Source organism: Silene latifolia, chromosome 1, assembly GCF_048544455.1.
Source record: "Silene latifolia isolate original U9 population chromosome 1, ASM4854445v1, whole genome shotgun sequence".
NCBI lineage: Eukaryota > Viridiplantae > Streptophyta > Magnoliopsida > Caryophyllales > Caryophyllaceae > Silene > Silene latifolia.
The window spans coordinates 82,723,564-82,795,652 of NC_133526.1; the positions used below are offsets into that span (position 1 = coordinate 82,723,564).

The 72,089-nt window shown below is 37.5% G+C and overlaps 2 protein-coding genes and 1 long non-coding RNA gene across 6 annotated transcripts in view; 1 reads left to right on the forward strand and 2 right to left on the reverse strand.

Moving 5' to 3' along the window:
- The first annotated feature begins 442 nt into the window (after positions 1-442).
- Positions 443-9,834, forward strand: LOC141607164 (uncharacterized). 4 transcript variants are annotated; one of them, XM_074426536.1, is made up of 20 exons: positions 443-530; positions 1,351-1,504; positions 1,881-1,903; positions 2,255-2,436; positions 2,756-2,818; positions 2,904-2,987; positions 3,145-3,187; positions 3,706-3,773; positions 3,883-3,978; positions 4,225-4,279; positions 4,628-4,727; positions 6,111-6,306; positions 6,795-6,924; positions 7,004-7,041; positions 7,167-7,206; positions 7,319-7,414; positions 7,516-7,541; positions 7,981-8,903; positions 9,165-9,208; positions 9,286-9,834. In XM_074426536.1, exons 2-20 carry the CDS (start codon positions 1,463-1,465, stop codon positions 9,296-9,298), a joined length of 2,262 nt encoding a protein of 753 aa, XP_074282637.1. In that variant the 5' UTR covers positions 443-530; positions 1,351-1,462; the 3' UTR covers positions 9,299-9,834. The 4 variants fall into 4 exon arrangements, with proteins under 4 accessions (XP_074282637.1, XP_074282625.1, XP_074282632.1 ...); XM_074426524.1 differs by having other exon boundaries at positions 7,981-8,899; positions 9,286-9,706; XM_074426531.1 differs by lacking the exon at positions 2,756-2,818 and having other exon boundaries at positions 7,981-8,899; positions 9,286-9,706.
- Positions 9,835-32,042: 22,208 nt separating this feature from the next.
- LOC141649515 (uncharacterized) lies at positions 32,043-32,649 on the reverse strand. The gene is made up of 2 exons (XM_074458203.1): positions 32,424-32,649; positions 32,043-32,338 (listed from the first exon to the last, which is right to left on the reverse strand). The coding sequence occupies exons 1-2, from the start codon at positions 32,647-32,649 to the stop codon at positions 32,043-32,045; spliced, it is 522 nt and encodes a 173-aa protein (XP_074314304.1).
- A 39,347-nt stretch (positions 32,650-71,996) lies between these two features.
- Positions 71,997-72,089, reverse strand: part of LOC141607182 (uncharacterized) — a 3,763-nt gene continuing 3,670 nt past the window's right edge. Inside the window, exon 2 of the long non-coding RNA XR_012526894.1 lies at positions 71,997-72,089. This exon is cut by the window's right edge and continues 1,190 nt beyond it. This is a non-coding gene — a long non-coding RNA (uncharacterized LOC141607182).

A 72,089-nucleotide genomic window follows, 5' to 3' on the forward strand; every position in this document is an offset into this window, starting at 1 on the left:
TTGGGAAAAAAAAATATACTGATTTTTTTTATGGATTATTAGATTTGGGGAAAAAAATATACTGATTTTTTTAAGTGAGAGAAACGATTTTTTTTAGTTAGAGAAAGGAGGTTAAAATAAATAAGAATATAAAATAAATATAAGAAACAAAAAATAATTAGTATAGAGATTAGTATAAAAAAATTAGATTAATATTGCTAATGATCTTTGGAAAGTGTAGCAATTAATAGGTTGTATTTTTTTGAATTTGAAATTCAAAATTTTCAAATTTATCCCTCTAAAAACTCATTTGAAAAAGATTCCATATGATCCCTACCAAACTCCACTTGACGTGCTCTCACTGGCCTGTGTACCAAGGCCCTTGTACACCCCGTGTACTTGTAGCCTTTTCGTCCATCCATAGCCCATGTCCCAATCTCGGGAGGCCCCGTACAATAACTATTAGGCTACCACAACAGTAAGGTTCCGCGCCAATAATTCATTCTCTTGTCATCGTTTTTCTCTTCCTCTATGCGTCGCTCTTTTGTCCGGTAATTTCAATTTCTCTCGCTATTTTTACTGAAAAATTGCGTAATCTTTAGCTCAATTTGCTTCTTAATCGATCGCACTTGATGAATTTTGCTTTAAATCCAGATAATGCACACACTGTATATAATGCTATGAACAATTGATTGATTTCTTGTAGTAATAAGTTGCATTTTTGAAATTTTGTGTCGTCCAATTTTAGCTGTTACGGTTACTTTTGATCGATATTTCATGTATGCAGCTCTACATCAATTGTATTCGTGATCTAATTGATCGTTAAATTCATTGATTCTGGCTTTTGATTGTGATATATGTGGTTTTATTTCAATTGCATCGTTCAATTACAGTAACTTTAGCTGTTGCGGTTACTTATGTATCAGTTGCATTCGTCATCTAATCGATCCTTATATTCGCTTTTAATTGTATTGTATGTAGTTCCATGTCAAATGCATCGTTCAATTACAGCAATTTGAGCTGTTGTGGTTATTTATATAGTTATATATCAGCTGCATTCATCATCTAATTGATCGTTATATTCATTGATTTGCGTTTTTAATGGTAATGTATGCAGTTCTCTGTCAAATGCATTATTCAATTATAGCAATTCTAGCTGTTGCGACTGCTTTTTATCGTTTTTTCATGTATGAAGCTCAAACTAGTGAACGAGCGAGGGATAACAAATGGAAAAAAAAAAAAAATCAAAGGAATGAGATGACTTTTCCAAAAAATTTGGTCGTAATTTGTTATATGTAAAGGTATGTTTATTAGAATAAAATGTAGCTGGCGGCAAGTTTCAAACTGATAATGCTCAATCTTCACTTGTAGAGATAAAAAAATTCTAGGGTTCCGAGAGTAAGTGAATGAGCTGCCTTGCTGACTGAGTGTGTCACTCTGATACGTCGACTGTGGTGAAGAGGTGCATTGGTATTGGCAAAAAATGTTGCAGTGGATGGGAGGGTCAAGGCGGAAGGTCACAGCTGTAAGTGCACTTGTACCTTCAGTTCTTTGCGTTGCTTGGATTGACCGAGAATTTTGAGCCAAACATAATAGTAGTATACTTGTTTCTCTGCGATGAAGAACTGGCTTGATGTTTTCATTTTTTTTTTCATTTATATGGCTTGATCCTAAAATTGAATACTCGCATCATCATCATTTTCAACGAGCACAATAAATCATAAGAACCTTGATCGTATGATGAACCCTTGATTAGTTTCGTTATATGGCTGCTTGGTGTTCCTTTTTGCATTTATGGCAAGATGCAGTTTGTTTGTGTTGTCGTCACTAACTTTACCTTGGGCTTCCTGCTTGCTGGATGGGCTTCTTTTCTTATTGTGCGGCATGAACGTAAAATTCAGTCGAGGAAGTCAACACAGAAAAGGTAACTTTTTTTCGCCTTCTCTTTTCCAATTCTCATGTCCTTGAGATACAACTGCATTAGTTAGTACTTTCGTTTGCTTAGGGATCTTGCTTATGCGTCATAAACCTTTATTATTAGATAAGGATGTCGCTTCAGGTCAGGATGTTTATAGTTGTTCAATTTTACTTCTGCTGAGTTGTTAATATTCCAGTATTCCATCTTATTTCGAAGACAAATAACAGCAAGTCTTTGGCTCCCATGGAATTAGTAACGACTACTTATGGACTCTTTCATGTACCGAGTGAATCTAGAAGAAACCACTTAAAATTGAAGATCTTTAACCTGTTTTATTCAACATTCATGACCTTGTAGGCAACAACAGTTTTTTGAGCAAAGGAAAAGACAGCAGCAGCAACAGGAGGCTACTAATGTAGAGAGCCATAATGATAGTCCTGCCGCATATACCCAACAAAAGGGAAATAGATCACTGGATATTTTGAGTCTTCTCAATGTTCCGAAAGTTGCAGAAGAATGCAGACCTGCATGTGTCAGCGGTGAGACCAACTAACCATCTATTTCAGTGGTCATGATAGAAATTTCCAGCTCTACTTTTACATAAACTGATGAAATCACGACACTCGTTTAGTTTTTTCCGACTATTTCAGTTGCAGAAGTCTTTTATTTACTTTTGAACCAAACGATGAATCTTATCCTATCCCTTGTTAAATAACCACACGTCCACACTATCCTATGGTTTGGAACTACGGGAATAGAGTGTAGAATTTCCTGCAGATTTTTTCTTGAATAAGGTTCTCTAATTCCCTCTCCAGCATGAACTACTCAGAGCTTAACTTCATAATGATACTGTGACAGAGAGCACATCAATGATGGCCAATAGAGCTCCTCGTGCAAAAGCTTTCGAAGCTGTAGAAATAAGTAGGCGCCGACAATTTGATCAGGTTTCATATATTCGAAGTATATATGAACAACAATAATGAAACCTGAGATTATGCCTTTTCAGAAAATTGTCAAAGCTCCATGAGGTCGCCAATAGCAGTGACCGATGAAGTTGCTGCTGCAGATTATGTTAAACCAACTGCAACAAGTATGCCCTTCTTATAGCGGAACTTCAATCGTTAGTAGCATCTAAAGTTTACAGTGATTACTCCTGTTAACCAATTCTTAATTTTTTATTTCACCGAGGCTTGGGGTTATTTCTATAGTCGTAGTAACTAATGTTTATTAAATATGTGCTGAACCAGAGACTTTATCAAGCCATCTAGGGGAAAAGGTGTCCTCAAAAGAGTAAGTCTCTCATTTGAGGATATTCAGTGCAAACAGAGTTTAAGTATATTTAACTATTTATGCATCTTCTGCGGCTCAATAATCTCAGTGTCTAATAGCAATTGTAGTCATATTGTTACATATATCCTATATCTTATACTCGTATTAAATATCTCTTAGACTTGTTAATCTATTTGTTATATCTACATTTTTCTTTTTTACTTTTTTGAAGAAAAAAGTTCTCTGCATTTTTAGGACTTTCATAGATTATTTTTATATTGTCTATTTATCGTGTCTCTTTCCTTTTCGTCCTTTTTTTATGTTTTCACTTTACCTTCATTTGACAGTTTCAAACATGTTGGTATTATTGTTAAAACTTAAACGTAACAAGTTTGACTACTAGTTATAGTCTGTTATCTTGTTTGAGAATTTGTACTTATGATGCTTCATTATAGTCACTGGCTCACTGCCTCTTCTGGTTTTGACTTTGCCAAAAGTTACGTTGTTTGACTGAACTTCTATCTATTTGGTGGTTTCAGCACTTGGAAAAATACCTCAATGGCCAGAAATGCTGAGTCAAAATGCTGGAGAATTGATTCTTCAAACCGTGAGTTGCAAAATACCTTTTGGTTCTTCCAAAGCAGACATTCTTCATTAGACATGAATTACTTGCACATTTTTAATGTACTTATTCTTTACATTTCAAACTTTTCAAGAGACTTCCATTTTGGATATAATTGGAGATGACGGACCAACCAACACTTCAGACGGAAAGCCTGTACAAGAAGCTCACGTTGCATTCTCTGTAGACGGTGTTGTAATTCTGTTTATCATTTTGTTTTTTGTGTTTGACGTTTGTGGACTTACTTAATAAAAGTTCTCTTAAAACTTTCAGAAGGTGATATAAATATATTTTTGAAATATGAGGGTGTTTCTTATCAGCTAAATTCGAGATAAGTAAAAATGGCAGTGTTGATAGCATTGTTTGAGAGCCCTTTTTCCTAAAGCTTTACACATCATTTTTGTTCTGATTTCTAACAAATGGCCCATTTTATCAGGGTTAGGGGATCTAGGAACAGAAACACCTAAGCAGTCTCCACAGCTACCTGCAAGGTAATAGCAACTTCTGCACTTGGAAATGACGATAGGATAAATTAGCATAGGGCATCGGCATTCCGGATGAATAATGTAAAGCCGTGTATTTTGATATTGCACTGGTTTAATGGGTTCTCAACACACAACAGGTCAAGAATGTACTTTTCTTGTGTGTGTTTTTAATAGGCGAGTGGCATTTGGCTCGTAAGTAATGGCTAAAGTCTAGATAGTATTTACTTATGATGTCACTGGTTGTGCTTTGTTGATATGCCTTCCAAGCTTTGTGTGATGATTGTGTGTTAGTAGTTAATGATTAATGCAAGCTGAAGACACCCGGTACTGATACTGCCTTCCTATGTACTACAGGATAAGTTGTGATGACAAGTCATCATTTAGCAAGGCTGCTAAGAAGCTAAAGTTTCGCAAAAATTTGAATAGCATGCTGGACGAGCTTGGAATGGAAACGGTTAGAACATTAACCAACTCTCTTTTGAAATTTGTACTGTAGTAGTGTGTAGTGGCATTTACTCACAAAAATGTGCTGAGACATAGTAGACCTGTCACACCAGAACTTAAGGTTGATCAGGGGTGCGAGGGGCGCGGGCATATGTGTGTTGAAAAATAAAATAATAATTTGACTGTCAAAATTACAATGATTTTCAGATGTCGTTTTCTGTCTGCCCGAAAATTGAGGGTTCTCTGGGTGGGAGATATGGAATGTTTCTAAATGTGAATAATCCTGATTATTGGAGCTGTAGCATGTTTGTTCTTTCATTAGTTGTAAATGGAATGGCTGGATAAGAAAATACTTCTTACAATGTGCTTCATGATGTTTATGCCTTACTGAAGAAGCTTGCAGCTGTTGTGTCTTAAGTGATACCAAACTCTAATACTTGCTTAATATTTGAAATTTTGAGGGAGTAGATAAGATTGATTCAAGTTTCATTTCCTGGTCATCCTGTGATCTACTATAATGAGATAACGAGAAAATTATTAAGTCATGGGGGGCAAAATTGTAAGCAAACCTAGACCTGACAAACCGGTCATTTAGGTTGGGTACAGGTGAGGTTGGCTTGGGTCTGGGCAATTTCAGGTATGTTTGTTGTCGGATCTGGACAGTTTCAGGTTCGAATATGTTTCAGATGTGCAATTAGGGAGTCATTGATAGGTGAGGGTTAGTTTGGAGCCATCAAAATTCGGGGCAAGGAATTATTTGGGTTTGGGGTCATATTTTGGTTGGTATGCTTGGTAGGGTCATTCAGGGCGGATCAGGCCTAGCTAAACCTATGGAAAGATTAAAAGTACACTAAGAGAGTAGTAGTACACAGCTAGCCTTGAATTCCTATCCTCCAGTCTACACATTTCATATGATAGAAGTCACACAAACAATCTTATATTAAATTCTAGGCTTCTAGCACTGGCTCCAACCCTACTTACCATCCGTAGCTCCGTCCCTGACACAACCCTTTGATAAAAATTTCTTATTATGTTCACGTAATGATAAATACATGAAGATCTGTGACATTGACAACTCTAAAGCGGGGTGGTTTTAATAGAGAAAAGAAAGAGATGGATTTCCTAACTGGCTGAATGTGTTTGAGATGATTATTCATTAGTTTGCAGATGATGATATTCTGTGGTGTTTATTTTGCACATAGGCGTAGTAACCTGTACAGTTATTGTTTGTCAATCAAAGACGTGTTGGTTATTTTCTGAGGCCCAGGCTTATCAATGTACGAAGTAATATTTATGTAAGAATTCAGCATGTGAGCCAGTTTTCCTATGAATAACGGAATATATTGCACTTTTATAGATTCCGCTACTCAGATTCTTAATTCATAAAATGCAGGAATGCTTTTTAAAGGACGATAAAGAACCAACTTGTGACAATCACCTCGATTCATTTCTCATATCAGAAGATGTGCTCCCACCATTAAGCTACTCAGAGCATGAGCTATCACCTGTAAAAGCTGGCTATAAAAATGGTACCAAACAGTGGGAGATGAATTCGCTGAATGAAGACAGAGATACTAATTTCTGGAATGGTATGGGAGTACACTGGCTGTGAGTTAATAAATGTCCTATTTTGTGCAATTGATTTTTAGATAGTTTTGATATGTTGAAAGGCAAGCGATGTGACCAAACTGATTTCATAAAACTACCATCGTATTTATTTCGATATCAAAGTTAGGTACTCAAAATTCTCAATAATTTTTCAAAGCACAGACTATCAGTATAGTTGAGTTTACAAATATGCTGTGTTGACCATCGACCATACTGCTATCACATCGCAATGTTATAGGCAAAATACTCGTCAAATCATGTATGTATGTACCTGAGATTCTAACTGTAATACTAGCTACTTGCCAAAGCCCGCGGTCATAATATGGGGTAGGATTGTTCTGTTACTTGTCATCACTTAAGTTTCTCAACTACTTATCTGAACCCGCTTAATGAGTTACCCTTGTAGAATTCTAGAACATTCCGAAGTTTGTATGTTCATCTGACTTTTTTTTCTTTGATCGTCTGGCAGTGGGTTCTTCGTTCTTGGACGGCAACATAGCTAATGAGAAATATGGATCGAACTGGAAGAATGGTGATGCTAATATCATGAGAAATGTCTCTCCAGTTTTTGGGTCAAGAGAGCCGCAGTTACTCCCTAGGTAGATCTGTAGCTGAACTATTATTGCTTTACTTCTTCAAAGGACAAATTTTGACTTACCACTTTGACAACTAATGCAGGTCTCAAGAGCATAAAACTGGTAGATACAACGATTTAGGTGCTGAACCTCTTTCTTACCTCTCTGTACGTTTTGTCGGTCTAGATACTTTGACCAGTGAGTATTACTCACTGCCTCTTCTGCTCTTCTTCATTTTGGACTGGTTTGTTGGCTGCGCCTGTCAGATGAAGGAGATCGTCTATTTTGTTCTTTGGAGGAACCCAAGTATGTTAATCTCTCTTATTTATTCAGAAAAAAAAAAGCTTGTTAATGCTGAAATCTCATACAAAATTCTACAAATTATTCTGAATAGCTTTAAATGATTCCTATGTATTAGGTACTCCTCCTTTATGTGCAATTACAAACAACAAGCTACGTGTTTGTCTCCTTACATGAGTATGGAAGATAGAGGAGATAATTTGACCTCATTTAGGTGAGTGCTGGCAATCATTTGTTATGACTTCTAAAGTTAGTCATGATTTCTATGCATGAAGTACATCTTTCACTAATTGTATTCTCTCTCTGTCTTGGCAGTGAAGAGTCATGCTCATCAACTGCAGGTATCTACAATTCTCAACTCAGGAAATGCAATTATCATTGCTTGTTAAGTTGCTTGCTCCGTCTACAATTTATAGCTAGTATGACTTCTAAAGAGTTCAACTAATTTTAATATGACTTGGTTTATAAATTACAATGTGCTGTCCTGTGTAAAATAGTCTGCTGTCTATAAATTAGAGCTGAGACACCTAAAGGAAACATAATTTCTTTATCATTGAATTATCCATGAGTAGTCGAGTTTTTCTATCAGCTCAGGCACCACGAGTGCAAAGTGCTGGCAATTAAATCTTGCTATTTTAGACCTTATGTTCTCTCAGAAAGCTAAGGTCAAGTACTCAAGTTGTTTCACCCTGTTAGGAAGTATAGGGGTTGGATATATTTCAGGTTAACTAAATTAACAACTTGTTTTAGAAGTACTTGCTTTAATATTCTTATCTTCAGTGAGGGGTCGGAAGGTTGCTGGTATGCCATCTGAAAGACGCGTAAGAAGATACGATGAGGATCTGCCTTGGCATTTAAACTCAAATGCGAAAGAAAATTTACATGAAGAATTGCAGGACATAATGACACGTGAAAATAGACGAGCAAAGGAATGTAATAGGTCGAGAAAATATCAGAGATCAAATGCAGGGCACACAAAATCTGCTTACATTTCACAGAATATGTTGAACGAGAGATTCCATGTTGAAGATAGCTGGTTGCCCGAGAGCGAGTTTCCATTGGGTAATACAGATACAATTCCTGGTATTTTCATTCCGGCATCTTCGAAAAGCAGACACCGCTCCCCAAGAAGGGATCCATTTGGTACAATCAATGTACAAGATGATCCACCTAATACCTCTGGTTACCGTTCAGGCATATTTGAGAAAAAGACTCCTGGACAATTTTCAGCGGAAAATATTCCATTCTTTCAATCATTCTGCCCGAGGCAATCTTTCACAACCTCCTTCTCCATGGGAGGTAGATATAAGGAAAGCTCGTGTGGTGTGAGAGATGACCTTAACATCCCTGTTCAGTCTCCAAACTCAGCAGATGTTGCTGATTGCTTCGGAGACACAGAAGCTGCATTTCCAGTTCCAGAATTATCAGCCCAGGGAAGTGTCACCCATGAAGTGGGTGACAAGCAAAAAAGCAAGTCAGAAAAGATCAACGAAAATTCTGCCGAAAGCATGAATACAAGCAATGAGAGCAAATCAACTGGCGAAGAAACAAATATAAAGGAAAATGGAACCTCTTTTTGCAAGGAGAAGAACAGCAACCACAAAGTGATATTCACAAATTCTTCGGAAGAAGATGCAGAGGAGACATCACCACCAGTTATTATCCAACATGAGTTCGATGACGAGTTGAACACAAAAGAGTCAGTTGAGACGCTCTTAATTTTTTTTTTTTTTTCTGATATCAACAAAAACTTGTATGAGACAATCTAACATGTGAGACCAATCACTATCCGTTTACCTGAATGAGGAATACATGAAGATTAGGGATGATCTCACATGTGAAACGGTCTCATACAATACTCTGCTTTCATTTTGTTCCTACTCTTTTACTCCGTATATCATTTTTTCAAATGTTTCAGTTGCATTAAACTAGCGCTAAACTTTGCATTCACTGTATCCTTTCAGATTGCAGGGGAATATTCCAGGTCTTTATCAACAGAATCTCAAAGGTACTGGTTTTGATACAGGTTCTCTTCAGATTCAACGCAGTATTACTCTACCGCTAATTTAAACTTTTTTTCAACAGCTTCTGTGGCTGAAGTCAGTTGTTTTGTGACCAAGTCTGTGGATGATGACAAACTAAAAGGATTTGAAATGAAGACATCGTTGATTGAATCTTCGTGCCAAGTAATGACAGTTGAAAGATATGTTTTCCAGCTTTTTTGTGTGTCACAACGAAAGGCTGCTATGTGGGACACTACAAAGAGACTGTCATGATGTTTGATATGAATATTGCAGACATAAGTATTCCGAATGGTATTTTGTAAATTTTTTCTTCTCGATTTATCATCTGTGATGAGTAGTATTGCCAGGGGCGTAGCTACCATAGTAGCATGCTACCCCAAACCCCGAAAATTTGACAAAGAAGATGAAATTTTGTTACTCTCTATATTGCTGGTTTTTGTCAAAGGATAAATAAATAATACGTTTCTATGGTTGCATCAAAATGTATGTGGCCTAATAGTAAAGTACAAGTACATCTCAGAGGAGATGCGGGTTCGACTCTTGCAATAAACAATTTTTTTTAGTTGTTGCAAACTCATTAGATTATATAAAGTATTAACTCTTGCAATAAGCAAATTTTTACAGTTGTTGACAACTCATTAGATTATATAAAGTATTATTACGGAGTACCTCCTATTAGTCTATTACATACGGTATCATTTTTTATTATTATTAGAGAGTACCTCTATTACATACTCCTACTAGTTTTCAACCCGTGCAATTTTGCACGGGTATGCTATTTTAAATATAGCTTTAAAATCCTCACATAGTTTAAACTACAAAACCTAGCCTCCATCTCTCTCCCTCTGACCTCTTCTCTAAACAACTTAGCCTCCATCCGGGGCTGCCATTGATAATCAATCGATGGTAAGCCCCAAAACTGCTTCTTTTTTCAATCAATAGTATGCGTGCTTTATCATCCAGTCAATAAAAGTCTCTCTTTTGGGAGAATCGTTTTTTAATCCTCTATTTCGGGGGTTATTTAGTTAATCCTGAGTTCGGTTTCACTCGTAATAAAGAAGAGTAGTTTGTTGATAGTTCGTCGCACATTACTTCAATGGATACAAGTTATTTGTCAACGATCTTCGAAGCCAATAAGAGGTATTTTTCCTTTTACAATTTATCATACGAAAGATCCCCTCATCAAAAGTTGCATGAAGATAGTGATACAAGGCCGAGCCGAATTGTCAGATGATAAGTCCATTTTATATGTCATTTGCACTATGTTAGTGATTTAATGAGCTAATTCCGTGTTCTAGGTGTTTTTGCTCGTATTCATTGTATTTTGAAGGAAATGAAGCCGTTGATAGCTTTTTCCCGTCAAATTAGCAATTACCCAAGTTCACGAGGCTAATGAGAGCAAGTCTTGACCATGCAAATGTGTTTCGGGAAGCAAAGGGGCATTTTGGTCTTTAATTGGAAACCCGAGCATGAAGATATCCAAATGGGTTGATGGACAAAGATAAATAAAATGAAGCCCATAAAGAAGTTGAGAGCAAGGAGCTTAGGATGCCATGTTTTGAAGCATTCAACCGGAGTAATCAAGAGGCATGCAAACATAACATTGGATTCCCTTTGCAATTTAAGACGGATTTAAGACAAAGAGGCGAAATCACCATGACCCCGATCGGGGTTACCCTCCTCTTAATTGTTTACGTTTCATCATTCACCCCTATATAAAGGGAGTTGATCCGGGACCTAAAACACACTTTTTACACCTCTTTCCACACATTTTCATATATGTTTTAGTCTTAGTTTTAGAATAAAATATAGGTTAGATTTCCTTTATGTTATTTACATTCCTTTAACATTTCAATATTGTATTACAATTTCCATTCAAGCATTTGTTCTTCAATTCCATGTTTCATTTCCAGTTATTAAGGTAATTCTATTTCTTGTATTGTTCTATTATCTCCCTTGTCATTTTCATTATCAATTAATTATTATTATGATCAATTTATCATTCACTACTACAAATCCAGGCAACTACAACGCCCCTTTAACAACGATTATTCACGAAAATCACAATAGACGTTGTAGAATGTATGGCGCGAATTTTACTAAAATAAATTACAACGGGTATGGTTATAAAAACCGTTGTTATTAGTTTTAACAACGGGTCACCCATGCACAACCGTTGTTAATAATTTGGCGCAAAATTGGCGCAAATTTAGTGAAAAGTAATCACAACGGTTATTTTTGAAACCCGTTGTTAAAACTTATTTAACAACGGGTGTTTTTTATAACCGTTGTCAAAACATATTTCACAACGGTTGTTGTTTAATAACCGTTGTCAATACCTTCCATACTATAAACCACACAAACACAAGTCTGCTGCAACCACAAAACACAAACCTTAATACACAAACACAAACCCAAAGAAGTGACCAAACCAAACACAAACACAAAACACACACTTTCTCATCGTCTCTTTCTCTCTTTCTCATCGCCGCTTTATCTTCTCGCCGTCACTTTGTTGATTTCATCGTCTCTTTACGTACGTTACGTAATTATCGGGTTTGTTTCATCGTCATTATTTTATTGTTCTAATTATTTCATTTCAATGTATGTGTTTTTATCGACCATTAGGTTCCGTTCAAAGATCTCACTAATTATTTCATTTCCATGTATGTGTTTCTAATTATTTCATTTCCATCTTCTTTGGCGTCCTTCAAGACGGATCGAGCATGTTTTAGCGATTAGGGTTTGGAGAATATATTGAGATAATGGAAATGCATGTTAGTTGAGATAATGCAATGTATTTATACTAATGTGTGGGTTGAGTTGTTTTTTAATTAATATATATGTTAGGAAGTTGTGCCATATATGTTAGGAAGTTGTGCCATAATCGGATCTTGATGATGACAGATAGATCTATGGAGTTGAAAAAATGGAAGCAAATCAAACAAGCATAACTCAACACTTTCAAAATGATCATTTCATTTAATTTTAAACCAAATACATTACAAAGAATTATCGAAATCAAAAGATGTATAATAAGTTTTAACAACCCCGGTTAAGCGTAAAAAGCGCTTCTCAACTGCCACCAATCACGCCACTCTGGTATACCGCTAACTAACCGGTCATTGGCTTCATATTTTGCAATAACAGATTGAATATATGCAAGGACACGACTTGCATGTGGAGATAAGGTTGGAAGAGTACAACTCAACATATCTCTCGGCCGCAGACCAAGTTGCGATGCAGTAACAGTAGACTAGGGTATGAAGATGATGATGATGATGAGGCTTTGTTGACAAGCCGATCGCTTCACGCCTCTTAATCCAATAATTCCGTTGATGTTCAAGGGATGCTTTGATTAATGGGTGTTGATCGGCGGAAGCCCTAGAGAACCTTACCATCATCTTCAATCGTTTGTGTAAGCCATTCTTCGTTGTTGATAAAATTAGGGTTCATTGCCATGTTGTTTCAATTAATGAATGTTAGTAAAGGATGCTTTAATATATGTTGGTAAAGGATGCTTTAATATGTTGGTAAAGGATGCTTTAATATTTATAGCTAGTAATATTTAATTTTTATTTTTTTTATTTTTTAAGAACAAACAACGGTTATTTACAAACAACCCGTTGTCTTTAGTTATAACAACGGTTTTGTATATTAAAACCCGTTGTTATAACTTTCCCCCCAAAATTGAGTCACACTTTACACAACGGGTTTTTATATTTAAAACCGTTGTTAATAGTTTTAACAACGGTTTCCGTAAGAAAACTAACCGTTGTTAAAACCTTCTACAACGGACGCTTTAACAACGACCGCTTTTTTATATAACAACGGTTTTTGACCGTTGTTATAGCTTGTATCTGTAGTAGTGATTTGTCATTAGTTTAGTTTGCATTATGTAAGAGTAGTTTAATTTGTCTAGGGAAAAAAGGGAAACAATGCATAAGTAGTTCTTGTAATTGTTGAACTAGGATGTTATAATATCGTTTCATTGTTTCTTTCACATGTTTGCATTGTATTGTTAGTCTTTGATAATTGATCACTATCTTAGATTAAATTTGTTAATTCACTTTTATAAGTCGAGAGGCACGAAATTGAATTAGACTAAACATGTGTTAGTAGAACGACCTAGTCATAACGAGAGTTCGCTAGGACCCAATCTATGGTTGACAATAAGGCGGAGAGGTGGTTGTCTTTAAGCCTAAACAATTAACGATTGTATCAACTCTATGATTAACTTGAGCATTTACATAATTTTCATGTGTGACCCGACCTCCCTAGACTATTTCTTTATCATTATTGTTTTCTTCCATTATCCGACCAATTAATCATATGTTAACCGACCTTGATAGAATTCACTCCATAACAACTTGTTTAGCAACTCCCGTCTCCTTGTGTTCAACCCCTATTACTACATTCATTTGTGTCTAGGAAAATTTATTTTTGATTAGGTGTGTGAGAGAGCCTATCATCATATCATGATTTGAGATCCCTAGTTTACAAAAAAATTATTTTTCTTTGGTTTCTCATAGATTCGTTTTCGATTATAAATATCTTTTGTAAGTGCCGTATGGCGATTTATTAATAAATTATTTCTCTATTTCAAAAAAAAAATATAGCTTTAAAATCATTTAACTAGTACACGTGAATCATCAATATGATTATTGAAATTTCAGTTGTTCAGTTGAATTTCATACATTTTTCTTTTCGGGATGTTCAATTTGATTTTATACATGGCTATATTGTTTACTTTTATACCACTTAAAATACCAGTATGCTCTCATATTTTCTTAATTCATACCAAGTGAACGACATTATACAAGGGCAGTTTAGCAACCCTCTTATTTTTACTATTTTTTCATTATCTATAAATATTATTAAAAGACTAGACATTAAACGCCACGTAGACAAATGTAACATGACAACAATTAATTGTGACGTGGCAAAAAATAGTCCACGTGGAAATACTAGCATAGTAGTACACATGAATTTTTTTTTAGCAATTTCACATTTAAAAGTTACTCTCATAATTAATGGTAAAAAACTAAATTTAGATAATTTTCATTTCATAGGATAATTTTTAAATCACTCTTATGCAAAGTGGATTTAATAATAATAATCTATAAAAATAATTAAAAAGTAAGTCAAACTATCAACCATCAACTATATGTCTTATTTTAATTTCATAAGATAATTTATAAACCACTCCCATGCAAAACTTTTACCTTACCTTTCTCCTTGCTCCATATCTCCTTTCTCCTTTTCTTTGGTTTCTCATAGATTCGTTTTCGATTATAAATATCTTTTGTAAGTGCCGTATGGCGATTTATTAATAAATTATTTCTCTATTTCAAAAAAAAAATATAGCTTTAAAATCATTTAACTAATACATGTGAATCATCAATATGATTATTGAAATTTCTGTTGTTCAGTTGAATTTCATACATTTTCCTTTTCGGGATGTTCAATTTGATTTTATACATGGCTATATTGTTTACTTTTATACCACTTAAAATACCAGTATGCTCTCATATTTTCTTAATTCATACCAAGTGAACGACATTATACAAGGGTAGTTTAGCAACCCTCTTATTTTTACTATTTTTTCATTATCTATAAATATTATTAAAAGGCTAGACATTAAACGCCACGTAGACAAATGTGACATGGCAACAATTAATTGTGACGTGGCAAAAAATAGTCCACGTAGAAATACTAACATAGTAGTACACATGAATTTTTTTTATCAATTTTACATTTAAAAGTTACTCTCATAATTAATGGTAAAAAACTAAATTTAGATAATTTTAATTTCATAGGATAATTTTTAAATCACTCTTATGCAAAGCGGATTTAATAATAATAATCTATAAAAATAATTAAAAAGTAAGTCAAACTATCAACCATCAACTATATGTCTTATTTTAATTTCATAAGATAATTTATAAACCACTCCCATGCAAACCTTTTACCTTACCTTTCTCCTTGCTCCATATTTATGTATGTAAAATCAATAACTCTATAATCTATATATCTAACTCAAATGCATGCTACATTACCTATCATAATCTACATGTCATCTATATAATAATACAAAAAGGCTACCTTGAGCATATGTATAAGACATGCGACAACGTAAAATCACTAAGAAACTTTCATTTGATAATATGTGACTAATTAATAATATTCATTCATAGAATTAAGACAGAATACTTATTATCACGTTTATGACCCCTTATTCATCTCTAACTCTTCATTTTCTCTCTAACTCTTCCTTTTCCTTTTTGATGATTCCTCCCTTCCACACCCCCCCCCCCCCCCCCCCCCCTAAAATTTAACTCCTTATTTTTCTCTTTTAGTTGGCTTACAAAGCATCACCATTCATCATCGGCGAGATTCTCTATTTTACATGTATATTTTTGATAAAAAGTATATATTCTGAGGAAAAGTTAAATTAATAGTATATATTTAACTTTCTTAAAAAAACCTATCAGATATGTAACTGCGATCTTGGAGTGCTTTGTTTATCGACCTAACGACGCTGTAACACCCCCATACTCCAAGTGCCTTACCAGGACCACTCAGGTATGAAGATATTACCATCTCGGTTGCCCGAGACAATGATAATCAAATAAACAATGAAAAAACAACGTTTAAATATAAATACTTAGTGAAGAGTTACAATTCTCAAAACCAATACATGTTCTCAAACTGACTGTTCTAACTGAAATGTAAATAAACTAATAAGCTACAGCGGAAGACTCCTATCATCATGTCGTGGCAATCCCAGCTATCCCAGTACTCATCTCATACCTGCTCAATATCTGCTCACCATCCCCGAATGGATCACCGCAGGTTTACAAAACAACAACCGGGGTCAGTACTAATCACACAACTCAATATATATATCAACAATAAGATAAACAGACAGCTTAACTGTCACACACACACAACCAACCAATTCCAATCATCTCAATCACCGATCCCACCGGACCACCCCGCCGATGGAGGACCGCAGCCGTGCACCCACCAAATCCCCGCTCCACATAGTGAGCGATAACCCTGTCCATTAATGTGCACATCCCTTCTGTGGCGGGTTCCACAGAAGGCGAAACTAGGGCGTGAAGCCACTCCCGCAAGTGACCTCACTCAGCCGAGGACACGCCTCGAGAACCATAGACAACAATCACAATCACAATCACAACCGTCACAATACAATTACTATATCAAACAATCAATCTCAACACATCAACAATCACCCCATTATGGGACTAATACGAGTAGAAATCCTACCGGAAAGCACACTTTGTCGACGGTCTTTCTGCTGTATCAAAAAGCTTCCTCTATGAACCCTCCTCCTATCATACAACATATAAATGCTACCAAATCACATACTACTCAAAAACCTCCAAATCCCTATATTAGGGTTTAACCAAATTAAAGGAAAGACAATAAAAAGGGTACATAGATCTTACCCTCGACGCAAGGAACTCAACGGTATAATCAACGATGAGAACTGACCTCCCAAACTCCAGGAATTGCTAACAATGCGATTAAGATGGTGAACTTGCTTGCTTTCTCTCTTAAACAATAAATTAGGTTTTGCAAAAGTGATTTAGAAACAATGACGGAAGGTTATATATCTTAATCGCACAATTAACAAAACCCGAGAAAACTCCCCGTAAAACCGGATACTCGATCGAGTACCCAAGGTACTCGATCGAGTACCCCCCCTACTCGATCGAGTGTCATAGCTACTCGATCGAGTACCCAACAGGTCAGAAACTTTTCTAAAACGCAACTTACCCTTACTCGACAGAGTAAGGCCTACTCGATAGAGTACCCAAAGACTCATAAATACGGAGTATTACAGTCTTCCCTCCTTAAAAGGAACTTCGTCCCCGAAGTTCAAACCACTATTAAACAAAGGTACTCCCATAACACTCCCGACTCAACAATCGAAATAAAATTCAACATAAAACATGTTACTAACCCCAACTCATCCCGACAAACATACCGACGCAACATACAAAAAGGGGTGTAAAACTCTTAAAAACTGCTCGCGATCATCTCCTACCCCCCTAAAAGAAACAAGGTTACGTCCCCGTAACCATACATACCTGATCAAAAAGAAAAGGGTAACGCTCTTTCATAGCTTCCTCTGGCTCCCATGTAGCTTCCTCAGTCTCGTGGTTAGACCAAAGGATCTTAAGCAGAACTGTCTCACCACTCCTAGTCTTTCTAACCTTTCGGTCAAGAATCTGCTTAGGCACCTCAAGATATGATAAGGACTCATCTAGCTCTAAGCTCTCTGCCTCTAACACATGTGACGGGTCACTCACATACTTCCGCAGCTGCGATACATGAAACACATTATGCACTCTCTCTAATGCAGCTGGTAAAGCCAGACGATATGCAACTTCCCCAACTCGCTCTAAGATCTCATAAGGCGCTATAAACTTCTGACTTAGTTTGCCTTTCTTCCCAAATCTCATAACCCCACGCATAGGAGACACTTTCAAAAGAACCTTGTCCCCAACTTGAAACTCTATGTCTCGACGATGTAGATCTGCATAACTCTTTTGCCTATCCTGAGCTGCTCTCATCCGTTTCCTGATCATCTTAATCTGTTCCACCATCTCATGCACCATCTCTGGTCCTAAAACCACTGCCTCAGCACTATCGTCCCAACAGATTGGACTCCTACATCTCCTCCCATACAAAGCCTCAAACGGTGCCATACCAATACTAGTGTGATAGCTGTTATTGTAAGAAAATTCTATCAAGTCCAACCTCTGTTCCCAGCTACCACCAAAATCCATCACACAAGCTCGCAACATATCCTCAAGAGTCTTGATTGTTCTCTCGATCTGCCCGTCTGTCGCAGGATGAAATGTCAGTACTCATCTTCAAAGTTGTTCCCAACGATTCCCGCAACTCTTTCCAAAACCTCGATATAAATCTCGCATCTCTGTCAGACACTATGTCCTTAGGGACTCCATGTAACTTAAGCACGTTCTTTCGATAGGCCATAGCCAATTGTGCCTTAGTCCATGTATCTTTCATTGGAACAAAGTGAGCTGACTTGGTCAGTCGATCCACTATTACCCAAATCATGTTGTTACCTTGTTGACTCTTTGGCAAACCCACAATAAAATCCATGGAAATGGATTCCCACTTCCACTCGGTACCTCTAAAGACCGAATCTTACCCCGTGTGGTCGTCATTGTTCCCTTTAACTCTCTCGGCATGTCAAACAACGGGACACAAACTCAGTTGTCTCTTTCTTCATCCCAGGCCACCAAAACGTTTTCTTCAAATCCTTGTATAGCTTGTCACCACCCGGATGTACTGAATATGGTGTACAATACGCCTCTGTCATGATTGTCTTTTTCAACTCCTCATCATTAGGAACACACCACCTACCATCAAACCTCAAACTACCATCTCGTATGAATAGAAAATCGGGACACTTGTCCCTTTCTCTACTCCACTCTCCACTCCACTATCTTAGGATCCAACGCCCGCTTACCTCGAATGTCATCATAAAACTCAAGTCATCTTGTCATATCGCCCATGGCATCTCCTTTCCGCATCATATGTATCCCAAACCTCGCTACCTCATCTCTCACCTCATTAAAGATAGAGTGTACACGAGAATGTACACTCTTCCTACTCAAAGCATCAACAACAACATTGGCCTTCCCTTCATGGTAGATGATTTCCATGTCATAATCGCCAATCAGCTCCATCCACCTCCTCTGTCTCATGTTCAACTCCTTTTGAGTGAAGATGTACTTGAGACTCTTGTGATCAGAAAATACCTTAAAGATTGCTCCATAAAGGTAATATCTCCAAATCTTGAGAGCAAACACCACCGCACCCAACTCCAGATCATGAGTAGGGTAGTTCTCCTCATAAGGCTTCAATTGCCTAGAAGCATAGGCAATCACTTTACCATTCTGCATCAACACACATCCCAACCCATTCTTTGAGGCATCTGTATAAACCTCAAAGTTCTCGCTCCCTTCAGGTAATGCTAAGACTAGAGCCGTGGTCAAACGCTCCTTTAATGTTTGGAACGCCGTCTCACAACTCTCATCCCAACGAAACCTGTTCTCTTTTTCTCATCAACGCTGTCATAGGTCTAGCTATCTTGGAAAAATCTTTCACGAACCGTCCGTAGTATCCAGCTAAACCCGAAAACTCCCGATCTCAAAGAACATTCTTTGGTGCTTCCCACTTTGTCACCGCCTCAATCTTCGCCGGATCCACAGCCACTCCCTCCTTAGAGATCACATGCCCCAGAAAAGCAACTTTCTCTAACCAGAACTCACACTTGGACAACTTAGCATACAACTCATGCTCCCTCAACGTTTGAAACACGATCCTCAGATGCTCCTCATGCTCCTCCTTAGTCTTAGAATAGACTAAGATATCATCGATAAATACCACTACAAACTGGTCCAAGAACTGTCTGAAGATTCTATTCATCAAATCCATAAACACTGCCGGTGCATTAGACAACCCAAACGGCATCACCACATACTCATAATGGCCATACCTCGACGTGAAAGCTGTCTTTGGTATGTCCACCTCTCTAATCTTCACCTGATGGTACCCCGACCTCAAATCAATCTTAGCAAAGACCGATGCACCACTCAACTGATCAAACAGGTCATCTATCCTTGGCAAAGGATACTTGTTCTTCACCTTCACTCGGTTCAGCTCCCTGTAATCTATGCACAACCTCAAACTCCCATCTTTCTTCTTCACGAAAAGAACTGGTGCTCCCCACGGCGATACACTTGGTCTAATGTATCCCTTCTCTATCAAATCATCTAACTGCTTCCTGAGCTCCTCCATCTCTTTAGGACCCATACGGTACGGTGCCTTAGAGATTGGCCCCGTCCCTGGCTTCAACTCAACGGTGAAATCTATCTCCCTCTTTGGTGGCAACCCCGGAATCTCGTCGGGAAAACGCGTCGGAAACTCTCCCACCATTGGTATCTCATCAACCGTCGGACTCTCTATCCGGTCATCTCTCACATGGCACAAGATCAAAGGACATCCCTTCCTCGGATAAGACTTCAAGGTGACAATGTGCAATCAACTTAACTTTGGGTTTGACTAGAAACCCACGATAAGACACACTAACACCCTTAGGACCTCTTAAAGACACTTTCTTTTGATGACAGTCTATCTTAGCTTTATACTTTCCTAACCAATCCATCCCGAATATCATCTCAAAACCGTCTAAAGGAAACTTTATAAAACCACGTATTATATCATAACTAAACATATAATGCTACGCATATTTTCATACGATCTACAAGGTCATTATACCATGTTATTAAACGCCACCTTGTAAACATCCAACATGTTATCATTCCAACAACAAGTTTCCATATATCCTCAACCTTTCTTTCACATTCTCAAATTTCTACTTCAAACATCCAACAATTACACACACTTCATCACATTCACACACAAGTTAACCAAACAACACATACGACTTGACAAACACTCCCCCATGTGACCGGTTCAAAACTGTAGGGCAAGTTCGCGACTTTAGGACGTCTCCCAAGCCTTTGCATTAGCTCCTACAACTTTTACCCCGGGTTCATTTTAATTGACTCCCTATATTCATTAGATTCTTTGGTTACAGGTTTCAGGATCGTCGCTCTGATACCATTTGTAACACCCCCATACTCCAAGTGCCTTACCAGGACCACTCAGGTATGAAGATATTACCATCTCGGTTGCCCGAGGCAATGATAATCAAATAAACAATGAAGAAACAACGTTTAAATATAAATACTTAGTGAAGAGTTACAATTCTCAAAACCAAACCAAAAGTGTAATACATGTTCTCAAACTGACTGTTCTAACTGAAATGTAAATAAACTAGTAAGCTACAGCGGAAGACTCTTATCATCATGTCGTGGCAATCCCAGCTATCCCAGTACTCATCTCATACCTGCTCAATATCTGCTCACCATCCCCGAATGAATCACCGCAGGTTTACAAAACAACAACCGGGGTCAGTACTAATCACACAACTCAATATATATATCAACAATAAGATAAACAGACAAGCTTAATCACACACACACACACCAACCAATTCCAATCATCTCAATCACCGATCGTCCACTTTGGACCAACCCCGCCGCTGGGGGACCGCAGCCGTACCCACCAAATCCCCGCTCCACATAGTGAGCGATAACCCTGTCCATTAATGTGCACATCCCTTCTGTGGCGGGTTCCACAGAAGGCGAAACTAGGGCGTGAAGCCACTCCCGCAAGTGACCTCACTCAGCCGAGGACACGCCTCGAGAACCATAGACAACAATCACAATCACAATCACAACCGTCACAATACAATTACTATATCAAACAATCAATCTCAACACATCAACAATCACCCCATTATTATGGGACTAATACTGAGTAGGAAATCCTACCTGGAAAGCACACTGTTGTCGACGGTCTCTCACCACCGTATCAAAAAGCTTCCTCTATGAACCCTCCTCTTATCATACAACATATAAATGCTACCAAATCACATACTACTCAAAAATCCCCAAATCCCTATATTAGGGTTTAACCAAATTAAAGGAAAGACAATAAAAAGGGTACATAGATCTTACCCTCGACGCAAGGAACTCAACGGTATAATCAACGATGAGAACTGACCTCCCAAACTCCAGGAATTGCTAACAATGCGATTAAGATGGTGAACTTGCTTGCTTTCTCTCTTAAACAGTAAATTAGGTTTTGCAAAAGTGATTTAGAAACAATGACGGAAGGTTATATATCTTAATCACACAATTAACAAAACCCGAGAAAACTCCCCGTAAAACCGGATACTCGATCGAGTACCCAAGGTACTCGATCGAGTACCCCCCTTACTCGATCGAGTGTCATAGCTACTCGATCGAGTACCCAACAGGTCAGAAACTTTTCTAAAACGCAACTTACCCTTACTCGACAGAGTACCCAAAGACTCATAAATACGGAGTATTACAGACGCAGCCGTTTTTAGCTTAATTATTTATGACGTACATCATAAAAATAACAAATTTGTAAAAAATTTAAACAAACATTTATAGTTATAAAATTAGCTACATTGAATTGTTGACTACAAAATATTCATGAATAATATTAACATGTATTAAAATATATGGAAATAAAATTCAAATTAAAACTTCTATCTATATTACTATGATCATGAAAAATAATGTAAAAGAAGTAAATATTTACAAATGTTTGGTTTATAGCTTATTCGCGATAAAAAAATATATTTTATATTTTAGTTAAAGATGGACGTCAACAAAAGCAAATAAATGGGACAAATAGAACAAGTCCGCGATTTTCGCGGGTACAAAACTAGTTATTTTTTAAAATCTAACTACTTTTTTTTTTATTTTTTTTTATTTATTTATTTTTTTTTTTTTTTAACTTTGTGTGAAATTTAACTGAGCGGAGCGAGCATAATCCAAAACATTAGTTGACATTCGTCCATATAAACCCAATATACATATACATACGTTAATACGGTTGAGTGACAAATTAAACATTCTTGAAATACAATACAATTATCGATTAGTCTCCCTAAAGATGGAGGTATCCGTCTTAACATTAAAACGGGTCAAATATTATCCCACTTGAGTATATAAGACAAATCTATTATTTTCCCTGTGCATTTAATTTTGCCTTATTTATACTACTTGATTCGTCTTAATAAGTTTAAAAGAGCTACACCCGTTTCTAATAAGAATTTGTGTACAACTATGTTAACAAAACACAATACGTTAAGTTCAATATGAAGTATCTAAAATGTTAAGTTAGTATTGACCCACACCCCGATCAACTGAAACCTAAAATGAACCGTTTATTTTTGGTCGAACTCGACCCAACGGGTCAAGATAACCCATAAATGTTACTCGTATATATATTATATGTCAAATACTCCGCAATACCTAAAAAAATTATTATTTTATTTATTTATTTTATACTCCCTCATATTCCAGATCAACAAGTCTCTCTTGTGACGGACATATCCGTCACAAGCTTGCGACAGGTCAAGTAATATTCATGTGGGTAGATAAGACAAAACATATTGATACTCCCTAGGTATTCTGCTTTTGTCTTATCTACCCCACATGAGTAATACTTGACCCGTTGTAAGCTTGCGACGGATATACCCGTCACAAATGAGAATTTGCAATCCTGGATAACCTTCCCTATTCGACATTGACACAAAATTTAAGGGTTTTTATTAAAATAAGCATAAAATATTGCTGTGGGGTGAGGTGATTGGAGAGAGAGAAAGTATTGTGGGGGTATTATTGTGGGTGGGGTGATTAAAATAAGCATAAAGTATTTGTATTGTGAGGTATTTGTTGTGGGGTGAGATGATTAAAATAAGGATAAAACTTTACCAAAAAAGGAAATAGGGAAGGTATTGCGAATAGACGAAAAATGAAATAGGGAAAATCAATCAATATATATATATATATATATATATATATATATATATATATATATATATATATATATATATATATATATATATATATATATATATATATATATATATATATATAAAAGAGGTTTTTTTCAGGCAATTCTAGAGACTCCAAGTTTTTTAAACACTCCAATTAAAATAATAATATTAGTCTTAGAAAAAAAACAGAATTTGTAAATATTAATCTTAATCTAAAAAGTTAAGTACCCGTATGTCATAGTAGTCAAAACCTACAATTTTATTAATGTATGTATCAAGTTACCCGTATATCCATAGACTCCAAGCTTTGTGATGATATCAAAAATAAATTTTAATCTTTAAAGATAAAATAAAAGATAAAATATTAATGTATGTATCAAGTTACCCGTATATCCATAGTAGTCAAAACCTATGTTAATGCAAACACTACAATTTTATTGTGTGTATATATACATGCATCTTAGAGATTAAAACACGCATGTTTCATAATTTTTTTCTTGCGTCTCTTCTCTATTGTTTGCTTACAAGTCTTTTGTTTGTTTCTTGCGTTGTTATTGATCTCACAAAAAATTGTATAAATAAATCAATAGATATAACTATAGCAAGAAGTCTACTAATAATATAACGATGAAACAATATTACCCTTTCGGTACTATATATATTTCGTACTCCGTACGAGCATCATTCTTCATTGGAAAGACCGATTCCTATTTTCATCCTCATTGTTTCTTTCTTCATGTTCGTCTTTAATTGTTATGTGATTATGTGATTCACTTCATTTGTCTTATAGTTGTTAATAATTATGTACAATAATAATTGTAATGATAATGGTGGTTATGCAATAACTAATGTAATGTTTTTAATGTAATTCTCAGAACAACAAGGTGCACATTATTATAGCTTATTGGATACAAGATTGCACATAGATTATCGGACAACATGCATCAATTCTAAGCCACATTAGTTTTTATTACTTTCTTTTCCTTTTAGTTGTACATTATTTTATGGTTTTCTTATGTATTACCGTCTTAGCGAGTATCATATTTTCAGACATGTAGTTTTTCACTGTATTCATGGGAAAGTGTTGTAATTATATAAACATATGTAAATTTTATTCTTAAAATTGTCTTTTCGTTAGATTAGGAAATAAATGTTCATGTTTGAATGAGCTTCGTTTATTTTGAATTCAGATATGTATTTAAGTGAGTAATGAGTTACGTTTGGATATTCAGAAATAAAATAAGTTATTAAGTGTTGTTCATTCTAATTTACGGGTTAAATTGTTTGTGCGTACTCGAGATTATTTTGTTTAGGAGGGAACATTTGAATTTATAAATGGTGTATGTATTCATTTATTGTAATCTTTGGGTTGTTTACGTTCTAATTGTCTCTTTCAAGTGGATTTATACTTTACGTAATTGCTGCTCTCTTATACTCCCTCCAAGCTTTATAATCTTCCCTATTTCCCTAAACTTTTATAAATTAAATTAAATATGAGAATTTTTTATAGAGTCCAACTTTTATTTTAAAAAAAACCTAAAAAGTTATGTACATAAACTATTGAGTTTTCATCTATATAAGAGAGCCCGGCCTTTATAAAACAAGATTAAAAATTTTAACTTCTACTCAAACATTGAAAAAAATAAATGATCAGTTGTTGGATGAACTAAATAAATTATAATAATAAGTTGGACTTCCTATGTTTTTCACAAGCTTATAACGAAAAGTGTCCATTAAACAAGAATTTGTATTAATTTATATTATTCTCATAAGACTTATTATGTATTTGTAAGGTTAACTAATTAATAAACCAAGTCTTTGTACAATTATATTATACAATCTAATCAAGGTGAAAATTTGAGTCACACTAACACGTGGGCATGGCTTATAAGAAGATTCATACAACACCTAGAAATTGTATCTCAACCTCGACGGTTATGCGGAGTACATAGGCAACATAGCATGTTTCTTCGCTCTTACCACAAATTATTAACCTATTCACATTTTAATGCTATGTTTTATGTAGATATTAGCCGACTAGAGAGTCTCCAAATTTCTAAGAACTCCTAACAATTAGGATATGAAAAATGATAAAATATTAATATTAATAATAATTATAATAGAATAATAAAAACAATCTCTCGCTCTAAGCAAAATTGGTTATTATAGAAATCGAATCACAATAACACCTGGAAAAGCAATTTTGAATTTGAGTAAGACTCTAACAAATAATTGACAATAAGATCATTCGACTTTGCTCTCTCCCTCTTTGGTTATACATGGAGATATGACTAAGTTATATATAGATATATACAAATGAGTAAATCCACATACGAGATTAAATTTGCTTTAATTTACATAACATATTATTCATTCAAACCGTATTCTGCTAATGTTATCTACTATTCAAAATTTACTTCTACTAATTGTCAAATATGGTAATAACATGGACTTATAAAAGACTAACTGAACTTAAAACTAATTGAAATTAAAGTTCTCACAAAGTTATTATATTAAATTTTTAACTCATAAGTTACTAAATGATGCAAAGATATATTTTTCACATGTAAGAACTAACATTTTTCACAAGCTTATTTAGAATTAGAACACTATTTATTTAACGTGCAATGCACGGCATGAAATCTAGTTATTTAGAATAGGAGGGAGTACTATTTAATATTAAAATAAATAATTAAAATAACTTTTATTTCATTTAATATTAAAGTAACTGAATTTTTATAGTTTTTTATTATGTTATAATTTTTTTCGAATAACTAATGTAAGCTATGAATATATTAAAATAGTAATATTGAATTTGAATTAGTTTTTAAAAAATATTTTTCAAATTTAATGAATGGCAAAAAAAGGTGTTAGAATTTTGACCAGTGTTCTAACCCTAACTCAACCATTAACCTTATAAGTTATGACCTAACTCGTATATGAGACAACCCGTTTGTTGAACGGAAATCTAACCCACCCGACCATTTGAAAGATTTAAACATGATAAAACCATCTAGTTAATATAATGTACTGTTTCATAAGAACTACGGAGTATCATCCTACAATGACCCATATAAAAGAAAAAAATGAAGAAAGGGGTCCAATTAAATCTGCCCATGATAATTGTTTATTAAGATGAACATTGTAAAGCCTAGCCCTAACTTTTAGTTTTCAGAACCCGCACATCCTCTTTGCTCTCTTCCCTCTGCCCATTCCCTTATCTCTCTCTTTATTCATTTTTTTTTCACAAATTCAAAATTTATTATATCTTACGATCTTATATTTCATCTAATTACACTGAAAAGATGATCAAAATCTTTTACTCGAAAATATTTTGGAAGCATCTGAAAAGTCGAATTTTTAGCGATATTCAGTGAAGTATATTTTATATTTGATCAAATTTCTCTTATTTATTTACATACTTGTGAGATGCACGTAGATATGGTTGATGTATTATTAGATTTGTTTTTATGAGATTTTCTTATTTAATTGATGATATTAATATATTTTGATTTCCTAGTTTGATATTGGTTTTATCCATGAGATTATGTTTAAAACACATGGATCTTGATCTAAATGAAGATTGATTTAATTTTCATGATTTTTGGTTTAAATAAAATTACTAATGAGTACACTTAAATATTATTTTGAGTAATGCTTTTAATACTCGTAGTTAGTAATGAGTTATAGTAACTAATTGCATTTTTTTTTAACAAATCCTTATTTTTAAGTATGGTTATTTTTCTTTACATGATAAATTTTGATTTGATCTAATTTTTGTTAATATGATGACAATTTGTTTGTTTGTAATTTTATTGTTAAAAGTAATGTAATTTATTGTTAAATTTTGATTTGATCTAAAAATTTTATCAATTAGTGTAATTTATTGCACTTTATTATTGTTGTTATTGTGATTCATTATTGAAGTAAAAATTTGGACCGAATTAAATTTTGTTTTAAATATTCATTATTCATTAATATTACGTATAAAAAATAAACGTAACCATTTACGCACGAAACATTAAAATAGACGGTTTTTCATTCATTAATTCCTTAATCTTTGTTGTGGGTCCCACATTTAATATTTTTTTAAAAAATTTGGATTTGGTGACGTGGCTTTACAGAATTGCAGGAAATGTTTATGTATTTATATAGATAAGATTGTATCATTTTTTTATTAGTTATGTTTGATGGTCATACGAATTGTTCTCGCAAAATAAACGCTTGATGAAAGTCTTCCACCCCTGCTCTCCTCCGGCCCCGCCGGAGATGCGGCCGCTCTATGGCTGATCTCCGGCGGATCTTTTCGATTGATCATGGGTTTCTTTCTCCCTCCGACCTACTCCATCAGGATGTGCTTATTTGTTTCTTGTACGCTTAGCGTTTAATCGCTTCTTCGTCCTTTTGTTTTCTTATGAGGTGTGTTAGTTTATGCCCTTTCTTTAGTATCTGTTAACTGAAAACTCCAGTTTTTGAATTAACATTGTTTGATTAAGTGCTGATTTATCATGGTTTGTTTACAACCTAAAGGACTTTATTTAATCAAAAATTTGTTTTCTTTAAGGACGATGAAGTTCTGGCCATTTAATTGAGTTTTGATTTCTAAAGTTCATCTCTTCGGGATGAGTGCTGCCGTTTACACCTTTTCACAAAGGTTTTATAAGGTGTTTATGTCCGTTTCGTTTAGCTGTGTTGCTGGTCAGTTCCTTTATTGTTGTCCTTGGTCGATGGTCGGAGATCCCTTTGGTCTGCTGGTGCTTTCATTAAGTTTTTCGGCCGGTGGCTGGCTTTGTTGGTGGTGTGGGGATGAGTTGGCTTGTAGTGGACTTTTTCTCTCCTACTGTTAAGTTTTCTTTAACTAAATCCTTCTTCCATACGTTTCTTTTATCTTAATCCTTAAGTCTTTAAATTTTGTTTTGCTTTTACCTTCTTTGTTAAGTCTTGTTTTGATTATGGCATATCATTTAATCTTTGCCGGTCTTAAGGATATGTTTCACGGGGATGATTGTTCCGACATGGATGAGCTCCTTGGTGATGTCGTTAAGGAATGTGGTGTACCATCGTTTAAGAGTGTCGGCCTTCTTAAGGATAAGGGAAACATGTTCTTCAAAATGGGTGTTGTCCCTTTGGCATTCTTTCATTATAAACTGGCTCTTAAATTTCTCTTGCTTATGGGTTCCCCTTCTAATTATGATGAACATTCTGCAACATCTCTTGCCCTCTCCCTTTTTTTGAACTTGGCAGCTTGTGATCTGAAGACACCCGATTACGAACAAGTTTGCTGCTATTGCACTTTAGTTTTGTACGTTGATCCTTCAAACGTAAAAGCTCTTTACCGAAGGGGGTCAGCTTTTACACATTTGAATCTCCTACCAAAGGCCGCTGTTGATTTTGAATGTGCTCTCAAAATTAATCCTCATAACAAGGATATTTCCAGAGAGCTACGAGCTGTGCACGACCATTTAGCTATCAATTCAAACGGAAAACGAGAATCTTCCCAAATTGATCCCTTTTCCATTGAAAGGAAAGGGAAGAAGCCCTTATTATCTCCGGCTTCGCTTGATGATTGCATCCCTTCGCTTGATGACTGCATCCCTGTCAGTTTACCTGAGCTGTCTCCCGATGTGCCCATGGATTTTGAGAGAGTAACTGAGGTGCCTATGGAGTCTGAGTGTAGCCCCGCCCCTTGCGAGGCCGTGAATGAGACCGTCGTTGATGATACCGTCTCCTCAGCTAGCTCAAAATCGTCCACTTTTAGCTTTATCAACAGGAAAAAGCCTCATAACAAACTTAATCTTTCATCTCAAGCCTATGAGAATTTAATGTGTGGCAAAAATTTGGAGTTTTTCCACTCTAGGTCGATGTCTATCTTGAGGGTTCGTCCCCTCATCTCAAAAACCATCCAGACGGGAACTCCCCTGGAAGATATTTCAAGGATAGCAGAAGTTCCCATTTCTTCTCCTATTATGGAGAACTTTGATACTCAATTTGACGTCGTGAAAGTTGAGAGTGTTGCATTGGTCGAGGAGGACGTAATTTTCCAAGTAGCAAAGAAGAAACGCCTCTCTTCTGTTTCTTCCCGTGTCAGCAAGGTTTCGGTGACTATGTTCAAGTTTGCAGCGGTCGGGAATCAGTTGAATAACAAATGGGGATGCAATAGGAGTCGGTCATATGGAACTGCTCGGAAAGGCCGAGCTTCTATTATTTCGAAGAAGCGATCGTTTGTTTCTGTTGAAGTTTCAGTTTCTTTTACGAGAGCCGCTCACTCTACCACAATGGTTGCAAGGGCCAAGCGAAAGGAGTTTCACTCGATCGAATTTGACATCCATTATCATCCTCCGTTTAAGAAATGTCGTATTATCTCTTCTGTTACGTCTTCAAATTCCTTTACTTCTGTTACATTAAGTAGTTCAGGGGTCTCTAATCCCCCTTTGTTTGTATTTTAGATGCACAATATGTACTAGTTTTATTTATTTATCAAAGTTTATCGTTGTCAAAAAAAAAAAAAAACTGCCTAGGATTTGAGGCACCGTCATTCCGGTCACAACAACCACGTCAATAATCGCAAAAATATTTTTTCTTATTTTCAAATTGAAAGTGTAGTTCTTTTTTTTTGGTGATAAGAAGCGGGAAAAAACACAAAAAAAAACAAACAAAACGGAAAAACAAACTAGCGAGCGTAAAACGGAACTAAATGAGGCTAAGAGACGCTTCCCATGTTTTGTTCAGCCAGCCGGAATAGATGACCCGGAGTGTCGTACTCTTCAAAAATAGCCAACTGTTGCGATTGTGAAACTCCAATATTTGCCAACCAATCCGCACAAGAATTGGCTTCACGATATATGTGACAAATCTTTACCTCCCATTGTGAATCCCGAATGAACCAACTTACAAATTTCAACAAGATGCGAGTGAGCCGAAGGCAGCCCATCATCAATCCCCAGAGTTCGTTTGTATAATAATGCGAGTATAATTACGCTCTAACGCCAACATCAACCCACGCTTAAGGGCCATAATTTCAGCTCTGGTAGCGGTTGCAATGCCAAGTTTCTCCGCAAAAGCCACAAGTAAATGCCCATTCGAGTCCCAAAAGACACCCCCAGCACTATCCAAACCAGGATTACCCTTAGATGCACCATCTATATTGAGGGCGATCCAATCCAAGGGTGGCGCCAACCCAACTCACCAGAATTTCCCGTCGAGGCCGACCATATCCCCTCATTTGAGTACCAAGCTCAGTGACGTCTTTCGCATTGAAAATCTCCCATGTTCTTTGCATCAGAAATGAATAAGCATTAGACGGGATGTCAGATGGTCGATCAAATACCAGACAATTCCTCCAACACGAAAGCCACCATACCACAATGGAAAACCTCGTGGGCCAAGATTCCAACACCGACTCTTTTACTTTTAATAAATTAAAGGCGCCTCATTCCCAAACTGAATTAAAACTCAAGAATTGTTACGTCTTGGCCAGAGGGTAAAAATTCCATACTATTTTAGCTTCTCGGCAATCACATAGGAGGTGCAAAAACGCCTCCTCAACGTTATCAGAGCTTCCACAGCATGGGTCATCAGTGAAATCATGTTGACATCGATTCAAATTTGACATAATCATATCATGGAGGAGTAACCATAGGAAAAGTATTTTTTGAGGAGCCCAAACTTTCCATGACAGCTTCCAAAATGAGCCAGGTTCATCTGCCGGAGTGTCGAATTAGATGAATGGCTGATTTAATGGAGAAGAATCCCCACGATGTACCAGCCCAATGGAATTTATCATCATTCTCATCCTCTGGTATAATATCAAAAGAAGCAATGGTCTGAAGGATTTCATCAGGGAGAAACTCTACAAACAAGTCCCATCTCCAACCCATTGTATCATCCCATATCTCCTCAACTTGTGCCCCAATCAAGTGGGATGGAATCAGTGATATAAAATAGCTTTCCAACGGATTTTTGATATCCTAACTTTGTTTCCAAAATAATGTGTTTTTGCCATTTCCAATCGACGAACTAATACCCTTTCGAAGAATATCAACAGCATCAACGATGCCTTTCCATGCATTCGAGCCATATTGCTTAGCCTTAAACATATCTACATCACATCTTTCTTTGCAATACTTATGGCGAAGCACCCGTGCCCATAAGGCATTCGTTTTAGCTAACATTCTCCAACCCAAATTTGCGATGAAAGCGATGTTGGCTTGTCGCATAGACCGGAGACCCAAACCCCCGTTGTTCTTCCCATTTGTGACCATATCCCAGGAAATGAGACTTAGAACCCACGAATTTTGATCACCACCCTAAATAAATCTCCTTGTTTTCTTGTCCAAATCATCACAAAGGGAGCGTGGGAGCTTTGCAGTTTGCATAGCGTAGGACAAAATCGAGGATAATGTTGATTGGGCAAGAGTCACTTTACCGGCCAACGAGAGGTTTTTGGACTGCCAACCAGAGAGGCATTTGTACACCTTCTGCGAAATGAAATCAAATATTGCCTTCGTTACACGTCCATTGATAGTAGGCATACCCAAATACATACCCAAATCTTCCGTAGCAGCGATGTTTAAAGCATTAGAAACTCGAGTCTTTACGTCATCTTAAACGTTAGGACAAAAAACACTCGATAAGTTGACTCAACTTCTCCATACACATGGTGAAAATGTAAGGCGAAAGAGGGTCACCTTGAGGAATTCCCCGAGTAGGCACAAAAGTTTCAGTCTTCTCGCCATTCCACAAAACATTCAAAGTTGTTGATTTCATACACATCATGATAGCTTGGACCAGACGCTCAGGCAACCCCATATCAGTAAGAGTAAACTTGATTAAAGGCCATTCCAATCTATCATATGTCTTTTCCAAATCGAGTTTGATAGCCATATAGCCCAACTTCCCTTTCTTACCCCTCATAGAGTGAAGAGCCTCTTGAACCAAAATTATATTGTCCGTAATCTGCCATCTAGGGACAAAACTACATTGCATTAGACTAATTAAAATAGGTAAGACGTATTTGAGACTGTTCACAATCATCTTCGCAATAATTTTGTAGGTTACATTACATAACCTAATGGGGCGAAACTAGGTTGGATTATGAGGGTGATCAACTTTCGGAATTAAGGCAATAAGCGTTTCACTCGAACCCTCAGGATGAATATTATTATGAAGAAAATTCAAAACCATATTACCAAGACCTGGAGCCACGATCTCCCAGTTTGATTGATAAAACAGAGCCTGAAAGCCATCTGGACCCGGTGCCTTAAATAGGGACATCTGGTTTAATGCACCTTGAACTTCAGTTAACGAATAATTCCTATCCAATCGTTCATGTTTAGCCATTGTCAAAGCCGGTAACAATCCAAGCATTAAACCTTGCATATTAATGTTCGAGACTAGGATCCCAAACCCAAATGCCATACTCGTCTTGAAGCGCTTCGATGCGATTATGCTTTCGTCTTATCACCGTGCTCAAATGAAAAAGTCTAGTATTCCGATCACCATCACATATTGCTTCCATACGTGATTTTTGAAACCAAAGAATTTTCGCTTTATAAAGAACTTCATCCAGTTGACGTTTCAGTTTTGCTTCAAATTTATATAAATAATTGGCACCTCTATTTGACAACTTAATTTGTACCCCTAGCAAGCGTCATTCCAAGCTCTTTTTTCATTCAAATATATTATGAAAAATGGTTATATGTTTCATTCTTGTAATTTTCCATCAAAAGCATGAACAAACGGAAATAAAGGTACCTCATTATTCCAATTATCCTTGACGAATTTCAAAAATTGGGCATTGCATATCCAAGCAGCTTGGAATCGGAACAACCAAGTTCCACCGAAGCAAGAACACGAGGGTTATTAATTCTAATAAGTTCCTTCAACATTGACATGAAAGCAATAATTCCCACGCCTTGAACATTCCAAGTCATAAGACTTGGGGGAGGGGGGGGGGTTTACACGGCTCAAATCATTTGGGAATCTATCCATAAAATTAAACAAGATGAAATAAATTGAGGATAGATAAGTCTAAGAGATTTTGTTTAGAATGCTTATTACCTGTGGAATGACCTTCACCTCTAGGAAAAGATCCAGAGATATTGATTTCAATCTCCATCGCGTGAGCCAGAGGGATTGCCGTCGCCATTGCAAGATATTCCATTGGTGATGTTATGAAGAGGTATTAAGATGGAGGTTGGTTGGAATCAGGCAAGGGGAGAAGAATGGGTTCATGGTAATTGTGTTGGAGCTTGTGTCCTCCACAAATTAGTGTGATAACATTTGTAAATCTCTTACGGGTTCACAAGGGTATACTTCGTATTTAATCAGTTGATTAACGATTACCTAATAACGGTTGGCTTGCTAGAAAGTTTGACGTTATTATCATACAGATGGCGGTGATCAACTGGTCCCTAAAGGTCACACCTATAGGATGTGTTTGAGAGATGTGGTTATAGAAATATGATCACATTGATGCCTTATATGACTAAACAGTTAGTCAATGTGTTGATGAGACAATTATTTAATGAAGATTAAATAATATTAGTTGAGATGAATTAACTGTCAATTCGTAAATTGAATATAATAAGTTATATTTAATTAAATGTATGTAATGTTAGCTTGGACGAATTAATCTGTTAATTCGTAATTAAATGTAATCGGTTATATTTAATATCAACAAGATGAATGTGTCATAGTGGTAATAGTGAGGGTACTCAAACCAAGAGGTCATGGGTTCGATCCTCACTAGATGACAATTTAACACATTTTATACATTTTTGGAATAACCGAAAAAGAGAAAGATATCTCTTCTATTTTTCGGGATTTGGGCTGAGAATTTTAGAGAAAAAAAATATATCCCTCATCCTTCTTATTTTCGGTTACAATAAGAGGTGAGGTAAGATCATTTTTTAACCTAATTGATTCTAACCTAATCTCTCCTCTCATAAAAAAAAAATACAAAATAACCTAAATTTTTACAGAAAATTTGGATCAATTCTAGCATAATCAAAGGGCATATCTCATATCATCCTGGGTGCAACTGATAGGAGAATATCATTGCGATATTGTTCATAGGCCGTTTTTGCTAGGACCGAAGGTTATTTCTTAATCCTTTACTTTTGTTTATGTAATTTTATTTTATGACTAGTGATCATCTTCATAAAATTCGTTATAATCCTTGAATATAAAGGGATGCATACAGATAAATCCCACAAGTTGTATCAGAGCCAAGGCCACGAATTTTAATTTTGATGATTTTCATAAAATCGTTTGTAAACAACATTAGGGTTTCGAAAAAAAAAAATATTAATTGTTCGGCTGAAAAATTTTGTGCCGAGAGGAATTTTGTTTTTTGCAGATTGTTGCGTTTTTTTGTTGTTTTTTTTCATTTGATTCTCATATTGTTGTTTTTAATCGGTTAAGATAATAATATGATAATTTGTAGATGTTTCGATTTATTAAATTGAGATGTAAATGGAAATCGGTTTTGCCGAATTGATAAAAATATTTTGGGGATGTTTAAATTATTTTTAGCCGTGAAATTTTTTTCTGCTGTTACTGTACTGTTCACGGACGAACAGTATTAAAAAAAAAAATCTGTTTTTTTCTTTCGGTTTTTCCTGAAAAACCGATTAAAGTTTTTTTTGCGGATGTTTTTGTTTATGCCGATTTGAAAAGCATCCGAGAAAAGAATTTTTTTTCCTTGTTACTGTTCACAGGGGACGGATTTTTTTTAAATTTTTTTTTTTCGGTTTTTACAGATAAAACCGTGTATAAAATAAGAAACGGCCTGTTTTTGTTGTTTTTGCTGATATTGCCGAAAAAAAGGAGGCTTGTTTTGTTTTTTCCTTGGTTATGCCGAGAACTTTTATAAAAAAAAAAATTTTTTGTTGTTGTTTTTGGCCAATTAGTTATTGTGAAACGGTTCACAATTTAAAGATACCTAATTATTTTAAAGCAGTTTAAAATATTGATGGATTAAATTCATATTACAAGTTTAATATGAATTAAGATTGAAATTAATGTGATTAATTGAGGAATTGTCACTTAATTTAATTAAATAGGTGGTTTGGATAAATTAATCAACATAATTAAGGAATTGTGTCATATATGTTTAATTTATTTTTAGTTGATGCATTTTATTTTTGTTGAATGAATCGTTGAATGAATTTATTTACGTATTTTTTTGCAATCGGTTGTACTTTGTAATGCTGAGCGTGACCTTAGTCAAATTATGTTTTCGTAATGAAGGAAACATGATTTTTTATGTAATTATGAGATCTCGAATCTCCATTATTTTTCTTTATTTTTTGGGTTTTGAAATTAGAATGTAATAAATAGGTTTATTATGTAAATTTATTTATTGTAATTTTTAAAGAAGACTAAAGATGGAGATTGGAGATCACTCCCGCTACATGGATCAAGATGGAACATCGAGACAAGCTTCTCGGGTCCAAGGATGGATTCCAAACTTGTATTTTATGTTCATTTTGATAGGATAGGCCACACTAGGACTTTTATTATTTTTACGTTTTCATTCCTTTTGCTTTTCATTCACATGCTAGTTAATGCATCATATTCCGCCTAAAACCAAACCACCTACTACTAAAATACATGAAAATTGACTCATATAGGTTGTATGTTAGTTTTCATGGACATACAGATGTCACAGACTTATTAAGCCATCATCTTAGTTTAATCATTCACGCATGCTAGATATTAGTTCACTTAAATGAATTAAAATAAAGTTGATGGGATCTTCCTCTAAAACGGAAATTGAGACTAGTCTTTATGAGGGCAAACAACTATGAATCCCTTCTTCGTCGGTAGGCATAATATGACCCCTTCTACGTTGGGTAAGTAGTTGTGTTGACTTAGTTTACCTCAACATCATAGTCCGAAGAGTTTCTCGTGATTATGATGGACTAAAGATAGAATTTACAGAAATTTATCGACCAAGAATTCTAACGGTAGAATTAGCTAAAAGGTTAGCTTATCAATTTACAGATAATTGAGTCATGGGATCATTTATATAATTCTTGAGGAAGGTCAATTGTATAAATGTTTGAGTCTTCGCGTTATGACATTAGATCATTAGACTTAAATTAAAATCGATGCACATGCTTATTATTTATTCTTCTTTTCGCAGTGTAGAAAATGTTTATTTTACTGTTACAACAAAATGTCTGGAAATAACGCAATCCAAATGCCTAGTGCCACACTTGGACGCGAGTCCTGGCTGAAAATATTCATGGACCAAATGAATCAGTTCACACGTCTGAAAAACGACGGGTCCAACTTTGCGGATCGGGAGGCAAAGATACGGAATGCTGCCATTGCTGACGGTAAGCTCAGGTACTTAACTGAGCCCATACCGGTAAACCCAGGCCCCAATGCAGGAGTTAACGAGTCACTCGCTTATAGTGACTTCGTTATGGAAGCGGGTGAGATAAAGAACGTACTCATCTTTGCAATGGAAACCAATTTGCAGAGACGCTTCATTGCTCAGGGTGCAAACAAGATTTTCACCACGCTCACTAACGAGTTCTCAAAGGCACCGAGAATCGTTACTTATGATCATACCTGTCGCTTCTTTGATGCGAACTCCAGAAGGGCCAACCGGTTAGCCCACACATTCTTCTCATGATTGAGAATGTCGAGAAGCTGGAGGCACTTGATTGCAAAATCAGTGAGAGCATTGTCATTGACCGAATGCTTCATTCTCTTCATGATGGTTTTGCCCTTTTCAGGGCGAACTACTACATGAATGACTTGAAAATGAGTCCTCATGAGCTACACTCCCTTCTCGTACAGACCGAGAAGGATATGAAATTGAGTGAGAGCATGAAGCAGGATGTTCTCATGATTTCAAACAAGGGTAAAGGTAAGGGCAAGGCTCATGGCGACCTAGCTGTAGGTAAGCCAAAGTTTAAGAAGCCAGGAAACGGTAAGAGTGCGCCCGGTGAGACTAGTGGCTCACAGGGCAAGGCAAAGAGCAAGGTCGGTGACATTGAGTGCCACCATTGTCACAAGACTGGACATTGGAGGAGGAACTGTCCCGTCTACCGTGAGGACATCAAAGCCGGCCGCGTCGTTCCTGTTGGTATGTCATCTTATATTCATATGATTGAGATTAACCATGCAAGTTTCGGAACTTGGGTACTTGATACTTGGTTGTGGTTCTCATCTCAGTAATCATTTGCGGGGCCTAAAGAACATCATACCTCTCGAAAAAGGTGATGTGGACTGCGAGTCGGGAATGGAGGACGAGTTGTTCTTTGTCTCGAAGGGAACATATGTAATCCAACTCCCTAGTGGTTTTGAGTTATTTTTAAATAACACACTATGTACCCAGCTTTGTCTAAGAACATTATTTCTGTTTCCGTACTTGCTAAAGACGGTTTTGCATTTTCAATAAAGGATAATAGCTGTATTTTCTCTTTCAATGAAATGATTTATGGCAAAGCAGTTTCCATGAATGGAATTTACATCTTAGACCAAACCACGGAAGTATTACACGTGAATAATAAGAAAATAAAGGTTGGTGACAAAGATCAAACCTATCTATGACATTGTCGAATGGGACACATAAATGAGAAACGCGTGAAGAAACTCGTCGATAATGGGACTATTCCCGCATTCGATTTTTCTACATATGGTACGTGTGAATCATGTCTCATTGGCAAGATGACTCGAATTTCCTTCAAAGGTGTTGGAATGCGCGCTAGTGACCTATTAGGACTCATACATACTGATGTTTGTGGACCTATGTCAATTACCGCTAGAGATGGCTATAGATATTTTATCACTTTTACGGACGATTTGAGTAGGTACGGATATGTCTTCCTAATGAAGCATAAAAGTGAGTCCTTTGAGAAATTCAAGGAATACCGAGAATGGCTTGAACCAACCGGGTAGAAAGGTTAAAGCACTCCGTTCCGATCGGGGTGGCGAATATCTTTCAAATGAGTTTGATCAACACCTTAAAGACTCGTGGAATCGTTCTACGCTTAACTCCACCGAACACCTCAATTAAATGGTGTGTTCGAACGGAGAAATCGAACCTTACTTGATATGGTTCGATCCATGATGAGTCACACGGTAGTGCCTGATTCATTATGGGGTTTTGCTCTTTTGTCAACTGCTCTTATACTTAACCGAAGTCCGACTAAAGCTGTCGACAAGACTCCATATGAAATGTTGAAGGGAACGGTCCCTAACTTGTACTTTATTCGGGTTTGGGGCTGCGAGGCTTATGTCAAGTGGAGACACGAGGATAAGCTCTGCCCGCGATCGGTCAAGACATACTTTATAGGTTATCCAAAAGGAACATTTGGTCATTACTTCTATTCGCCTACTGAACATCGAGTTTTTGTTGCGGCTAGTGCGACGTTCTTAGAGAAAGAATTTATCGAGAACAAGACGAGTAATAGAACCTTCGAGATGTCGGAGATTCCAGAACCAACAACCGAGGAACGGATGGAGGAAGTTGTTCCTCCAACTGATGATACGGTTAATATTCCTGAGGAACCTAGGAGGTCGGGTAGAGTCTCTCATCCTACGGACAGATACATTGGTATGGTCGAGGAGAATGACGTTTTACTCCTAGAGAGTAATGAACCCGCTACCTATAAAGGTGCTATGGCCTGTTCCGACGTATGGGATCTAGTTGATTTACCTAATAAGGTAAAACCTCTACAGTGCAAATGGCTTTATAAAATAAAGCGTTCTGTAGACGCGCAACCAGATACCTATAAGGCACGACTAGTGGCAAAAGGTTTCACTCAAGTGCACGGATTGCATTATGATGAGATTTTTGCACCTGTAGTCATGCTACGTTCCATTCGGATAATCTTAGCGATTGCCGCTTTTCATGATTATGAAATTTGGCAAATGGATGTGAAAACCGCCTTCTTAAACGGTTATTTGGAGGTTGTATATGGTGCAACCCGAAGGTTTCATAGATCCTGGACATCCTAAGAAAGTATGCAAGCTTAAGCGCTCCATTTATGGACTTAAGCAAGCTTCTCGGAGTTGGAATCATCGTTTCGACCAGGTGATAAAAGAGTATGGTTTCACTCGATCGGTCGAGGAACCATGCTTATATATATCAAGTCGAGTGGGAGCAAGATTGTATTCTTGATATTGTATGTCGATGACATACTCTTGATTGGGAATAACATTCCTCTCCTATCTTCGGTTAAAGGATGGTTGAAGAACCATTTACAGATGAAAGATCTGGGTGAGGCACAACGCATATTGGGAATCCGTATAGACCAAGATAGATCACGACGGACGTTATCACTTAGTCAGGAGTCTTATTTGGATAAGATTCTTGATAAGTTCAGCATGACCAACTCCAAGAAGGGGAACCTTCCAATGACGTCTGGGATGCAGTTGAGCAAGTCTCAGTCACCCACGACGCCTGAAGGGGTTGAGCGCATGAGTCGTATTCCTTATGCATCAGCTATAGGATCAAACATGTATGCCATGATATGCACACGTCCAGACGTGGCATATGCATTGAGTATGACGAGTCGGTACCAAAAGAATCCATGTACCTACGGAGGACTAAGGATTGGGTATTGACTTATGGAGGAGATACTAAGCTATGTGCAACCGGTTACGCAGATGCTAGCTTCCAAACGGATCGAGATGATTAGAAATCTTAGTCTAGATTCGTTCTTACTCTTAATGGTGCTTTGCGGTCACCGGAATAGTTCCAAACAGAAGTTGTAGCGATTCTAGTCTTGAGCCATTGAAGTATGATAAGCATGGAGGGCACGTTATTTCCATGAGAATTAAACGTGTTCCTGAGTTGTAATAGTTGATTATGAATTTGATACATTATCTTTTTCATATACTATTTATAACTTCATCGTATTAATATAATATTTTGTTTTTCATGTGGATTGTACTGACAACTTTGAACGCCACAAAGTGAACTGAATTACATTATATTTTGTTTTGGTCCGTAATCGCCTACAAGAGCTGATAACTCTGGCTATTATATTGTGCAGTCGATTGATGGTGGGTTCAACGAGTCATAAGTCAAACTGTTGACTAATCGATCACAAATGCGAGATTATAACGATACCTCGTAAGACAAATTTTTGTGACAACGTAATGGAGTCCTAAATGTTTAAAAACATTCGGTGCCATGTCATAGATAGGACATCCATTGTGTTCCTAGAGTCGATTCTTTTGACTATCGACTGTCTCTTGAGATTAAGGCAGTTTTTGGGTGACTTTGGTTTCTTTCTCACGGTCTGCCGTAACTGGAGGCTAAGTAGATTTTTTCTGGGTCATTTCATACCGTGCTTACATCTGCAGGATTCGAGTTGAGGAAAATATCCAACCCTTATCAGGTATAGTTATTTCTCAGGGCCACTCGAGGAGTTGTAACTGAAATGCATGGCCATGCTCGAATGTTGATTCCTTTATCAGTTAAGTTACTTTCTAGTCGGGGAAACCACTCTTGATGATGATCGCTTGTAAAATACGACCTTTGTGAATACAGATTTGCAAATTGTTTTACATTGAGTGGGAGAAATTTTAGGATATGAGAATCGGTTATCGCACATACACTTGTGAGGACAAGTGAGAGTTTGTTGGAGCTTGTGTCCTCCATAAATTAGTGTGATAACATTTGTAAATCTCTTACAGGTTCACAAGGGTATACTTCGTATTTAATCTGTTGATTAACGATTACCTAATAACGGTTGGCTTGCTAGAAAGTTTGACGTTATTATTATACAGATGGCGGTGACCAACTGGTCCCTAAAGGTCACACCTATAGGATGTGTTTGAGAGATGTGGTTATAGAAATATGATCACATTGATGCCTTATATGACTAAACAGTTAGTCAATGTGTTGATGAGACAATTATTTAATGAAGATTAAATAATATTAGTTGAGACGAATTAACTGTCAATTCGTAAATTGAATATAATAAGTTATATTTAATTAAATGTATGTAATGTTAGCTTGGACGAATTAATCTGTTAATTCGTAATTAAATGTAATCGGTTATATTTAATATTAACAAGATGAATGTGTCATAGTGGTAATAGTGAGGGTACTCAAACCAAGAGGTCATGGGTTCGATCCTCACTAGATGACAATTTAACACATTTTATACATTTTTGGAATAACCGAAAAAGAGAAAGATATCTCTTCTATTTTTCGGGATTTGGGCCGAGAATTTTAGAGAAAAAAAATATATCCCTCATCCTTCTTATTTTCGGTTACAATAAGAGGTGAGGTAATATCATTTTTTAACCTAATTGATTCTAACCTAATCTCTCCTCTCATAAAAAAAAAAACACAAAATAACCTAAATTTTTACAGAAAATTTGGATCAATTCTAGCATAATCAAAGGGCATATCTCATATCATCCTGGGTGCAACTGATAGGAGAATATCATTGCGATATTGTTCATAGGCCGTTTTTGCTAGGACCGAAGGTTATTTCTTAATCCTTTACTTTTGTTTATGTAATTTTATTTTATGACTAGTGATCATCTTCATAAAATTCGTTATAATCCTTGAATATAAAGGGATGCATACAGATAAATCCCACAAATTGAGGGTAGTAGCTATGGTGGAACGACTCGATTTCTTATGAGTATTGCGTGCAAATTTGCAAGCAAGTGGCTTTTTCCTTTGATTTTCTTTATTCAAAGAAGCTGTATGAATGGATTTTGAGAGACTCTGTTTTGGAATTTTTGACGGAATAAAATTAGCTCGCATAATCTTAGAAGATTGAATATTTTCTCAAATAGAAAGAATTTGTCGGGCCTATAATTTCTCCAATGGAATATTCTGGATAATATTTTCCACCAAACTAGCATTCGTAATAGGAAACGAATCCTCATTACTCAAAATAACTGCGGTATTAGGAGTTACCAAATTCACAGAATCCGTAACAATGTTTTAATAACCGTCCTTTTAGAGACCCGTTGACCGTCGTTGACTGATCTTAGACACCTGTCTTAACCTTCGGAAACCTTACGAGTTAAACCTTATGACGTTGTGAGCCTTTGAGTTTGTGTTACTTGATCTAGCAAAGGCTACTCGATCGAGTAGTTTGGGCACTCGATCGAGTAGAGGCCACTCGATCGAGTAAGTGGGTTACTCGATCGAGTAACGTGAGTTCAGCGGGGAATTATAAATCGCAAAATCGTGAAACCCGAATCATTAATTCACCTTTATTCCTAAACCTAGATGCCGTCATTTCACTTCTCCTCCACCATGGATCATCTCCTTGAATCTTTGAGAGTGGTTACACCATAGGGATGGGATGCTTGAGTCGGGTAGCGGTCTTAACGCCGGTTTACTTTGTATAGGTATGTTATCATCATCATCACTGTCTCCTTTGATTTCAGTTATGATTATAGTAGTAGTAATAGATGGTTATGCTGATTGTTATAGGTGGTTTTGGTGGTTGCTTGTTATCTTATGATCTTGCGCGGAATCGCTGCAGTTGCTAAAGGTAGGGTTTCCCTACTCAGTATTGTTTACATGGCATTGTTGTTGTTTGATTCGTTGTTGTTGGTTTATATCATATCGGATTTGGAATTGGTGATTGTTGACTATATAATGTGGTTGTTGTATAATTGTCTGTGGTTCACGAGGTGCGTCCTCAGCTGAGTGGAGTCACATGCGGGAGTGGCTTCACGCCCTTGATTCACCTTCTGTGGAACCCACCACAGAAGGGATGTGCACATTAAGGAACATGGATTATCGCTCGGATAAATGAGCGGGGCTTAGGTGGGAACGACTGCGGTCCCCTACTGGCAGGACTAGACCTTCGGGCAGTCAGGAACGTCTGGTTGGTTGGAGGAGGTGATGTGTGTGTTACTGTATTTTCGTAGTGTCTGCTTTTGTGCTTGTTACCTCAGTTACTGACCTTGTGTGGTGTTGTTGCGTTGTCTTCTTGTGTTGTGTCTACCGTGATCCACTATGATGAGCAGTCAGTCTTAGCAGGTTGGTGTATGGATCTTAGCTGGGTGCTTGGAGGGGAAAGTTTACCACGAGTCTTGGCAGAGATGGTTTCACCTAGTTTATAGTTATCACGAGTTATATCTGTGTATCGTTTGTTTGGTTTGAATCACTTGTAATTTAATATAAATGTTCTTTTAGCGATATTTGATTATTACTGTCCTCGGGCAACCGAGATGGTAACGCTCTTATCTACTGGGGAAGGTCTTGTTAAGACTCCTTGGTAGATGGCGGTGTTACAAAGTGGTATCAGAGCGACGATTTTGGAACCTGTAACTAATGAGCCTAATGAACGTAGTGAGTCTAATAAAATGAACCTGGTGTATGTATGTTGGGAGCCCTAGCTGATGCTGGATTTTGGGTGAGTAGGCGCCCTCATTTAAAAATCATGGCCCCAATATAATTAAGCCAGCCACTGAGTAAGGGGATATCGAGTCGTAAATTGTGTGCATAGATGTATATGATGAATAAGTTAGCGATAGTTGTGATGGAGTCTATGGTAATGTTGAGTGCGTGCATATAGTGGGGGTTGAGCTGTGAAAGTGTGTGAATCGTTAGAAGTGTGCGTGAATGTGATAAAGATGGTAAAAGTACTGATAGTTGCATGCTAGTGTTGGATAATGTGATGATAATGATGAGCAGTGAGTTTTTGTATGCGTACTAGTTAATAATGGTTGTCAAGTAGTAATTGGAATTTGCCATGGATGAATTGTTGTGACATGTTTGGAATTTAGCGAACTTGAGTAATATATGATAGTTATTGCTAGATGGATACTTAGTGTAGTGTAAACATAAGTCGAATATTTGGATTTGCAAATGCGTAAGTAAATGGGAAGTAATGTGTTGATTATATATGTGAATAAGTTGATAGTATAGCAAATTGTCTTGCATAATGATTGGTATAGGATGGAATGATATGTTTAAAGTTCGGATGAATAGCTATGTTACATTTGAGTAGTAATAATGTGTCGTGAATGGATGAAATAATCTGTGACGATTTCCAAATATATTTGGGAATCGACACGAGTTGTTGTTTTGAGGAATCGTTAACTAAACTTGTAGTTTTGAACAATTACCTACCCTTGCTCGACTGAGTACGAGTACCTACACGACCGAGTAGACCTTACTCGATCTAGTTATGTGTGGACAATGGGCCACGGGGGCACTTGGGAAACAAACGTTAGCATTTGTGGAGTCGCCACCAATTTATTGTCGAAAATTGGAAACCGTTCGAATACCTCGTGCCATGTCAAGACACAAAGTAGTGACATGAACACCAAGAACTCGTTACCCTTAGCATTATATGTCTAGAATGACTCTCGAGGATTCCAATGAACACGGATGTTCACAGAGATCTGGAGTAAGGGGTGAGGGTACGTATTAGGAAGCTCTTTTGATCGAACACCTAATCCCGCCCTCCTCGATAGCGGCCTCTACTAATGATTAGGAAAAATCATCTATACTTGATATATTGTCGATTATATGCATGCAATGCAACATCCATTAAATTAATCCTAGCATGTGAAGAATTAGACTAAGTCGGTGAACACGTAATTTAGCATGCATTTAGGTCAAAGTAGGATTTAAGTTCAATTACATTTGAAGGCATACAAGTGATACAATACAAGGAATACAATAATAATACAATAAAGAAGAATTACAATAATTACAACGGGTTAATTGATTTATGTCGAAAATACCTTTAAAACGGATAATTTGGAAAAGAAAGAATAAAGTAATTAACGAACAGGAATTAAGGGGGATAATATGAGTAATAATAGATTAATACGTAAGCTAAAACTAGGTCAATAATTCTTCCTAATTCCGTCTCATCCATGTTTTATCGCTTTTATGACTCATTCGTATGTAATTAATTCATTAAATCGCTTTCATCCGAGTAAATATCGTAATTAACCATTAAATTCACCAATTAATATTAACAATTTGCAGTTTCGGCTTCACAGCCAGAACTCACCCTTAGAACAGACGCAGCAGCTGCTGCGCCTCTTCCAAAGGGCGCAGTCCAAATTATTACTGTCTCTGAACTTCTGTTGATTTCTGTCTCTGAACTTCCGTTCTGCCAGGTTGATTTAGCTTGGACTGACGCGACACAGGGATGACTCTAACAGACTTTGTTTAAGTATGCGCAACCCCTAGCCGAGTGTGGGTGACAATGCGTATCAGTTCCAAAGGTATAAGAATTGCAAGAATGATGAAGGCATATAAAGGCAAGGCATGAGCCATGGATCATCTGTCGACTAGGACTTCTTTCACCACCGTTTGCTGTAAAAGAGACCCCTCCTCTTGAGGCACGATGACTTGGAGAATTGATCTAAGATCTTTGTCATTGTCCGGACCGAGTACTAACTTGTCTTAAAATAAGAGAGGAATAAAGAAAGGGTGGCATCTCGGAAGAGAAGCCCCGGAATGAGAAGATGATTCTGGAATTTGGTAAAAAAGAGGCTGGGCGACAATAAGGAGCCCCCAGTATAGAGGTGTTTGGTTGTGGAAGGGATGTTAATTGAGGCTGGAAGGTTGAAAATTGTGATGGTTGAGATGGTTGTGTCCTTGAGGACTGCCTACATATTCACGTGAAGTGAAATCAAACCAGATCGTAGTTCTGAGGTTTGGTTAATTTTGTTTGGGTGTTGTGGTTGTATCCTTCTTGTGTAAGCAAAGATTGCCTACGTATCCATCTGAAGAGGTGAAATCAAACCATGCCGTAGTTCAGGTATGTACCTAAGCTTATGTTGTCAGGACCTTAAAGTGCAGGGGTCACAAGGGTAATATTCCTTTGGTGACTCGAATAAATGATTTGAGATAACTCCCTCTGATCATAGACCAAAGAGGTATAACTAAGTTTGTAAAAAAAATTCCTTGTCGCGTGAGCACAATTAGTGGACCCTAAGGATGATATGGGTATGTCCCGTTCTAGCTAGCAAAGTATTTGAATACTCCGTGTTTGGGTCAAGGTGAAACTGGATTGGATATTTGGAATGTGGAGCTTGGACATAAGAGGCTTTGATGAAACAAATCTCTGGAGCTTGATTTTGTGGAGTAAAGGCTTGATGGGATTATGGCTTGTAATATGGCTTGGAAATGGAGTCTCTTGGCTTGATGTAGCCTGAGCACATAAAGGTAGGTTAAAATGACGTGGGATCAAGTTTCCATGTCTGGGCCCTAAAGGATGGGTATATTTGACAAGCTTGAGAGGATTCTCAAAATTCCTAACTATCTCCCTGTAACGGTCTCGAGAAGGACTTAGGGTGTGTGGAGTGTGAAAGGCTAAGTGAGGGTGCTAGCAGACCATCGACATTGATGTCTTGATTCTATATAGACTTCCAGCATTGTTTTGTCTAGCCTTGTTCTTGATTCAGATTCACATTCTTGTTCTAGAATATATCTCGGCTTTTTGCTCTAATTTTTTTATTCGGTTTTTTGAAGATAACTTTGACTTTGGATATTGACTTGCTTGACTGAGCCTTCTTCTTTTGACTCTTGGATTACGGGCATAATTGCGGCCTTGGATATTGATCTTGGTTCATTTCTCTTGAGTGAGCCTTTGTCTTTGATCATGGATTTGGGTCAGACTAGCACCTTTTGATGTGAAACGGGTTGGTCTTTTTTGTAAACATGTTGTTTATTGTGGGGAATGGGCGTGCCTTCCGTCATGGATCGTTAACAAAGGAGACGGTTTGGATTCGTCCTAGAATCTCTTGATATATGCTCGTCCTAGACTAGGGTTATATTGTGGTTTCTATTGCGAGACATGGAATAGGTAGGAAAAGTGAACACGGAGTTTCAGGTCCTCTATAACTTGGAATGGAACATCATCTAAGTGTACTCACATTGACTGTCACGTGTTGTTTTTGTTGTTCGTTTTTAAATATCTCAAATCAATTCTTGTTGTCACAGGAAAAGAGTAAATGAAGAGACAGGATAGAATATGTGGATTGAAAAGCGTGCTTTTATTGAAATGAATAATAAATATATTTAACATAGACTTGAGAAGACGCGTGACTCGTGGGACAGCCCCCAGAATATCACTAGGAATGAAAATGGAGAAAGACACTAGAACAAATATGAGATAGACAGCCTAAGACTCGGACTCGGACCCGGACTTCGACTCGATATTAGATCTAGACTCGTAATCATCGGCCCATGCTTGAACATTTTCTCTTCCAGCAACTGGCTTCGACATTCGGCTTTGAGCATTCACCCATTTGAGCACCTCGTCCTCATCATTGGGAACACTGAAAGGATAATAGTCAAGAAAAGTTTCCTGATAAGTTGCATATCCATGAGGATCGCCTAAGCTACCTTGTGGGTTAAAGGTTGAGAGGGACAACCTCCCGCTTTCGATCATATCCTGAATGACGTTTTTTAACTTGTAACATTTCTCTGTATCATGCCCTTTGCCTCTATGGTATTTGCAGTAGGCATTCTCATCCCAGAATTTGGATTTCTTCTCTGGGTTAGGCGTAGGTCCTATAGGCTTCAACATTCGTTGTTCCATGAGTCTCTGAAAGGCATTGGCGTATCTAATACCAATGTTGGTAAATTTCCTAGGAGGTGTGCCCTTATTTTCGGAAGCCTTTGTAGATGGCCTCGGAGGGTTGTTAGGTTTCTTTGACGAAGGGTCCATGAGGTTGCCTTTGTTGATTTTGATTCCCGGATGAGAAGAACTAAGAATAGATTGTCCACATTTTGCTTTCTCCTTAAGACTGTCAAGTTGAGGGTTTGTCTGGACACTTTTCATTTTGAGAAGTTGGGCATCAAGCTTCTTACCCATTTCGGCGAACTGGTTCTCCATCTTGGAAAGTCGAGAGTTTAAGCTATCAATAGCTCCCTCTATTTTGGCAAATTTGTTGTCGAAGGCCATGGAAAGCATTAGCATTCCATTTTGGATATCTTCGTCTTCGAGGACATTGATTTCTTTGTTGTCATAAGGATCGAGGAGATGATAATAGTCTAGAGATGATTCTTCGTCATGTTTAATGATATTAGACCCAAGAGGGACAGTCTTCTTGGATTTCTTGGCGGAAGGTGGCACAGGAAGCTTGCGATCCTCGATCATATCCTGACTAATATGCTTTAGACAAAAGCATTCCTCCGTATCCTGTCCCCTACCTCGATGGTACTGACAATATGAATCGCCCTTCCATCTAGGGAATATCTTTTCAGGGTCTGGGGTTGGACCAATTGGATGAAGTTTTCCTTGGGAAATCAGTCTTTGTAGAGCTACTTCATATGTGGTTCCAAGGTCATGGAATTCCCTATGAGCTCGTCCCGGCCTTCTGGGTGGAGTTTGGAAGAGGTTAATTCCCTTGCCTTCATTGGCCTTCTTAGATGGGTGAGTCATGTTGAAGCTATGCCCTGGCCTTAGGGTATGAGAAGATGGTAAAGGTTTCATCATATCTATCTTGTTTTCCATATTGACGACACGAGCGCTCAAGTCTTCGATGGTGGCCTGAAGCTTAATGATTGCAGCACTTAGTCCCTTGACGTCGACAGATAAACGTTCTTGAACACTTTCATTGGAAATTGCGGAATTCCTACCGAGAAGAAAATGATACGCATTACAACTTGATTTGACATGAGATCACGCATACTAAGACAACAAACAAAGGACATGCAACGAGACGCGATGACTAGACTCTTAATTTGTGAATCCAGGAGATGTTGTGAGTGACCTCTCGTGTTTGGACTCATGGTGTTTTGACCTTGACCTTTAGACTCGAGTGTTGACTTTGACAGAGTGACATTTATGTGGTTGTCTTGATTGACAGGATTGGCGACACGTGTTAATTCTAATTCGTGGATTTAAGACAGACTTGACTCGAGGTTCGGGTATGTGTGTCCCAAACGTGTACTAGGAGAGTTTGAGAAACGGACATAGGAATGACTCGATGTGTTAGTATCGAGTGTGTAAGACTAGGTGTGGAAATGTTTAGCTCCTAATTGAGTTGGGGTAGGGAGTCCAAAATGACGACGTGACGCCTTAGGACTTGACTTGAATTTTGAAAAGACCCAAAATTTAAAGGAAGACGGGTTTATGACTCGACAGAGTTCCGACTAGGACATAGTCGGTTTGAATTTTGACTCTAACTTAGCCCAATTGAATTTACATACTTACATTTACACGGTTTGAAAATATTTTGGTTTAAAAACGTTTTTTTGGTTATTTTTTTTTTGGTTTCTTTTTGTTTTTACGTTTTTTTTTTTTTTTGGTTTTGAAATGGGTTTTAGGCCTGACGTTTGACTCGACATATGGATAGAGTTTCGGCTTATTTTGCGCTATTTTGAAAATGTTTACATTTTGAAAAGGATTTTATTTTACAAAATTTCGTCATGGTTTTGTTTATAAAATGGTGATCACATATGATACGAGCATATATACAAGCATTATAACGGGATGCTGAGTGCATTTAAAAGGGTTTAGGTTTAAAGGGTGGGTTGCCATACCGAACGATCAAACCCGAAGTCTGTGGAGAGGCTCGTACCAAACAATAGTAAGGCCGATTCCTAGTCCATTTCCTCAAGTAGTGAAAGTCCTTGATACAAACAAGAGTAACTACCATGGTATGGATGACGTCAATCGCTATCCATCCTTAGGCCCAAATAAGAATTAGGACCGTTTAGACGGGACGATTGGTCGAATGGGTTGGGTTGGGCCTAGGAAGGCCAAATGAAACGATCTAGGAAGACCGAGTTATGAAAACCGACAATTGTCTTATACAAACTATTCCCTAACCTTGTTCAAGTTTCACCCTTTTGGCTACACGTAAGTGTATTATCCCCAGCGGAGTCGCCAAACTGTGAACAATGGGCCACGGGGGCGCTTGGGAAACAAGTGTTAGCATTTGTGGAGTCGCCACCAATTTATTGTGGAAAATTGGAAACCGTTCGAATACCTCGTGCCATGTCAAGACACAAAGTAGTGACATGAACACCAAGAACTCGTTACCCTTAGCATTCTACAAGGACTCTCGTGGATGCCAATGAACACGGATGTTCACAGAGATCTGGAGTAAGGGGTGAGGGTACGTATTAGGAAGCTCTTTTGATCGAACACCTAATCCCGCCCGCCTCGATAACGGCCTCTACTAATGATTAGGGAAAATCGTCTATACTTGATATATTGTCGATTATATGCATGCAATGCAACATCCATTAAATTAATCCTAGCATGTGAAGAATTAGACTAAGTCGGTGAACACGTAATTTAGCATGCATTTGTGTCAAAGTAGGATTTAAGTTCAATTACATGTGAAGGCATACAAGTGATACAATACAAGGAATACAATAATAATACAATAAAGAAAAATTACAATAATTACAACGGGTTAATTGATTTATGTCGAAAATACCTTTAAAACGGATAATTTGGAAAAGAAAGAATAAAGTAATTAATGAACATGAATTAAGGGGGATAATACGAGTAATAGTAGATTAATATGTATGCTAAAACTAGGTCAAGGCAGAACGGAAGTTCAGAGACAGAAATCAACCTGGAACAGGCGCAGCAGGACTGCGCCCTTTGGAAGAGGCGCAGCTGCTGCGTCTGTTCCAAGGGTGAGTTCTGGCTGTGAAACCGAAACTGTAAATTGTTAATATTAATTGGTGAATTTAATGGTTAATTACGATATTTACTCGGATGAAAGCGATTTAATGAATTAATTACATACGAATGAGTCATAAAAGCGATAAAACATGGATTAGACGGAATTAGGACGAATTATTTACATGAATGAAAGATTGATCAGTGACATAGGTGAACTAATTAGGTTAAACATGATGAATTAACGACGAATTAATGACGAATATGATAAATAACAGATAGAAATATACCAAAGAATCGAATTCCAGAAACTCAATATGAACAAATCGAATTTCTACAACCCAGATTGATTTTAATGACGAAAATCCGCAAATATGAGATTATAAGGGATTTAAGTCGAGTTTAATGACTAATTAAACGTATTAATGATGTTTAAACAATATACATGTGAAATTATTGAGCTATTATATCAAAGAATTGACGAACGAACAAAACAAAGTAAAGAAAACGAATTTACAGAGGACGAAGGAAGAAGAAAGGAAGCAGGAACTGCGGCAGCCTCAGGAAAAGGCGCAGCAAGTGCTGCGTCCTTTTCAAGAGGCGCAGCAGTTGCTGCGTCCCTTCTCGGCATCTGTCTCCTGTTAATCCGTAAAAAGGGTTTAAACAAAGGGTTTTAGAAATCGGTTTTAATTGTATTCTCGACATAAATCTTACAATATGATTACAACAATAAAGAACAATAAATAAAAGGGAGATTTACACCTTCAGACTTACATGTTTGACGAAACGAGATGAACTAAGTTTACGATTAGTGATGCTCGACTCGAATGTAACGAAAGTGCCCTCGTAGGAGGAAAACGATTAAGATTAATTAAGTTGATTGATTATGGAGTTGGTCAAATTGGTCGGTCATGCAAACGAGGTTGGTACTCAAAAGGATCCGAGCTTACGTGGTCGAAAGTTCAAGCACGTAGATGCCAAAAAGTAAGAACGTGGACTTAGAATGCAAAGGGAGAAGAGAAGGGCGGACACTCGCGTGAGAAATATGTGAAACCGAAGGTCTCTATTTATACTAATCACGGAATTAGGGTTTAGGAAAGGAGAGAAAGATCCGGAAACAACCGACTTAGGTTAAACACGGAAACTTGGACAAAAAGAAAACCTTGAGAAAAAGGCGCAGCAAGAGCTGCGTCCCTTGGAAGAGGCGCAGCACTTGTTGCGTCCTTTCCTCAGCGGGTTCCTCCTGCGCAAGAAAGAGCGTTTGACAGCTTGTCGTATTTTAGGCATAACTTTCTCTACAAGACTCGGATTAAGGTGATTTTGGTGGCGTTGGAAAGCTAAGAAAGAGATCTAGAACTTTCTGTGAAATGGGCCCGACCTAAAAAAGTCGTTATCACCTCGTAAAATGGGCCTAAAGGTCGGGTTATCATAGCTAAATGAAATGCACATTTTGTAATGTAAACTTTTAGTTTAGCCCAAAGAAGTGACATGGGACTCAAAATGAGATATAATCTCAACATTTTATGACATCCTAACCTTAGGTAGACAAGCACATTGCTTTGACTCGGGATTTGACGGTTTTAGGAAATGAAGACGGTTTTTGACCCGGACTCCAAATGTACTCTAATTACTGCCAAAACAACCGCATCGGCACGTAGATGACTATCTAGGGGTAGACACAAGTGTTTGAGCGATCACTTGACGATAAACTTACGAACTGTCACAAATCGTTCCGTGTACCAAACATGCGGCCCAATCATCACCGGGTGGTTTGCGGGAGGTGCAGAAATGAGGTGTCTACATTATGAAGTTATTAGGTCGAAAAAGTTGGAACTGCTAGCGGAAAATCGATCGAGTAGTTCCAACTCGATTGAGTAGAGGCCACTCGATCGAGTACCCTACTTACTCGATCGAGTAAGTGCTACAGTACACGGGTTTATATAGAATTATTATACCTTCCTACCTCCTTTCTTCTTTTGTTCTTTCATACTTTAAACCTTAATTTCTTTCAATCTCTCTCATTGCTCTCAAAGTTTGGTGAAGTTGTGCTTGATTTCTTGCTTTCTTTCTTGTTTAATTCATCCTTATCATTTGCTAATCATTCAAGGTAAGAATGTTCATCCTTTTCTTTGTTTTTAATCAATTAGAACTATATAAAGTGTTGGATTTTTCTGAAAATTCGATTTGTATCCATGTATTCTTGCCTATAATTATTCTAATATGGTATAATTGTTCTAGATTGTTGTTTCTTGATACTAGAAATAGAAAAATCGAATCAATATAGGGGTATATGTGGACCGAAATTTCTAGGGTTTGGGTTGTAAATTGAATTTTTGTTTGTCTTTTGAGTATGAAAGGGGAAATATTGAGTAATGTATGTTGTAGGTATCATGTTTAGTGTTGCTTTTGACTAGTTTTGCTCAAAATTTATCTTAAACCTACGTCTTAAAAGTGCTCCAAACTGAAATCGCCCCCAATTCTTTCAATGAATATCTATTTGTGAAACTCTTTTGAAAAGATTAATACCATAATTTGGCAATTAGTTTGTTCATTTATGTTGCAATTCTCATAATTTGATAGCTATAAAGACCGTCTGATATGAATTTTGGAAGTAGCATGTTTGAACCTTTTGATTGTTTTGGTAAAAGTGTGTACATAGTTGTTTCTTCTTCCGTGAGTATGCATGAAAAGTTTATTTATCTCCAAGTAAGTGTTCGTTTGTGTGCCTAAAGTATGTGTTGAAACAGATACCGAGACCTGCAGTTGGTACCCGTCAAAGTAAGAGGGGGAGGGCTTCTGAGCCTGAGGTTGGTGAGGGGAGTCAGGGACTCACGGTCCCACCTGTGCCTGAGTACCCTGCTTTCGTCTTTGCTGATTTCAAGCAAAGAGATGCTTTTGTCGAGTTACAAAAATATCGTATGAAACCAACCCGTTGTATCGATACCACCACCTTAGAGGACCTGGGGATGGAGACGGATGTGAGGTATATATTTGAGACTTTGGGTTTGACTGGTTTGTATCGTCTTAGGAAACACTCCTATGCCTTCTTGACTTTAGAGTTCATGAGTTCTTTTCTCTATGATGCGGCGGCTAAGACTGTCCAATTTCTCCTCATGAAGACTAGTTTTATCTTGACCATGGACTTGTTTGCTAGCCACCTTGGCCTTGCCCGACCGGAGAAGGGAGCCCTTAGGGATATCCCGACTGAGTGTGGAGCCAGTAGTTACATGCCTTGCTTTACCGGTAAGAACGCCCCCACCTCTAGCAACATGTTGATAAATGATGTGCAACATATCTTTTTTTTTTTATGACGAGGGGTTGAATCCCCCCGGGTCCATGCATTCCCGCACCACCACATGGACCATGTAAGCCACCCTCTTTGGGGGCTGCAGTGGCCAAGTGATCATCGTCATAGCTGGTAGTCGAACCCGGGATCTCTCAACTCCTGCACTTCTGCAAGCTTCAAGGTTTAACCTAGCTACCACTGGACTAACACCACTTGGTTGATGTGCAACAAATCACTTTGAAGATCTTTCTTCGTGCCTTAACTTGCCTACTCTATGACCGGAAGGATGTGAGTAAGCTTAACTCACATGAGGCGATGTTGCTTATTGCCTACCTTAACCCCACCCGAGCCCCGAGAGTTTCTTACAGTGCCCCGGCCATAGTCTGTGCTAGCTTAGCTTTGATGGCCACCTCTAGGACCCGATACTTGAGTTGTGGTGCCATTGCCACACGGTTGGCGGAGCGTTTGACCACCTTTGAGGCCTTCTCGGCCCTTACACCTTTGGTTCCGTCTGTGCCTACCTTGTACCGAGACTACTTCCTCGACCAGAAATGGTTGAGAACTTTGGAGGGTGGTGGTTTGGCTTGGAGAGTATAGGGGATGAGTTGGATGAGGATACCTGACCCCAAGCACCTTCCCGTGACTGAGCCATTGACAGCGGCGATAGTGGCAGCGGACTCCAATGATGAGGAGGAGGCTCCTCCGCGGCAGTATTACCTCATTGATGATGATCTGTTGGAGGTGATGCAAGAGCCGACTAAGAAGGAGTAGGCTAGACCCGAGGATAGACAACCTAGAGTGGGGAGGGGACCGAGACGAGTGAGGGGAGGGTTGCTGAGACCCAGCCAGAGCAGCACGTGCCTCCACAGCATCAGTTTCCCAACTACCCTGTGTTCTTTAGTCCTGAGATGAGGGTGAGTGAGCTCATGGAGAGAGTGTCTGCCACTTTGACGCTCTAAACCTATATGAGATGGCTTATGTTCAGGGCATTGGTACGGAGGTGGCCCAACCGGTGTGGTGAAGAGGTGTTGGAGATGACAGTGGGTTCTTCCATTCCTTTGGCATGGATTAGACTATTTGGGGAGAGCCTTCGATTTACCCTTACGGTTGCTTGGCACCTTGGCGCGTGGGAGCAGATTCAGGGGTTGGAGCCACCATGGGCGAGGAGCTGGCACACCTGGTGAAGGTGGTTGAGATAAGGTGATGGAGGAGCCGACCTTGGAGTGATTATGTTTCTTTTATTTCTATCTTGTTTTCATGGATTTGTAGTATTCGGTACTCGTTTTGGTTGGTACATTCGTTAGACTTTGGTTTGTATTGTGGCCATAAGGCCGTATTTTGGATGATTTTCATACTTTGTATGCAGGTAGTTGGTGTCGAAAATGAAATTCCGACTTATATTTGTTCCTTTGGTTTTGCAAGATGGACATTTGGGAAATATCGACCTGTGGCTACGATCGAGTGCCCCTCACTCGATCGAGTAACTGCAGGAGTGGTTTAGAAATGCATTCTGATCTCGATGTACTCGATCGAGTAGCTGGCGAACTCGATCGAGTAACTCCCAAGCTCGATCGAGTGCCCCTGTAGGATGGTGATTTCGCTTTAAATTTGTTTGGGATCTTCAAGCTTGTGGTTCTTGTGATACTTGTTTGAGTGGGTGACAACATTGTTGTGTCTCAAGTGTGGTTTATACGGTTGTAAATATATGTGTGGTTTATACAATTTAGGTGTGGTTTATACATTTATGTATGCTAAATCGAATTACCTCAAATAATATATCGTATGGTGGTTATGACTCTTGTTGCATATTTTGTATGGTCACATAAGATATTAGTAATGCCATGTATAATAATGGATGACAGAATATGTAACTGTGTGGTTCACTATTCCGATGGTTTTCATATAGATGCATCATAACTAGGTAATGTCAAAGAAATATCATGGTCGTTGTGAGTCTCAATGTATAATATGATTTGTTCATAATACCAACATGGAATACAAATTTATCGCCTTGTGTAACAGTTACAGTGGTTTTGATGGTGAAATTCGGGGACGAAGTTCCTTTTAAGAGGAGAAGAGTAATGTCGCATGGGAAAATGACTTAATTATGACAATTTTATAGTATTTTAAGTAGTTGTTTGAGTAATTGGCAGTGGTTATTGTATAATTGTTGGCAATTGTTAATTACATTATCATGTTGTATTTCGTTTCCAAGTAATTGTTCACAAAGTTGTTATATAGTTGAATGGTAGTTGTTAAATAATCGAATTGTTGTTGCATGATTGAGTAATAGAAATGACTTAAAGGAATTAATGTAGGTAGTTTGTGTGTAAGTAATCGATAATCTACTACTTTTGAGTGTTTGGTAACTGATGATTGGTGACAAATAATTGATGGAGGAATAAACAAATAGACGTATTGGTTTATATTTGAGCAATGACATGAGACAAGTACAAGTGATGGTAGTCGAGTTGGTTGTTCTTTTATATAATGTAAGTTTGGTGATTTGATAAGAAGTTTAGTGATTTGATAGGAAGTCGTGTTGTGTAATGTGTGCTAAGGTAGATGATGATGATGGTTGATGAACATTTATATCGCCGTGGTATTCATGAATGGTTGTGTTAGCCCTCGTCGGGATGGAGAGTGGTAGGATGCCTTGGTTCTTTTAGACTTGTGTCGTGGGGAAGGATGAGTTGAACTTCGGGGACGAAGTTCTTTTTAAGAGGGGAAGACTGTAATACCCGTCCTTTTAGAGATCAGTTGACCGTCATTGACTTACCTTAGACACCGGTCTTAACCTTCGGAAACCTTACGAGTTAAACCTTATGACGTTGTGAGCCTTTGATTTTGTGTTACTCGATCTAGCGCAGGCTACTCGATCGAGTAGTCTGGGCACTTGATCGACTAGAGGCCACTCGATCGAGTAAGTGGGTTACTCCGTCGAGTAACGTGAGTTCAGCGGGGAATTATAAATCGCAAAATCGTGAAACCCGAATCATTTCTCCACCTTTCTTCCTAAACCTAGATGTCGTCATTTCACTTCTCCTCCACCATGGGTCATCTCCTTGAAGATTTTGAGAGTGGTTACACCATAGGGATGGGATGCTTGAGTCGGGTAGCGGTCTTAACGCCGGTGAGCTTTGTATAGGTATGTTGTCATCATCATCATCATCGTCTCCCTTAATTTCAGTTATGATTATAGTAGTAGTAGTAATAGATGGTTATGCTGGTTGTTATAGGTGGTTTTGGTGGTTTCTTGTTATCTTATGATCGTGCGCGGAATCGCCGCGGTTGCTAAAGGTAGGGTTTCCCTACTCAGTATTGTTTACATGGCATTGTTGATGTTTGATTCGTTGTTCTTGGTTTATATCATATCGGATTTGGAATTGGTGATTGTTGATTATATAATGTGGTTGTTGTATAATTGTCTGTGTTTCGCAAGGTGCGTCCTCGGCTGAGTGGAGTCACTTGCAGGAGTGGCTTCACGCCCTTGATTCGCCTTCTGTGGAACACGCCACAGAAGGGATGTGCACATTATGGAACATGGGTTATCGCTTGGATAAATGAGCGGGGCTTAGGTGGGAACGGCTGCGGTCCCCCACTGGCAGGACTGGACCTTCGGGCAGTCAGGGACGTGTGGTTGGTTGGAGGAGGTGATGTGTGTGTGTTACTGTATTTTCATAGTGTCTGCTTTTGTGCTTGCTACCTCAGTTACTGACCTTGTGTGGTGTTGTTGTGTTGTCTTCTTGTGTTGTGTCTGCCGTGATCCACTATGGTGAGCAGTCAGTCTTAGCAGGTTGGTGTATGGATCTTAGCTGGGTGCTTGGAGGGGCAAGTTTACCACGAGTCTTGGCAGAGATGGTTTCACCTAGTTTATAGTTATTACGAGTTGTATCTTTGTATCGTTTGTTTGGTTTAAATCACTTGTAATTTAATATAAATGTTCTTTTATCGGCATTTGATTATTACTGTCCTCGGGCAACCGAGATGGTAACGCTCTTATCAGTTAGGGAAGGTCTTGTTAAGGCTTCTTGGTAGATGGGGGTGTTACAAATATTATGTTGATTGGCAGAAAAATCCTTGGATGAAAAATTGTTTCCTAAACTTAGGAAGATATTATTCAAGGACTTTGGGCTGTCATCAGAATCTTTATTGGAAATTAAGGGATTTGCTTGGTTTGGCATAATAATTTCCTGAATTGGCTCCAAAATATCGTCAGCTAACTTATCTGAACCAACATTTAAAACTCGTGGTTCATTAGCCGGATGACTCAAACCCTCCTCGACCTCCAAAGCCACGAACCTAGACCTAGAAATACGATTAGGATTTTTGAAGATTTTAACTTCTGCTTGGGACTGCCTCATCTTGTTAGGACCGTAGCATTTTTACATCTTGTAGGCTTCTTCACATGCATCCATGAGCCGTATGCAACATTCTCAACCAACGAGACTTTGTCTCGAACTTAGTGTGTAGGATGAGTACCAACTTCTTGGACCTTGTGAGTCATGAACATAGAACAATTGGTGTTACTATGACCCAGACGACCACATTTATAACATATAAGCCTCAGTTCTTCATACTGGATAAGCCAAACTTTGACATTCATACGAAACTTTGAGAGTAAAGGCTTTGTTAGGTCCACTTCGACACTCATACGAATGAATTGGCCTCTTTCAACCAAAGCAGTAGGTTTGTCAATACGAATTACCTTGCCAACCTTACCATCAATCTTGTGAAGGATGTCTTCATGATAAAATTACACCAAGAGGCGAGGAATACGAATCCAAGTGGTAAGGTAGCAAATTGATTCATCAGTCGCAATGAAGTTCGGGACCCATTTACGAATGGTGGAATAGTGATCACCAATCATCCACGGTCCTTGGGTGAGAACAAAATTATAATCCTCCTTGTTAGTAAATCTCGCAACATAGTAGGAACACCCCACATCCCTAAGAGTAAGACCCCCCCCCCCCCTGTAATACTACGGTTTTATGAGTCTCTAGGTACTCTATCGAGTAGGCCTTACTCTGTCGAGTAAGAGTGTTTTGCATTTTAAAATAGTTTCTGACCTGTAGGGTACTCTATCGAGTAGCCTTAGGTACTCGATAGAGTAGTCGGCACTCGATCGAGTACCTCAGCTACTCGATCGAGTAGCCGGTTTACGGGGTTATGATTTGTCAGGTTTTGTTAATAATGCGATTAAGTATATAATTACTTCCGCCACTTTTCTTTAAACACTTTTATAACCTAATTGCTTTCAAAAGATAAAACAAACTACGTTCTTCGCATCAATCGCATTGTTGGCAAATCCCGGAACGTGGAAGGTCGGATTTTACCTTTCTTTATACCTTTGTGATCCTTGCGTCGAGGGTAAGATATACGTACCGTTTTTATAGTATTTCGTTAAAGTTGGTTAAACCCTAATATTGGGATTTGGGGGTTTTGTTGTATTTCGTGATTGGTAGTGATTATATGTTTGTATGTTAGGAGGAGGATTCGTAGAAGAAGCCTTTTGATATCAGCTGTGAGACCGTCTGCTTGTGTTGCTTTCCAGGTAGGGTTTCCCTACTCAGTATTAGTCCCATAATGCATTGTTGGTTGTGTGATTGTTGAATATTATCGTATTCGTATTGTGACGGTTGTTGGTTGTGATTGTTGCTTAATGGTTGTGATTGTTTGTCTCTGGTTCTCGAGATGCGTTCTCGGATGAGTGGAGTCACTTGCGGGAGTGGCTTCACGCCCTAGTTTCCCCCTCCGTGGAACCCGCCACGGGAGGGGATGTGCACATTAATGGGACAGGGTTATCGCTCGGTATGATGAGCGGGGATTTGGTGGGTACGGCTGCGGTCCCCAGGTGGCGGTGGTCCCAAAGGACAAAGGGTGACGAGATTGATTGGAGTGGGTGTGATTGTGTGTGTGACCGTGTGAGCTTCTTGTTTACTGTGTTGTTGGTTTATATAAATTGTGTGATTAGTACTGACCTCATTTAATGTTTTAAAAACTGTGGTGATCTATTCGGGGATGGTGAGCAGGTATGAGACGATGCGTATGGGATAGCTGGGATGAGTCACCACGTTGCAGTTTAGAAGTCTTCCGCTGTGTCTGACGCTTGATAGTATTTTGACAGTAAATAGTTTTGAGAATTTGTATTTCTTTTATCAGTTTTGGTTTTGAACATGTAATCACTTAAACTATAATTACTTTTAAAGTACGTTTCTTTATTGTCTTATGATATTCATTGCCTCGGGTAACCGAGATGGTAACATTTTTATACCTGAGTGGTCCTGGTAAGGCACTTGGAGTATGGGGGTGTTACAAAATGGTATCAGATAGACGATCCTGAAACCTGTAACCAATGAACCTAATGAACATAGGGAGTCAAAATAAAATGAACCCGGGGTAGAAGTTGTTGGAGCTAATGCAAAGACTTGGGAGACGTCCTAAAGTCGCGAACTCGCCCTACAATTTTGAACCGGTCACCATGGGATATGAGTCGGGATCGCTATGTGTTTATCTTGTGAATTGTGTATCTGTATAGTGATGTGTGACATGAATCAGTGGATGTACGTATGTGGATAATGAGGAATGTGTAGAAAAGATGGTGATGATGTGATTTCATATGTTGTTGGTTGAAAGCATGTCGCATGATAGTTGGTTTACAATGTTGGTTGGAATTGTTAGAAAAGTGTATGAGAATGATGAGTAATGTGGTGGAAAAAGGAAGTAGTTCATATGTGATATGATTATACATAATTTTATTTGTGTAATTTTATATAATGATTTCTTATACATGTCTACTATTGTTCATATGTATATGTTGTATGAAGAATGTGATTGAACTAGATGAATTAATTGGAAAAGTTGAAGTGGCAATTACATGAGAATATGAATTCCTTGATTATGAACATGTTTATGTGATGAAGTGGATTTGTAATATTGTTGTGTTAGTAACATGGAAATAGGGTTTGTAATGTATGGGTATGATTTGTGTTATGAAAGTTATAAAGTTAAAGCATGCGGGTAATACATGTTTGATAAGTTGAATGTTATATGAGCATGATAGATATTATTGTTTAGTTTTGGTAGGTAGTAGCATGTGGTTATGGATGGTGGTTTTATAAATATCGAGTCGCTTTTGTTCACCTCGTTGATGTTTAAGTTGTTTGAAAGAGAAAATCAAATAGCTATGTCGTCTGATTAAAGCAAAGTTGTCTTTAAACTGTTATAACTTGAGATGCATAAATGATTTTAATGTGATTCCAATTGGAGGTGATATCTTGTTCTTTTACGATTCTAACGATAGGTCACACGCCCAAAACGACCAAGAAATGAGTGAGTTATGACTATTTTACGAAAACTGGACAATGTTGAGAATTGCGTAGGGTACTCGATCGAGTAGCCTTGGTACTCGATCGAGTAGCCTTGGTACTCGATCGAGTAGGCGACACTCGATCGAGTACGTTAGTTACTCGATCGAGTACGTTAGTTACTCGATCGAGTAGCCCTGGTGATTTGTTTTACGTGCTTCTGTCCTTCACCTACTCGATCGAGTGGCCAGTACTCGATCTAGTGACCCATGATTCGGGTCATATGCTTATCTTTTGAATTCGTTGCATATTATGTTTAATTCGAAGTTGTTATTTTGCATCTTTATGCATTGTTTTACGTATGTGTTGGTCCTGATGCGTAAGTTACCCAATCTTATGGGGTGGTGAGTGGCACCTTATGGTGAGTATGAGTTTGGTGGGAGGAGATGAGCTATATGTGGTTGTGATGGGAGGTGGAAAAAGAAAAAGAGCATTGATGAGCTGATTGAGGCATGGTGCAAGTTTTGTGAGACGTGGTGAGTGATATATTCGCGAATTTGAGTGATGTAAATGCAAGTGGATGTGAGTAAGGAGTGATATCAGTGTAAGGAATGTGAGGATAAAGGGTTGACAGGAATGATGTGGATAGTAGAAACTTGAGATGTGTAAGAATTATGGAGGGAGATGGTTAGATTGTGTTGGTTAAGAATATCTGTAACGAAAGGTCGTTGTAGAGGGATGGAGAATGGTGGTCTATAGTGAACTGAGATGGAGACATGCCGCGAGGTGGATTTGTAGACAGTGAGTGAGTTTGGGAGATTTGGTTTATTAAGAGGTGAAACTAATGTGTGATTTCCTTGGGCAATTAACGGCGTGAAATGAAATTGTTTGAACAGTGAACGTTGATTTTATGGATAGGTTAGTGGCAAGTGTGAGTGATAGCATAATAAGAGAAGATCCATGGTAAGAAAGAGTGAGATGATATCAACATGAAATAGTGAGATTTGAGTTTTGGAGCGATGAGAAGGTAATTGGAGCACTAAAGGGTTAGATAGAAGTAATAAGGAGTTGAGCTATTAAATGGTATTGTTGAGTATAATGAGAAAAGAAGGATGAAAGTAAGCTGGGAAAAATGTTCACCGGAGTTATGTGACATAAAAGTAAGGAATCGTCGAAATGTATGATATTATCAAGAGTAAGTAAGTTAATGGTTATACAGAAGTTTCAGGACATCATGATTAATCATGAGTTTCGAGGAATTAAGGGAGTATGAAGTTGGTGGAGTATTTGCACGATACGAGATTTTGGTGGAGAGTTGGATGATGATACAATTAAGGATAGTATTGGGAAGAAGGTTGAGGTAATGTTCTTGATGGATTTGATGTTCGTTATTTGGGATGTTAACCACAGATAGGAAAGCAATCGTGATGTTTAGAGATGAGTGTAAGAGGTTCGATGCCCGGACAGTGGTAGTGTTATGGTTTGTGACTAGTGGTTAAGGGTGATGGTATATTAGAAAGATAGAAATTCTAATGAGGTTGATTTTGTAGAGGCCGGATTGATATGTATGGTTGTAAGGAAGTATAAGATGTGGTTAGATGAGGCGGGTGCTAATAGTTGAATAGTAATGGTATGGTTATACTTGGCATGAGGTGATAGTTATGCGAATGGGGGAATATGTTATGAGGGGCATATGAGTTAAGCTCGGGCGACAGGTAACCTTTATCAAGTGGTAACTTACGTGATCAGGACTGACTAGTTGGATGTGATTACGGGTCTATGATGTGTATAAATGTTTGTGCGAGGTTCTGACCTCACGGGAAGTGGTATGGTGTGATAGTTATAAAGTCATTATCCGAATGTTCTCGTAATATATGTTGGACACGGTAATTTAATTGAATGATATTCAAAAAGGTAATAATTTGATTGATCTGGCATGACTGGTTATACTTGTATGTATTCAGGATATATGTTATTCCGTGGTATGGTAAGGGGATGATATTCATGAGGTTATTATCTGTTTAATTCATATAATATGTTGCATTGTGATTTAGTAAAGTGGATTTGAGTAAGTTTTTCTTGTCCGAGAAGTTATGTTGAGTCAGTGTTTATGGGATTGTGTCAGTTGTGATGTCTATCGGTGTGGTTGTGGTGCCACGGGTGGTGATCCGGGCACGGTACTTAGTGTTGTGATGCGGGTATTTTCGCACTGCGGTGTGGCTAATGGTGGCGGTGTTGCGATGCCGTCACCGGTTGTGGTGGAGTAGGCGAGATGATTATGATGCGAGTTTTCGAAAGTACATACCAGTTAAACATAGATTGTTATTTTGTTTGCTGCTATTCCTTGTGAGTTTTGGTTGAACGTGTAGACTGTTGTTTTGTTTGTTGATGTTTCTTACCAGTTTCAGCTTGGGTGTGAGGGTAGAGTATGATATGAAAGAGAGTTGTATATGTTTTCGTTGTTGTCATGATATAGTGATATTCTATTGATGGGACATAGTTGTGAGAAGTTGTTACAGTAATTTTGAACTTGTTTTAAGATGAGGCATCGGTAGTCATAGTCATGGCAAGTGATTCGTGGAACATGTGTTGTAATGATCTGAAAGCGGCAGGTGGTTCATAATCTTTTGTTGAGATAGTGAGTGCAGGGTATTGGGAATTGGTGTCATGTTAAGTTATGTATGAGTTTTGCGGTAATGAAAGAAAAGAACTTGAGGATAGTGTGAGTGTAAGTAACAAGTGTGGATCGTGAGTTATGCTTTTGACGAAGGGAGTTTTATATAGTTTATATAGAGAGGTATGTCATGTTGCGGTAATGTGGAAGAGTTGAAGTTTTGGGTTAAGCTAAAGATTTTGAGGTATAGGTTAGGTGGTGTGACGAGTGAATTGAAGTATGAGAATTGTTTAAGTAAGAGAGCGATATATGCATGGCGAGTGTTTAGAGTATAGGTGGTTATTTTTGACATGCGGTGGTGATGAGGATAATGAAAAGATATAACTAGGATTTAGTATTAGTGAGTTATGAGGACGTAACATTTGTCTTAAGAGGAGTAGGATACGATAAAAGAGATTTTGATGGTTGTGCATATGGTAATATATTTGGAAGTTTGAGTCTTGATGTAGAATAAAAGATTGATTCGTGTTGTGGGTGATTTTATTAAAGGTCATGACCGTGCTTGTAGTAGCGTGATGTTTAGGAGTGTGAGAATATTTCACTAGTGTTGACAGTTGGATGATGAGGTTATGAGTGTGAGTAAACTTCGAGGACGAAGTTCCTTTTAAGGGTGGTAGAATGTAACATTCCGTTTGATGTCTATGAGTGTCTTGATATGGGATTTGGTAGTGGATGATATATTATGGAGCTAGCAGCGTTAGAGGATGGTAGTTGGTAGTGTGTGGAGTTAGTGTCGGGAGAGTTTATGATGTAGTTGATACGACATCGTGAGCGATGTGTGGAGGTAGGAATAGTTGGTGGAGTTGGTGTTAAGAGTTCGTGGTTTCATGTTTTATAAGTTGGGGTTTTGTTTTGAGTTCTTAGTAGCTTTGTTGCATCTTGACCGAGTTAGTATGTTTGTTTTTTTTTATGTATGGGTTGAACTTCGGGGACGGAGTTCTTTTTAAGGAGGGAAGACTGTAATACTATGGTTTTATGAGTCTCTGGGTACTCTATCGAGTAGGCCTTACTCTATCGAGTAAAGGTGTTTTGCGTTTTAAAATAGTTTCTGACCTGTAGGGTACTCTATCGAGTAGCCTTAGGTACTCGATAGAGTAGCCGGCACTCGATCAAGTATTTCAGCTACTCGATCGAGTAGCCGGTTTACGAGGTGATGATTTGTCGGATTTTGTTAATAATGCGATTAAGTATATAATTACTTCCGCCACTTTTCTTTAAACACTTTTATAACCTAATTGCTTTCAAAAGAGAAAACAAACTACGTTCTTCGCATCAATCGCATTGTTGGAAAATCCCGGAACGTGGAAGGTCGGATTTTACCTTTCTTTATACCTTTGTGATCCTTGCGTCGAGGGTAAGATCTACGTACCGTTTTTATAGTATTTCGTTAAAGTTGGTTAAACCCTAATATTGGGATTTGGGGGTTTTTTTGTATTTCGTTATTGGTAGTGATTATAAGTTTGTATGTTAGGAGGAGGATTCGTAGAAGAAGCCTTTTGATATCAGCTGTGAGACCGTCTGATTGTGTTGCTTTCCAGGTAGGGTTTCCCTACTCAGTATTAGTCCCATAATGCATTGTTGGTTGTGTGATTGTTGAATATTATCGTATTCGTATTGTGACGGTTGTTGGTTGTGATTGCTGCTTAATGGTTGTGATTGTTTGTCTCTGGTTCTCGAGATGCGTTCTCGGCTGAGTGGAGTCACTTGCGGGAGTGGCTTCACGCCCTAGTTTCACCCTCCGTGGAACCCACCACGGGAGGGGATGTGCACATTAATGGGACAGGGTTACCGCTCGGTATGATGAGCGGGGATTTGGTGGGTACGGCCATGCCCCCACCGGCACGGTCGGTCCAAAGGGATGTCGGGTGACGGAGATTGATTGGAGTGGGTGTGATTGTGTGTGTGACCGTGTGAGCTGCTTGTTTACTGTGTTGTTGGTTTATATAAATTGTGTGATTAGTACTGACCCCGTTTAATGTTTTAAAAACTGTGGTGATCCATTCGGGGATGGTGAGCAGTTATTGAGAAGGTATGAGACGATGCGTATGGGATAGCTGGGATGAGTCACCACATTGCAGTTTAGAAGTCTTCCGCTGTGTCTGACGCTTGATAGTATTTTGACAGTAGATAGTTTTGAGAATTTGTATTTCTTTATCAGTTTTGGTTTTGAACATGTAATCACTTAAACTATAATTACTTTTAAAATATGTTCCTTTATTGTCTTACGATATTCATTGCCTCGGGTAACCGAGATGGTAACATTTTTATACTTGAGTGGTCCTGGTAAGGCACTTGGAGTATGAGGGTGTTACACCCCCCCCCCCCCCCCCCTCGACCATGTTTTCTTGATCTGACGCAGGAGTGAAAAGTAGCCAATATTCATGTCAAACATTTTAATAATTAATGTTTCCTTCAAATGCTTACGAATTTTGATTTTTTCCTCTTTAGGTAAGAGGATTGTTGGGCACGTAGGATTGTTCGCAAACTCACGTTCTTCAACATTATCAGCCGATTCCTCCTCAAACACTTCATTTTTTGTGACTATGAAATCCATACTTTGGTCAATAGTAAACGAAAGAGAGCCTCCTTCGCTTAGTGAGTCCTTGTACGAAACACGGCCCTTAGGGTTGCATTTATCCTCAACAATTAAAGTCTCAAGAACAATAGATTGACTTGCCAAATGGGTGGCCAAAGAGACATTAGTGTTTGTGGTTTGATGCATTTTGAATTTTTCGTGGAACGATTGTTCAGATCTCCGTCCTGGGATGAGAGATTTTTTTGAGAGAGAGAGCATTTTATGTTAGGTAAAGTGTAGTTCTTATAGACAATAAAAAAACGAATTGTTTACAAAAAAAACGGTTAATTGATAAAGAGTACCAATATAAGGATCCTTTTTCATAATTGGTACCAACATAATTAATAATTAATAATCAGTACCAAAATACTAACTATTTTCTACTATAGGTACCAAGTCGCCTGACTAATCAGTACCATAATTTGCGACTTGGTACCTATCGTAGTACAAAGGTAATATTTTGGTACTGATTACTAATTATTGATTATGTTGGTATTGATTATGAAAAAGAGGACTAAGATTGGTAGTGTTTATCAATTTACGCTAAAAAAATTTATGTTGTTATTGTATTCACAGCTTCACGCTACTTTTCGCTACCCCAAATTTTCAATCTTGCCTCCACCACTGAGTATTGCATTATCAATAAGTATACTTCAGATGATTTCACTTTACCGCGATTGCATCCTTTTGCACAAGAATATGAAATTGTTCAGGTGATCCTGCAATTTCTATCTGTTATGAAGTATCTCTTATGTCGTATAGTTGTGCTTGAAAGTCATGGGGAGCCTATGCAATTACGATTTACTATTTTCAAGTTGCTTTTTTCTTACTATTCTAAAATATATTTGCCACTGTTACTCTCTAAAGATATAGTGTAGAATTGGATGGAGCATAAGACAAAGTCATAGACTAGCAGGACGAAACATTACATTCTCATTAGTGCATAACTTACAACTTTGAACCCCTTAATCACGCGAATAATATTTTCACGTAAACACAATGTACACAATACATAATACAAATGAAATATGCAAATTAATTGTCTCTATGACACCGATTTATACGGGTGCAAGGCCGACGATACGGATTAGCTGGCTTCAAAGGTCCATTAGGCACATTATAAGCTAAGCAACCCGGTGGAGGATTGTCTCTCTTGCATGGATCAAGAACTACCATGATTATAAACGTTTTATTTCCAATCTTAATATTGTTGGACATGAACACAAGTCAATCAATAAAATGCAATAAATCCATAACTTTTTCTTTTTTTAATTTGTCTAAGAAAGTCGTGGTTTCCAGTGCATCTATTTGATTGTAATGCTAGTCACGTTTTAATTTGTCTAATAAATCCATAACTTAAAGTGTACCATAATGGTGGTTTCATGTATACCTTTTCGTCTAAAAACCAATGTAAAAAAAGCATTGTTGATTCTAATTGGAATAATAGTCATTTCTTAACAGTTGTAAATTTGGCGACTGGGGAAATTGTATGTTTATAGTCCTTGTCTTTAATTTGATTAAACCCTTGTGCAACCAGCCTTGCCTTTAGTCTTTCCATAGACCCATCAGGATTATGTTTTACCTTATAAACTCACTTGCTCCTAACTGTTTTCTTATTGGGAGATACCCCAAAATGGAATAGAAAAACTAATGACCAGGACGGAAGGAGTAATAAATTGCGGAAATTTTTAATAAATTGTGGTAAATTCAAATATGTTGTGACAATACACCTAACATCTTCTCTTAAAATATTTTCTTAATGATGATCAGTTCTAATCTCAAAATAGAAGATATGAAGAAAGAATATAAATTCAAACAGTTGTCTTAGTGAAAATGAAAAGAAAAAATAACTTGGCCGAAGTATTTGTTCAAAAACTCCAAATACTGGGTAAGGTTTTAATCGCACCATGCTTCGTGATCGGCTCAATGACTATATGTGCAGTGGTCTTTTACTTCCGATGTTCCTATAACGCTGATCTCAATGCAACTAGAGAAGGATTTTATCTTAGACTTTCTAACCGACGGACACCGCTAAGTGAGACCTAAGAAAGAAGGAATGAGGATGTGAATGCACCACTGCTTGAGACCGTCTAGCTATGGTATGCTATTTTGTGTTGTTCAATTTGAATTTCATGATATCTGCTACCCCTATTCTGTTGCACATGTGTTTGTTAAAAATTAGTAGCAATATTCTTCTTGATTGTACGACTAATTGGGGTACAAAATAAGTGCAGATGTGTGATGATAATAACAGATGACTACGTAAAAAATGTCCAAATTTGCTGTTCCATAATGGTTGTAATAGTATTATAGTGGAGAGTATTACAATTGTTCTATTACAATACATTAAGGGTTTGAGAAATGTTGTTCTAATATCTTGATGAAAGCAGCGATGATACAGTTAAATAAGCAATTATGATATGTCTAACCAGTGTGTTTAACTAAGAAAGGGGTCATGCTACGACATGCATTGATGTACTGTGTTTTCATCAATAAAAATGGGTATAATTGAGAGTGTTTTGGTTAATAATATATAGTGCGTAATTGCCCAGAATATAAATGAATGTTTTGGAATATTTAGATTATTCCAGCACACATATTTCCAATCTGTCACCTTGTTTCTTTTGTTTCTCATCCAATAATAATAGTATACCATTTAACATCACCCACCAAGCCATTGGTCTTGAATGTAAGCAGTTCTGAAAATAGACGTTAAGTGAGCTATTTTCGTCCATGACCAACTACAATCACTAGGTGGATTATAGTCGGCCCACTGAGTCTCTTTCATATACACCATTTCACCCACAAATGTTCTGTTTACCTAAATGAGGAATACATTAGGATTAGGGACGATCTCACATGTGAAAAGATCTCATACAATACTCTATTTTCATTTTATCCAAACTCTATTATATCGCTTCTCATCAATTTTTCAAATGTTTCGACCGCATTAAACTAGCACTAAACTTTGCATTCACGGTATCAGTTTCAGATCGCAGAGAAATATTCTAGGTCTTTTTCAATAGACTCTCAAGTCTCAAAGGTACTGGTTTTTATACTCTTTCTCTTCAGATTCAGCGTAACATTACTCTGCCGCTAATTTAAAAAAATTTCCAACAGTTTTTGTGGCTGATGTCAATTGTTTTGTGACAAGTTCGTGAATAAGGACAAACTAAAAGGATTTGAAGCAAATACATCATTGATTAAATCTTCGTGCCAAGTAATGATAGTTGAAAGATATGTTTGATATAAGTATTGGAGACATAAGTATTTCGAGTGGTAGTTTAAAGTCTTTTTGTCTCGATTTAGCATTGGTGGTGAGTAGTATTACATTATCAATCAGTACACTTCAAATAATGTCACTTTACCGACGATTACTTCTTTTTGCATAGGAATATGAAATTGTTCAGGTGATCTTGTCAATTGCTATCTCCTATGGAGTATAGTCATATAGTTGTCCTTGAAACTCATTGGGAGCCTATGCAATTATGTTTTACTAGTTCAACTCGTATTTTCTTATTAATGTAAATATATTTGCCATTATTAAGCTCTAAAGATATAGTTTAGAATCGGATCGAGTATAATACAATCATATAGAATTATGGACTAGTAGAATGAAATATTACATTTTCATTAGTGCATAGCATACAACTTTAAACCCCTTAACCAGGCGAATAATATTTTCACATAAACATAATTTATAATACATAGTACAAATGATATATGCAAATTAATTGTCTCTATGACACCGATTTATACGGCTGCAAGGCCGACGGTACGGATTAGCCGACTTCAAAGGTCCATTAGGCACATTAGAAGCTAAGCAGCCCGGTGGAGGATTGTCTGTCTTGCATGGATCAAGAACCGCCATGCTTATAAACTTTGCATTTCCTGTCTTAATATTGTTGGACATGAACACAAGTCCAATCAATAAAATGCAATAAATCCATGACTTGAGACTTGTTTGATTTATCGTCATCTAATATTTTTCGATCTTTGAACTTTTATTTTTTTAAGATTAGATCTTGTATATTAGATGATGATAATAAATAAAAGTATGTTAAATGTTGAGTTTATATAGTCAATAATATAGGTGAAAAGCGATTTGCTTTTTGATAAATATGACAAATTGGTTTTGTTGATGACAGTTGAGTAATGAGGTTGGCTGTATAAGTTTAGATTTTGATAACTTTGGTTAAAATAGTAAATTGATGCATTATAATTCATTGGTCAGCATTGTTTTTTTCTAATTTTAACAAAATTATCTACTCCCGAATATAATTGTTTTTTCTAATAATGGTGCTTCATTTATTGTTATTTGACATCTTACCGTTAAGAATAGTATTACGTATTGTTGTAAATTAGATCATTGAAAAACAAAGTTTTAAAGTTGTAGTAAGGAAATGCTACATAGCGATACTATGATAATATTTAGTCATCTTTCTTTCACAATTATCATTGATGTAAATGACTTATACTTACAAAACAAGAACTACAATAGTATCATCTGGTTTAATTTAATTTTACGAAAGTATATTTGTATTTTTTTTTAAATGTTACTCCCTCCGCCTCGGTCATTTTTTTGTCGTTGGTTTTCGCAAGATCAGTGAGAGAAGAAGGAGCGAATTACTAGATGATAAGTGGACCAAATTAAGTATGGAGTTCCCAAATGCTTATCAAAGGCATTCCTAAAGTAAAAAATACAAACAATTGAATGAGATACTCTAAAATGGAATATACAAATAAATGACCGGGCGTAGGAAGTATGGAGTATATAATACTTGTACTAAATTAGATCATGATATATAGTAGAACAAGGTATTAAGCTCTTGATAAATAAAGAACAATCGAGTGTAAACACACAAATAACAAATAACAATTTAATTCGTTAATCGACATAACATAACACACAAACCAATTAAATTAATCAATTTAGTAATTGCAA

Excerpts from the sequence above, each read along its gene's own strand:
- LOC141607164 (XM_074426524.1), top strand. The coding sequence starts at position 1,463 with ATGTTGCAGTGGATGGGAGGGTCAAGGCGGAAGGTCACAGCT. Across the intron at positions 3,979-4,224 it reads CGTTGCATTCTCTGTAGACG|GGTTAGGGGATCTAGGAACA; the intron begins GTGTTGTAATTC and ends CCATTTTATCAG. Across the intron at positions 8,900-9,164 it reads GACGAGTTGAACACAAAAGA|ATTGCAGGGGAATATTCCAG; the intron begins GTCAGTTGAGAC and ends GTATCCTTTCAG.
- LOC141649515 (XM_074458203.1), bottom strand. The coding sequence starts at position 32,649 with ATGAGGGGTAAGAAAGGGAAGTTGGGCTATATGGCTATCAAACTCGAT. Across the intron at positions 32,339-32,423 it reads TACTCGGGGAATTCCTCAAG|ATGACGTAAAGACTCGAGTT; the intron begins GTGACCCTCTTT and ends CTAACGTTTAAG.